Raw genomic sequence first — 71248 nt, forward strand, 5'->3', positions numbered from 1 at the left:
GCTGGTTTCATGAGATGGAACCGAAGGCTGAAGCAGGAGAAGGTATCTGACCATTATTATCACAGGCAAAGAAGCTAGGCCTCGGGGTGACTGTTTATGCACAACAACTATATCCTGGGTTGACACATTTCAGTTAACAAGAACAGTTAGCCAGAAGCAGAACTACAGAAGCCAAAAAGCAAGGTGAGTCCATGTAGAGACTTTCCCAGCACCATGGACTTTGATGGATTAGGTCTTTGTTTTCATTTTGGCAGGTGGTGCTGTCTACAAGCTGAGTTTTACAGCCTGAAAGGTACTTCCATCCTAGAGTGGGGTGTGCTAAGGTCTGGGGTCCTGTTACAGGAGGATAATCCCAGAGACAGGATTCATCTGACTCAAATGCTCCTGCAGAGTCTTCCCTGGAGTCATATCTGGCCCTTTTTTCTCCATGATGTCATCTGTAAAATCCTAAGTGAAATTATGGTACAGTACAAGGACGGAGAGGCTATAACCACTAGGCTGCCTAGCATAAAGCCTAGGCAGGGAGATGGAAACAGGACAAATGAAACTCTATTTCCTCTGTGATGATAATGACATCAATCTGAAAATAATGGTCAGAGATAATGCCCCCCCCCCCGCAATCTTTATCAAGTGAGAAATTTGTCTTGGGAAAGGAAGATCTTGTTGTATTTTGAAGTGAAATCTTATGGATTCCAGAACTGACTTGAGCCCCCTCTGCTGCTGGCAATGACTTGGACTTGCTGGGTTTTCTGTCTTCATCTCCCAAGTGATGGATTACAGCTGTTCACCATCATAGCCAGCGTCTTTGATCCCCTGTTCTTGTTTATTATTACTGTGTGATGGCATGCACACACACACACACAGACACAGACACACAGACACACACACACACACAAGTACCGTAATATGCAGAGGTTAACAAACATTTTTGAGGAGCTGGTCCTGTCTTTCTACTGTGGGAACCAGAGATGAAACTCAGTTTTCTTTGTTTGTTTGTTTGTTGGTTGGTTGGTTATTTGGTTTGGTTTGCTGTTTTTCAGGTTTTCACCAAACACTTTCACCTGTTGCCACATCAACTCAGCCTAAGTTGTTCTTTTATATAGTTTTTTACTGTTGTTGTGACTTATTTATTTATTTATTTAGAGTTTGGGCCAGCCTTGAATTTGCAGTGATTCTCCCACCTCAGGCAGTACAAGCAAGAGGTACCACAACCTGCTTTGTGATTATCCCAGTAAAAATCAAGGTTTCAGATAGGTGTGGTATGGACACATAACAAGACCCTGTTTCAAAAACAAACAAACCAAAACAAAAGAAATCAAGATTTCGGTTCTTATTCTAAAAAACCTGGGAATTCAGAGAATGTGAAGTTTTGGAATCAGCAAGAACCACTTCGGCATTCCAGGAAAATCCAACATGTCTCCTTTCTTTGAGGCCAAGCTCTCGGACTCCATTGACCATCACGAATCAGGAAGCAGGCATGACTGCTTACTGCCTCCATGTGTTACACTGGCCTACTTAGAAAGAGGGATTTTTTTTTTTAAATGTGTTTTGTGGGGAGGGATTTTGTAACTTGAAAATTTCTCCATTTTTCCTTCTATTTAAAACTATATAAAGACAGGTGTGGTAGAACACACCTGTAATCCCAGCACACTGAAGGTCTGGTCTACATAGAGCCTTCCAGGCCAGACAGGTCTACGTACCAAGACCCTGTCTCAGAAATAAATAAGAAAGAAAGAGAGAAAGAAAGGAAGGAAGGAAGAAGGGAAGGAAGGAGGGAGGGAGGGAGAGAGAGAGAGAGAGAAAACATAGTGATCTTGCTCTTGAAGAGGACCAGCACTGAACTGGGTTCCTCCCACCCAAGCTCACAATTACCTTTAACTCCAGCTCTGAGGCATTTGGTGTCTCCTTCTGGATTCGGGGGATGTGCATATAAATGCACATATAGCGGGGCATGGTGGCGCACGCCTTTAATTCCAGCACTTGGGAGGCAGGCGGATTTCTGAGTTTGAGGCCAGCCTGGTCTACAAAGTGAGTTCCAGGACAGCCAGGGCTACACAGAGAAACCCTGTCTCACACAAACAAACAAACAAACAAATCCTTTAAAACGTCATCAAATGATTCTACTATAGTGTTATTTAACACGTAATAAACTGTAGCTGTGTCCTGGTGGCACTTGCCTTTAACCCTCATCATTCCGGAGGTAGAGGCAGGTGGATCTCTGGGTTTGAGGCCAGTCTAGTCCCCAGAGCCAGTTACACAACAGCCAGAGAAACCCTGTCATAGAGATAAATAAGAAAGTAAATAAATAAATGCCATGTAAACTGTATTATATATAACACAAATTATAGTTTTTAATTTTTTCAATTTATTTTATTTTTGTGTGTTTTAGTTCTGCCTGCATGTATGAGCACCACTTGCATGCCTGGTGTCCACAAAAGCTAGAGAGGATGTCATCTCCCCTAGAATTGGAGTTGATGATGGTTGTAAGCATTGTGTGGGTGCTGGGGATTGGCCTACATCCTCTGGAAAGGCAACAAGTGTTCTTCCGCACCGAGCCATCTCTCTAGCCTCCTTAAGAATCTGTTTAAAGGCTGGGCAGTGGTGGCACACGCCTTTAATCCCAGCACTTTGGAGGCAGAGGCAGGCAGATTTCTGAGTTCAAGGCCAGCCTGGTCTACAGAGTGAGTTCCAGGACAGCCAGGGCTATGTTTCTACAGAGAAACCCTGTCTCGAAAAAACTGAAAAAAGAAGAAGAAAAAAGACCCATCTCATGTGAGAGAGCCAACCCCTGATGCTGTAAATGATACTCTGCTATGCTTGCAGACTGGAACCTAGCATAAATGTCTCCTGAGAGGCTTCATCCAGCAACAGATGGAGGCAGATGCAGAGACCCACAGCCAGACATCAGGCAGAGCTCTGGGCATCTTGTGGAAGAGGCAGGGATAGAAGTGAGCAAGCCAGAGGGGTAAAGGACACCACAAGAAGACCCACAGAGTCAACTAACCTGGGACAATGCGGGTTCACAGAGCCTGGACCTAGACCCATACACATTTGTAGCAAATGTGCAGCTTGGTCTTCATGTGGATCCCCTAACAAATGGAGAAGGGGTGTGTCTCAGTGTCTGTTCCATGTCATTGGATCCCCTTCCCTGCCACCTGGACTGTTTGGTGGGGCCTCAGTAGGAGAAGAAGAGGTGCTTAGTCCTGCTGGAACTACATATCCCATGGTGGGGTGATACCTAAGGGGGAGGAGGAGTCTCCCCTCTCTGAGAAGAGGAGGGGCAGTGGGTGAGAGGGATTTGGAAGAGATGGACTGCGAGGAGAGGAGAGAAGGGGGACTATGATCAGAATATAAGGTGAATAAAAAAATTAGGGAAAACCCCGCCTCCATTGGATCCATCTGTAGAGCATTTTCTTAAATAGTGCTTGATGGTGGAGGGCCCAGCCCAGCCCATTGTGGGTGGGGCCACCCTAGGCTGATAGTCCAGGGTTCTATAAGAAAGTGGCCCGAGTAAGACATGGGGAGCAGGCCAGTATGCAGCACCCCTCCATGGCCTCTGCATCAGCTCCTGCCTCCAGGGTCCTGCCCTGTTTGAGTTCCGGTCCTGTCTTCCTTCAATGGACTATGATGTGGATGTGTAAGTCTTATGAGCCTTTTCCTCCCCAACTTGCTATTGGTCATGGTGTTTCATCTCAGCAATAGAAACCCTTACTAAAACACTGCTCTTTATTAAAATGTTTATTTATCTCATCAAAATCTCTTTAATGTTACTTTTCAAACTTCTCCATTAAATTTTTATTCTGGCCGGGCGGTGGTGGCGCACGCCTTTAATCCCAGCACTTGGGAGGCAGAGGCAGGCGGATTTCTGAGTTCAAGGCCAGCCTGGTCTACAAAGTGAGTTCCAGGACAGCCAGGGCTATACAGAGAAACCCTGTCTCGAAAAACCAAAAAACCAAAAAAAATAAATAAATAAATAAATAAATAAATTTTTATTCTAATTACTGAATTTGTGACAACCTTAAGTTATGTACCCATGGCAAGTACTTTATTTCCCATTTATTTCTTGACGTCAACACACACACACACACACAAATTTTTTTCTCCATGCGAATGTCCATGTGTGTATAAGTCAGAAGTGTCATCTTCAGGAATACTGTCTACCAGTTTGCCTTGGAGATAGGGTCCCTCATTGGCGGGAGGCTCACCACCGATTAGACTACACTGGCTACCCGAGGAGTCTCCCGTCATGCTGGGATTACAAGTGGATTCCTTCACACCTGGCATTTTCAAGTAGGTTTTAGGGAACAAACTCAGGTCCTTGTGCTTGTAATTACTTTGCCAATTAAGCCACCCGGCACCCATCTGCACCCCCAAAAGCCACACATTATGAAGTCTTTCCTTTTGCAGGATGTGGAAGTGAAAATGGTTTCTGGAAAGACAGATAAGTAAAGCAGAGAACATGCATCCTTTCCCAACAAAGAGACCCAGGCTCACAGCTACAGGGGAGGGAAGCTCTTAAGTCCAGACTGCTTCTCCCCAACCTGGGAGGAAGACCGTAGTCTAAGCTACTTCATGAAAGCACATAAGGCCAAGGCCACCTGCCAAACCAGGCCAAGCTCAAGGTCCTGTGAACTTTTCTGTTCTCCCTGTTCAGTTTTGAGGAAGCGGCATCTAGCACTAGATCTTATCTTACCAGCTCAGAGGAAGGGAGGGAGAGAGGTCCAGGAGAACTGACTGAGAAGGCTGAAGAAGGCTCAAAGGGGGGTGGGGTGGGGGGAGCTGTGTCTATTCAAGAATGGATGAAAGAGAAAAGAAATAGGTACGGCACCTACCCAAACATTTTGGAATGAGACAACAACAAAAAAGCCACAGCAATCCGATGCTATATAAACACGTATTTTTTTTTTTTTTTTTTAGTTTTTTGGGTTTTTTGTTGTTGTTGTTGTTGTTTTTAATTTTTTTTATTAGGTATTTTCCTCAATTACATTTCCAATGCTATCCAAAAAGTCCCCAATACACTCCCCCCTCCCCAGTCCCCTACCCACCCACTCCCACTTTTTGGCCCTGGCATTCCCCTGTACTGGGGCATATAAAGTTGGCAAGTCCAATGGGCCTCTCTTTCCAGTGATGGCCGACTAGGCCATCTTTTGATACAAATGCAGCTAGAGTCAAGAGCTCTGGGGTACTGGTTAGTTCATAATAATGTTCCACCTATGGGGTTGCAGTTCCCTTTAGCTCCTTGGGTACTTTCTCTAGCTCCTCCATTGGGGGCCCTGTGATCCATCCAATAGCTGACTGTGAGCATCCACTTCTGTGTTTGCTAGGCCCTGGCATTGTCTCACAACACGTATTTTTTAATAGACAAAATCTCATTACTCAAAGCTGGCTGCAAACTTTCTTTGTGATCAAGGATGACGTTGAACTTCTGATCCTCCTGCCTGCCTCTGCCTCCTATGGACTTGTGGTATAAGCCTGTGTCATCATCACACTGCGTTTACGTGATGCTGGGGACTTATTTGAGGCCTTGTGCATCCTAGCAAGCACTTTACTATCTGAGCCATGTCCCCAGTCTCAACATAGACAAATATTCTATCAGGAAAAATCATAGGCCAAGATGAGGAGTGTCCACTTGTGTTTTTCTGAGTTGGAGAAATTAATTTAAAAAACTAGATTTTTAAATGAAACAGCTCAAAGGTGTAATTTGGAAAGCTGAAGTAAGAGGAATTCAAGGCCTGAACTATATAGTAAGCTCCAGGTTAGTCTGAGTCAAAGAATAAATTCCCATCTCAGAATATATATTTAATATATATATACTTAGTACATGCTTGTAAACCAATTATTTGAGGGACTGAGGTCTTCAGTAGGAGGTTAGCCTGGGTTATATAGTGAGTTTGTTTCAAAGTAACAAAATAAAACAAACAAAAAGAATTGAAAACTAAGGAAAAACTTGCTGTGCAAAATCTGTACAGAAAACTACAGATAGGTTGACAAATAAAAAGATAAGTTTTATCCAAATTTTTTAAGCAAAGGAGAGAGAGCTAAATCTGTAATTAAAGATTAAGAAAAAATCAGCATGAAGAGTTTTCCTAGAAAAAAATGGCAGAATGTTGATAATAGAAAGAATCTGAGCTGGCAAGATGTCTCAGTGCGTAAAGACATTTGCAGCCATGCCTGGTGACCTGAGTTCAATCCCTGAGACCTGTGTAATAAGAAGGAACCAATTCTAGCAGGTTTTCTGTTCACCTTTTCACAAGACACTTGCATGCCCTCACATATGCTGCACAAATAAACAAATGCAAAAAACTGGTAAAATTGAAAAACTTCCTAGAATCTAGTAGAAAAACCACTTCCTTCCATGGGTAAAAAAGGGTAGCCTCAGACCCCTCCAAAGGGGTAGAAGTGAATGCTGAAGAAGTCATATGCTCCATATTGTCACTCCAACATAAAGCTTGACATAATGTTCACAAAGAGTGACCAGTCTTATACACCTCACGAGTACACACAGAAAGGATTTTTAAGTGAACTTTATTAATTGACTGTGTGCATGGCACGGCAGTGCACACATGCCATGGTGTGTGCAGAAATCAGAGGCTGATTCTGGGGATCCCTTCTCTCCTTGCTTTGTATGTGTGCTCTGGGGCTCAAACATAGGCCACTAGGTTTGCACAGCAAGCACTTTACTCACTGAGCCATCTCACAGAACACCTCCCTCCAAGTGTTAAATAGCAACCTGAGAGACAGGGAGATACTCACGAATTCCTTTTGTTAAGATGTGGATAGCATAGTCTTCTGTGAAGGCTCGGGTGTTAAAGATTTACTCACAGCAGACAGGCTTTTGATAGGTGACTGGCCTTGAGGGCCTACCTTCATCAATGGCACTAGGTATTTTAGGGAGTGTCTGCCTGATAGCCATTGTATAGAGAAACCTCATGCAGAGTCTACAAGGTCATATGGCAGTGTCACCAGGAGACCTCTAGCAGGGGGCTGCCACTGAGGCATGAAGTGCAGTTCTGAACCCCAACCCTTCCTGTCTCTATTCTGCCTCACCGTAGGCCCAGGAGCACTGATCCAAGCAACTACAGATTAAAAACTGTGAGGCACCACTAACCTCCCTGTAAACTGGTTTTCTCTGCCATTTTGCCTCAGCATTACAATGCTAACAAGGGCAAGTTCTGTGGAGAGCTTTTGAGGCCACTTTTAGAAACTTGGCAGGAATTTGACGTTGGGCCAGGGCAAGTAAGCAGAATCTGACTTTGGGCTAGGACAGGGAAGTAGGCTCAGATAAGAATGTTTACATTTGGGCTAAAACAAAGCTCAAGGTAAACTCAGCCCAGGAATGAGGCAGTCCTTTTTATCTTGGTCAACCCGATAAACCCCTAGAAATAGAGATCATGCGACTTCGTTTAATGCCTTGTTTGTTCCTTGACTATTTGTGCTTATTGCCTGGTTTGTTCCTTAACCTAGAACTGACCTTATTATTTGCATGTACTTAAAATGGTATAAAAGCAGATGGGGGGTGGGGGGTGGGCAGTTAATAAACCTGCTTTTGCCTCAGCACACGACTGGCTGGAAGTCATGTTATAGTTTTGTCTAATCGTCTCTTTCTTTTCAACCCTTGCTCCCTTTTCTTAAGACCCGATTGACTGACTGAACTGGCTTGGTCAATGCTCACCTTGACAAGTGGCTAATTCATACTCCTCCAGCACTCTCGTCTGTGTGTGTGTATGCACACACACAAAACCAATAGAAACACTAAAAACTACAACAGAGCTGTCATAAACCAGAGAGCTCAAGGATGAAAGAAGTCCTAAAATGCTCATCTAATAAGGCTGACACATCATGTACTTGATAGTCTAAAGATGTTATACAAATTTCTTAGACCACTAGAAAGACAAGACAAATTCCCTGAAAACGTGGCTTATGAATTTGCAGACTGGCAAGGCTTGTGTCGTCAGGCTCAGATGAAAGGCCAGTGGTGGAAAACAATGTAGTCCAACTCCCTGATGCTTGTGCAGGTGACACACACTACCTTAAGAGCACCGGCTGCTCCTGCAGAGGACCTGACTCAGTTTCTAACACCCAATATGATAGTTCACAACTGTTTATAACTCTGGTCTAGGGCAGTGGTTCTCAACCTTGCTAATGCTGCAATCGTTTAATACAGTTCCTCAGGCTGTGGTTACCCCCAAGCATAAAATTATTTTGCTTGCTACTTTATAACTGTTAGTTTTGCTATTGTTATGAATTGTAATGTAAATAGCTGTGGTTTTGGATGGTCTTAGACACTCGTGAAAGAGTCCTTCAACTCACCCGAGGGGCGTGACCTATATGTGGAGAACTGCTGTTCTAGGGGAATCTGATACCTTCTGGTCTCATCTGGCACTGTAGACAAATATGCAGGCAAAACACTCACACGCACAGAATAAAGATAGGGTTTTGTTTTATTTTAAATTGTTGGAAATGCCACATGTGATGGCCAAGGCTGTCAAGGATCGCAGACCTGCTGGGAAGTCTCAAATGACAGAACTATCAGGAGCAGCTATTTAGCAATACATACCAAATGTTAAATTTTAACAATTATACTCTAAACAACTTACCCTTCGAATGGAAAAAGTTCACCAAAATATTGTATATGAAAATGTCCAGAGGCTGGGTAAGTGGGCTTCTTTTTAATCCCAATACTCAAGAGACAGAGGCAGGTGGATCTCCAGTGAGGCTAGCCTGGTCTTCATAGGGTGTTCTAAGCCAAAAGAAAAACCACCATTTAGACCTAGGTCATAGGTTGTTTCTGTTGTTGTTAGTGGTAGTGTTTTGCTTATTTCCTCGCATTTTGAGTGTCTCATGTAATACAATCTGATCTGGAACTTCTGATTTTGCTTCTGCTTCCTCAGTGTTGGGCTTACAGGTAAGTTTGGGTATTAAAGCACTTTTAGGGATACATAATTTGGGGGAGGGCTACTTTGGAGCATCTTTCAGAAACTTCAGCATACTCATTCCAAAGACTTAACACAGCTCCCCCCTCTACACCCCTCCCACCAACAACAACAAAAAAAAGTCCTTTGAAATTCCCTAGGAAATTCAGAGAGGGGGCTTGCACGAAGTCTGCTCAGAAACGATTTCCAGTGGTGGAGCTCCCAGGAGCCCTGAGGTGGCCTCCCCATGGACAGATGGCTGGCTAAGGAGCAGATTGTGCTCACTTGAAAGAGAGCTAGAAGCCAGTGGTCCCAGGGGACACTGGACTGAAGTGGTTGTGCTGTCCAGATGCCCCTGCAGTTGCTGTAACAGGGGCTGTCCTCCTGAGAACACAAGACTACAGTGCAACGATGGCAGCGTTAGCCTTCCCTGCTGGTAATTTTATGGAGGAGGCTAAGAGGGCTCCTCTGAAGAAAAGGCCATACACCAAGAATTGTGACTAGTTTCTTTTGCATTTAGTCCTTTTTGTTTTGGGGGTTATTTTTTTTTTGGGGGGGGGGAGCATGAGGAGCGTGAATTTCAGACGTAGCTGAGGCTACCCCGAAACTAAGTAACCTGGCCTGGCCCATCCTCCCATCTCTCCCTCCCAAACACTGGGATTACAGGCATTCAACACCCTACCTCCATCCTCCCATCTCTCCCTCCCAAACACTGGGATTACAGGCATTCAACACCCTACCTGCTTTTCTTCCTTAGTACCACTATAAGGAATCTGTAGTTTGTGACTTTAATATACTTTAATTCTACTTGATTTGACTCATAAAAAGCAGCAGTAGGCCTCCCGGCTTCTTGTGCTTTAGAAACTTGAACCCAAGAATTTGAAGAAATGTGAGAACACTAGGCAGTTTAGGTACTGTCAAAAATCAGGGAGGATAGATTCATCCGGATTTCAAACTCTTGAATTGTAATAAAAGGAGGCTAAATGTGCGAATTTCATTTCTAGTAGCAAATAAGTGTTTGGAGAGGAAAATCTGTTCATCCCAGCTCAGAATACACAGCCAGAAATCAGAAACAGCAGAAAGCATGTACCTCTCTGCCTGTAAACCTGAGAGACTGACTAAAGGCCCGAGTCCGGAGCTCTCCTGTCAGTACTACGTAAAATCCCTGAGGCACTCAAAATTCCAACAGCCTCCTAGAGTCCTCACTCCCCAGTCCAGACTCCTCAGTGGCCTCCCTGGAGCACCCTTGTCTACTACTTCTAGCCTCAGGGCCTTTGCAAAAGGAACACCCTCTGACTTCCCAACAAAGCTCGGCCCATTCAGTTCCCTGCATTCCGCATTTCTTCCTTTCTCCCCACAGTTACTGTCAGTCCTGCCATGTCTGCACTGTCCTGGGAACCCACCAGTGCCAGCTATATCCCAGATGATGCATGAACTGTGGTGAAGAGGCTGCACACCACACTCAAAGCTGTGACAGTCCCGTGTCAGCATCATGAAGGCTTCCAGAAGGAAACGGCAGCCCTGAGAAAAGAGCATCATGGCTAGACATGACAGTAGCCAATCAACTACCCCATGTGAAAACAGAAAAACCCCAGGAACAGGGCTTGTTTCAGATTTGCTGGGCCCACAGATACCAAAAGGATGGGTGCCCTGTCCCAGCTTCTCCTAGATTGGCAGCACCCTCCAACAGGACAGCAGCAGATCATCGGTGCAGGACCAAGAAAAGCTTCTTTCTGAAGAGGCTCAGCAGGTTGTGTCCAGGACACCCAGAGGTGGGGAGGGAGGTGTGGCTTGGTAAGAGAAACATGAACGGAAACCAACTGGAGGACAGAATATACCCATCACTGGAAGCTGGTAATTGTACTTTATTTTTGAAAAACCAATGACCAACAGTAGCTTCACTGGGACAAAGTACTGGCAGCAGGGTAGGGCAATTCTTCACCTGTGACACTCTTAACAGTGACAATTTCTAGCCGGGTACGTGTGCATGTACTATTTCCAATTTCAAACCACAAGTGAAGTTTTAAAAGAATGTGAGTTCTTAAAAATGGCATCCTCATAGAAATGTTCTTTTAGCTAAGCTTCAACCTATGAACAGCAGAAACAGATGTGAACAGCAGCACATCATGAGTACCATACAAAAGCACAAGTTTAGGCACTTCATCAAAGGAAACCACTTAGAAATACTGTAGATGAGGTCCACTCCTATGCAAGACTGCTGGTCCCTCCTCACCAATTTTATAGTTGTCGGGCTATGCAGAACGTGAGGCCTCAGTGAAGCATCCTTCTTTCCCCACATGAGGAACAAGCGCATTCCCTCTACAACTACAGGAGACGGGGAGACAAAGACTCCCAGGAACTGATGAGGACTTCTGGATGGCACTGTCGTGAATCTGCCCACTCTGCATAACGAGTTTGCTGTCCAGATCCTGGGCGCACAGCACTGCTCATATGGCAGTTATCTTCACCCACTGAACAATCAATGCCCGCTTCAGTCAAGTCCTTAAAGGTTCTCAAGGCTTGTCTGACTTGAGCTTGTAACACACAGATACAACAGGCCATGGGACCACAGCAGGTGCACTGAGGAGGGAGTGGTACTCTGGGGGTGTCATGGACTCAAGAGATGTAAAAGGTACAAAACATCAAGTTTCCAAAGTCAGGTGAAGCCACAGTAGACATGACTTGCCAGTCCACTACCAATCACAAATCCTGCCTTCACATGGGAAGCCTTTTATACGGTAACTGTGATATTGACCAGATGGTCACACACAGACCATTTCTAGAGGACATGAGAATGTCATCTGCTATGCAGTTTCCTGCACCCACCTGCCCCACCAGTCTTCGAGGGGCTATCTGGTCCTGCCTATCCAGCGGGAAGCTTGCCACCTGCTAAAGGTCTTCTCTTCTACTCCCAGCTCGATTGTCTTCCTTGGAAGCCCGTGGTTTGGGATCTCCCTCCTTCTTTTTAGCCTTCTCTGGCTTTGTTTTATTTTTCTCTTTGCTTCCTCCTCCTTTGCCAGGATACATCTGTCCTTCTAGAGTGACTTCAGCACACCGGTCTTGACTGACCAAAAAGTCCTTGATCTCCCAGGCATAGCTCCCATCCCGGAGCATGAAGATGGCGCGGTCTGATCCCACGATGAACCTAGATGGAGAAGCCATCAGTTAGCAATGTAAGTGAGGCGCCTGGGGTCAGAGAAGGTTGGGAGGCCTACATTTTAATTCCACCCAAATGCTGAACTGTTCTGCCTCGGGCCAAGTGGCTGCTGACTTTAATGTTCACTGAGCTCTAAACAAGCATCTTGCTGAGATCAAGACGGAAGCAGACACTTGATGGTCCTGAAGCATACATAAATGACGCTGTGAAGAGATTATAAATGACAAATTCCTTAGGGAGCTGCAAGGGATGCAGGTGTGCTGCGAAGGGGAGAAATTCCCATTTTTATCTTTTTTTTTTTTTTTTTTTTTTTTTTTGGTTTTTCGAGACAGGGTTTCTCTGTGTAGTCCTGGCTGTCCTGGAACTCACTCTGTAGACCAGGCTGGCCTCGAACTCAGAAATCTGCCTGCCTCTGCCTCCCAAGTGCTGGGATTAAAGGCGTGCGCCACCACGCCCGGCGCCCCATTTTTATCTTTAACATTCTGAAATGTCATTTCCATCTATGTCTTATGGTTTATATTGGCTAGTTTTGTGTCAACTTGACACAGCTGGAGTTATCACAGAAAAAGGAGCTTCAGTTGGGGAAGTGCCTCCATGAGATCCAGCTATAGGGCATTTTCTCAATTAGTGATCAAGTGGGGAGGTCCCCTTGTGGGTGGTGCCATCCCTGGGCTGGTAGTCTTGGGTTCTATAAGAGAGCAGGCTGAGCAAGCCAGGGGAAGCAAGCCAGTAAAGAACATCCCTCCATGGCCTCTGCATCAGCTCCTGCTTTCTGACCTGCTTGAGTTCCAGTCCTGACTTACTTGGTGATGAACAGCAGTGTGGAAGTGTAAGCCGAATAACCCCTTTCCTCCCCAAGTGCTTCTTGGTCCTGATGTTTGTGCAGGAATAGAAACCCTGACTAAACCATGGTTTTTGTTTGTTTCCTGATAAATGTTCTCACATAGCCCAGTATGACTTCCTAAGAGGATGACCTTGAACTTCAGATCCTCCTGCCTTCATCTCCCAAGTGCTGAGTTTACAGGTATATGCCACTCACTGTGCCCAGCCACTTTTTATGTTCTGAAGTCTCAAACTGGCTTTGATGAGAAGGCTAAAAGCCACTGCATGGAGCAGGTCCTACAAGATGCCTCCTCAAGGGCCCGCAAAGATTCAAGGGAAGCAGACAGAAATCCTAACCTCCAAGGTTAGCAACAAGCACTCAGTGTATCCCCATACATTAGTGCCCAGGAAGAAGAAAGCAATGGCATGGGTCTGGGTGACACATAAAAGTGTGCCCACAAGGCATGATGCTGTGCTCCTAAGCAGCAGACCATCAGAGAACAGTCATCACCAAGATATCTGATGGAGTTACAGAAAGCATTCTTAGCAACTCCTTCCGTTCTTTCTTATCACTTTCTTACTCAATTAAGATATGTAAAGACTTGGGTTTTTGGAACTATTGTTAAACAGAAAAAAATAGGCTCTAAAAAAAAAACCCCAAAAACCAAAACTCAGTTGGATGGGTAGGGAGGTGAGTGTGGGAAGGACAGATTTAGAAGGGGGTATAGGATGGTGAATATGATAAAATATATACTGTATAAAATATATATAAAGTAGAACCTTTCATATTGTAAGAGTTCCAACTTTAAGATCATATGGCCTTTGAAAACAGACTTGTTCACTTTCGTTTTATTAAGCACGTGTTACAACCACAGGTGTCAACACAGCTACACCATGAACCGTGGAGCTCTAACTCATTCATTCTTCAAAGAGACTAAGCAATACCATTTTTATTCTGATGAAGCAAAAGTTAGAGAGATAAGAGACAAACCAAATTTCCAAGACAAGACAAGACATTAAAACAAACATACTAATTTGGCCAATAAACAAACAAGTAAACCATTGTTTCAAGAAAAAAAAATTAAATAAAAGGATTCATAGACAGGAAAGGCCCAAGGCCTTTGGGAAGACTGCCAAAAAAGACACCCTGCTTCAGCCCCAGAAAAATCCCCAGCACACATCCAGGTGATGTGGCCAAAACTGCAATCCCAGTGCTAGAGGCAGAGGTGGGAGGATCTTTTTAAGTGTGAGGAGTGAGGCCAGCTGGACTAAATGGCCAGAGCTAAAGTGAAAAATCAAATATAAACCCCAAATGCCCACAAAAATGACCTAGTATAGCTTGGGTCTTTACCTCTGAACGTCATAGTTGGCGTTGAACAGGCTACCCTGCCACAGGCTGGTGATCTCCTCTGTCTCCTTCTCGGTGGGGCTCCCAGACACAGTGACAAACATCATCAGAGTCTTCCCTTTCTTTGTCATTTTCAAGATGCTTTCAGGTTTGCCTGGGTCTAGCTTTGAGAAGTCGATAGGTGCCGAGGGTCTCTTGTGTTCTGGAAGGTCTCCTTCTTCTATGTCATCATCTTTCTGTCAGGAGAGATGATGACATTAACCTGTCATCAGAGACGCTCTCTGCACTCGCACAGGTTCTGCCCAGGATGTCAGACGCAGGGGCACACCACCAAACTACTACACAAACAAAATGTCCAAGGATATGCCCCTTGACAATACTTAGGGGTCCTGCGTCACATAGGTTTCTATAATGTTCTTATTTCCAATTTAATCTCAATTTAGATTATAAAAACAGCCACATTCTGGTGTGGTTATAGACGCTACCTAGCAATGAAAATCAAATACACATACAACAGATCTCAAATATAGGTATAACGGCTAAGGGCTATACTCTCAGTGACTCCCAGTGATCTCAAGGAGAAAGAGAGAATTCAAGGCCAACTTAAGCAGTTTAGCAAGACCTTACCTACAAACACACATGGGGATGTGGCTTAGTGGTAGAGTACATGTCATATAGGGGTGAGGCCTTGAGGTAAATCGCCAACACCACTAAGACAATTTTCTTTTTTTTTTTAAATAACAGGTGCCAGGCATAAAAGAAAGACATATTATATAATCCCATTTATTTAAGGTATCAAGAACAAGTAAAAATAATGTGAGGGGACAGGAATTAGAACACTGATTGCTTCTGGGAGGATATGAGATGGGTCTGACTGAGAAAGAACACAAAGGAATCTTTTGGTGTGATGGTCTGCAATCCCAGGACTCACTCCATTCTGTATTTCAATAAAGTGTAGGTTATCAGTGACAGAGGACATGTCTAGCAACCCCAAGGTCCTGGGTCCTTGCTTCCAGCAGAGCAAAACAAGCAAACTCCTCATGATGCATCCTTAAAACCCACAATTCACTGCATGCAAATGTTCAACCCCTATACTTCTTCTATGTAGTGGTGTGTCCTAGCAATTCTGAAAACACCTGTGAATTTTAGGAAGGAGCAAAAGTGTAGACATGCGAAGGATGACTATAGCAGATTCCTCACTTGGGGGAAGATGCCACATGGAAGCAGGAAGAGAGCACCCTGTGGATACTGACTGGAAATGCAGGCACATTGATTTGAGAGGTACCTGGATGAGTGGGTAGATAAAAATATTAAGACATAGGTTTCTTGTTTGTTTTCTGTTTTGTTGGTGTTTTTTTTTTTTTTTTGAGACAGGGTTTCTCTGTGTAGCCCTGGCTGTCCTGAAACTCACTCTGTAGACTAGGCTGGCCTCGAACTCAGAAATCCGCCTGCCTCTGCCTCCCAAGTGCTGGGATTAAAGGCGTGCGCCATCACTGCCCGGCAAGACATAGGTTTCTTAAAGAAAAGCCTAGACACCCCATAGAAAACAAAAAGTGAAGCCTTAAATATCTTTTTTGCCTCAGCAAGAATCACTCATATAACAACAAGTCGGAATGACATGGACATCAACCTGAAGCAATTCTAGGGCCAAATCTGGAATAATATGAACATCAAAATAATAGTGAGGATTTATAATTCTCCAAGTCCATATTAACATAAAGAAAGAAAAAGGATATCAGTAGAATATCAATAAATAGTTAATACATGGAATAACTAATAAAATAACTAATAAATGGAAGAACGTACATAACAGACAGAAATAAATAATCCCTAAAGGGGATGGTAAGTTGGCTTGGTGGGCAAGGCGCTTGCCTTGGCACACATGATGGATGACCTGAATTTAATCCTCAGGGTCCACAAGGTGGAAGGAAAGAAATGACCAACTACATCCAACTTGTTCTCTGACCTTCATATGCATGCTGAGGTACATATATAGGCACAGAGATCTCTACTAGACCACACTCACAAGTGTATTTGTATTAAATGCAGGGAATGTTAATCTGTTGGTCTCTGCTGTTCAGCTCAGTACACATCTCTCTAATAGACTCTCCTGTCCTGTCTAAAATCAAACCTCCTTCCTGTTGCCTTCTGACATTCCCACACAACACTTCCTCTTTATAAGATCCAACCATTTTTGTTTCTGTTTACAATGGTTATTTCCTACCCACTTGTTCTGACAGATGTCTTGCTCATCTCTGTGACCTCCTCTTCCTCAGGGTCTGAGCACTGTCCATGGCTAGGTCTCTCACAAGGCAAGGTTCACTTTAGCAGGTAAAAAGGCATTTATTTACTAGAGTCCAAAAAGGACAGTTGGAAATTGAAAGGAGTCATACCCACTCAAATCTACTCTAAATTTTCTTTCCAGAATCTCACAGTGGAGCCCAAACCAGTTTGAAATTTACTATGTAGCCCAGGTTTAACTAAGGCTAGCCTCCTCCACTAGTCTCTTAAGTGCTGGAATTACAACCTTGCACTACCATGGCCCCACTACTCCAGTTCTTCTGTTGGGTACAGAGAACAAGAAAACAGGAGTCCCCCCTTTTTAAGTCAAATCCAGCAGGTGGATATTTTAAATGTATGCCCAAAAGTCTCACCCCCTTCCAACAATATAGTTATCCACAAGTTAAAAAAAAATCAGCATTGGAAACAAACTCTGAAAAGTTCTCTTGCAGAGAACCTTACACAGTGAATATAGCTATGTGTGTGATTCCTTTCCATCAGCTGTGCCAATCAAATACGACAGTACAATCAAGGGCTGCAGTGTACTTTTGAACAGGAATTCCTCCTTAGAACCTTTTGCATACCCCAAATGCAATCAAGTAACAGATCAGAATTCAGCCTCTCACAAAACAAGTCCACTACTCCCATCAATGAAAAACGTGAGTTGCATATGAGATATGCCTTAGTTCCCTTTACCAGTAAAATAAATCCACCCACGAAATTACAAAAGCCCCAGCAGGAATATATACCAAAAGAAGTCGGAAACCCTCTATATTTGGAAAGATCTCTATCAAAGCTAAAAAGGTTGAGAGACCACCTTAGAACCCATTCACTCCAGAACAGGAGGAGGAAGGAGGGAATGCTCTTCAGGAGCGCTCGCTCCCTGTTCGCGGCTCACTGACCACCAAGATCAATGTAGAGACCCCCGCGACATAGCAAGGAAAGTAGGGCTTGACTGGTGAGAGTCCAAGTGCTGACTGGAGTGGCTGAGGAGCCATGGTAGCGAAGGACCCTGGGCGAGAGGCCTGAGCCGTGGTGGAATGAAGGGAGACGCGGGAGTCAACGGGTACTGGGAGACATTTCAAGAAAGACCCTGAGAGGGCAGCGAGCGGGATCAGGGGGCAAAAGTCAGAAGGTCAAATGTCCGAGAGGGTAAGGGTTAGGAGAAAAGGGATCTGTATGGGAGATGCTCAGAAGTGTGCGGGCGACACAGACCTCCCACTGCTCCAGAAGTCGCGCCATGTCGGCATCGTTGTAATCGCGGATATCCTTCTTTTTCCGTGGAGGTGGGGTGGCCTCGCCCGGAGTGTCCGCCGCGTAGGCATTAGGAGGAGGGAGCAACAGAAGGTCCGAGGCACACAGAAACAGTAGAACCGCGCGCAGCCACCTGGAGGCAGCCATGTTAGCAGCCTAGCGTAACGGACGGCCCAGCGTAACGCACAATGAGCCTGCGCAGACTGCGTGCGGAGTCAGGGCGCCGGGGCCTCACCCCCACCGCGCCCCCGGCCTTCCAATCCAGTCCCTAAGCGTGTTCTGCGCAGAACTAAACCCAGTACTTGACCCCGTCCCACCCAATGGCTCCGCCTCCGAGGAGTCCGTAGCCTACCACACCCCGCCTCGTTCTGGTTCCTCCTGTCCGGACCTCATCCGGTAGCTCCGACCCCCTTGGCTCCGCCCACAACTGCGTTCCCTTGGGGCTCCCAAACTCAGGCCCCTCCCTGTCATCGAGCCTTTCACCACTTGACTCCGCCCCTCAGACGCGGTCTCCTGACTCCGCCCCTAGGGTCCCACCTCCTCACCAGACTCCGCCCCATAGCTCTGGGAGCTCAACTGGCTGGGGACCAAGGGTTCCTCCTCCTGGTTCCTCCCCTTGCCAGGCTCCGCCCCGCGAGCTCCGCCCCTTGGCCTGGCCAAGCAATCTACCCTAGCTGGGTCCAGCCCGACTGTGCTTTCTCCACTGTTTGGGGGTTTTGTTAGAAGTCAGCCCTTTTGTCTCTCATTCTCTAGCCAGGGTCTGAAAGTTCCCTCAGGGTTTCAGTGACAGAGTCCTCGAAGCCTATGAAATGAATGAGATGGAAGATATGCAAACTACCTTGACCCTGAGGCCCTTTTCGGGGTGTGGACTTTCAACTACTCTCCCTAGTAATTTCTAGCAAGAGCAAACCACCGGCTGAAAGGCTAAGGACAGCTGGGGCAACTTTTCTCGAAGACTGTAAATATAGGGTCTATTGTTATTCTGCTCCACAGATGATTTTCGACCCACCATTCTTTCAATATCGCTGTCAATTAAACTGAAAAAAAAAAACCATTTAATCGATAACCACTTTTATTGTTTAAAATAGTTCCAGTCTCTTCTGATTTCCATCTACCACTGTGGCTTTAACCTATAGGACAAAACCACCCTAATTTTGTTTTCTATTTTACAAGATTTTGACCACTAAGATCTTCAAAAATAAAATACTTGGGGTCAGATATACTTTAAAGTTTCCTAAGCTTTAAGTGGCAGATCTGATTTCTTTAAAATTTCAAATTATATCCTAAGACATGAAACCTTGGTGTAGTTGGAAAATATTCGAAAACTATACCTTAAGTACTGACCCCAAGGTGTCACATAGTGCATACAATTTATTTCTATATTTACAAATGTATCTCAAGAATGGGTTTTCAATGTTTATGTCAGCATACTGTGTTAATTACTAAGCATACTTGGGTTCTTGAGAGTTTCATCCCATTACTATTTTTTAGTTTTTCTTTTGTTTTTTGTTTTGTTTTGTTTTGTTTTGCTTTGTGGGTGTCTTTTGTCTTGTTTGTTTTCTCAAGACTGGGTTTCCCTGGCTAGTCTGGAACTCACTCTGTAAACCAAGCTGACCTGGAATTCAAAAGATCTGCCTGACTCTGCCTCCCAAGTGCTGGATTGGAGGCATGTGCTACCACAACCATTCTTCACTACTACACCAGTGTTTTTGTTTTCTCTCTCATGGTCATTATTATATTACTATTTTCCCTGTCTTTTTCTCTATACTATGGATGGATACCGTTAATAGGTTTCATATAGTGCAAATCCTTTACAAAATGTTTAAGTAAAAGTCTTTCTTATGACTGATACTTCTTTCTCAGAAGTAGGTGGAAATTGAGAGATAAGAGTGTCCTGGGTTCAGCTGGGCATGGTGGTGCACGCCTTTAGTCCCAGCACTTGGGAGGAGGCCGAGGCAAGCGGATTTCTGAGTTCGAAGCCAGCCTGGTCTACAAAGTGAGTTCCAGGACAGCCAGGGCTACACAGAGAAACCCTGTCTAAAAAAAAAAAAAAAAAAAAAAGAGTGTCCTGGGTTATCCAGCCTTCTTTGTCATATGGCCCCATCACACAGGTCTGGAGTTTCTATCCTCAAGGTCATCAAAAGTTCCAGGATGGCTATTGGTACTCCAACCATCAGATGGAAATGGGAAATAAGTCAAACTGAAGGACGAGCATCCTATTCGGGAATTGTGCATTGAGCTACCCTCTCTGAGAGGGACTGGGAGTAATTATTTAGCTGTATTTGCTACCATCTCAAATAAATTTAGGCTTGTTAGGAAAGCATAAAGTGGAGGTTAAGAAAAGAGCTAACTAGCAATGTGAGCCTTATTGACCTTCACTCTAAGGTCAAATGTGGTGTGCATTTATTCCCACTGTAGTAAAGTAGCTGATTTTTTTCCATATTCATACATGGATATGAATAAACACAAGGACATTTTCTGTTGACATTGTACAGAAACAACTCATAAGAAAAAGGAACTTTTTTCTCTTCTTTTCTGAAATCATAAGGGAAATGTCATGAGCCTTCTCCCAGGGGCACATTGCTCCACCCCGTGGCTTGGAGCTCTGTCCTGGCACACTCATGCTAAAAAACATGCACAGCTGTGGCAGATCATGTGCTCTGCAGGGCGGGGTCACCCTGGTCATTCATTCTGCCAACTGCCAAGGTAAGGTTTAGAAAAAAATGCTGGTTTTCTTGGCCCGAGATATCTAGTTACAGAAAAATAAAAAGTTTTTTTTTCTCTGTTCTTTTCTTTTTTAAGTATTGTACCACAATTGTTAAAACAAGTCAGAAGTTTCAGGGCTACTGACTGTCATCTGAGGAGGAAACACATCTGGCTCCTACTCCATTGATCTGAAAACATTTGGAGCAACTACATTTTCAACATTTGACAGACTAAGTATATTTTGGTGTTTTGGAACACTGAAGAAACTTTTTTGTCTAATGACTTACTGTTAGGCAGGTGAGACATTGACAGGAAGGTGAACCTGAAGTCCTTGGTATCATACAGGAGGGTTTGCAATAGCAGAGGGGCTAAGCCATCTACAGTACACGCTACAGATTCCAGGTCAGGAGCTAAAGGGGCCATGATAAATGTCTGTACTTAGTCTGTACTTATTTCTTCTTCTTCTTCTTCTTCTTCTTCTTCTTCTTCTTCTTCTTCTTCTTCTTCTTCTTCTTCTCTCTCTCTCTCTCTCATTCTCTCTCTCTCTCTCTGTGTGCGTGTGTGTGTGTGATATTCACGTGAAGGCCAGAAGTTAATACCTAGTGTCTCCCTTCACTGATTTCCACTTACTAATACAATAAGGCAGGTTATTTTCTTTAAACCAGGAGTTTACCATTTCTACTCATCTGGCTAGATAGCTTACTACAGAGATTCCCTTTACTGTCTCCTTGAGGGCTGGGCCACCCAGCTTTATGTAGATCCTAGGAACCCAAACTTTGATCCCCATACTTGCTCAGCAAGGGCTTTACCCACTGAGCCATCTCCCCAGATCCTGCCCCTATATTTGTTTTAAGTCTTGGAATTATTCAAATGGGGTCAGATATATGGTATAGCCATGGGATGAAAATATGGACCCAGGAATCCAGGACACTTTCTTCCCTGATGTCTACCATGGCGCCATCAGTGAGGCTTACAGCATAATAACACTAGTAGCCATATAGAAAATAGTTTCAAGGTCTAGCTAGAGCCAGGAGAACTCAGATGGCCCTGGAATTTGAACCAGGTCTGAGGCAGTGCAGTATAGAGCTGTTGAAGAGGAGCCGAACATAAAACTGTGTTCGGTGCCTAAATGAGGGGCCAAGCTCTGGGTTAAATACTCAGGCCAAGTGCATCCTAAGTTTAATGAGAGCATGAGCCTGGGTTCATGCTGGCCTACATTCTCCACAGCTAAGGAGTAAGAACAACACCTTCTAACACTACCTTGCATGAAACCTTGCATGAGCAATATCCAAAACCTGGATGACACTGTCATCAATGACCCCTAGGACCTGGTAGGAGCCAAACATTAACCCTTTAAGAATCGAATTGTAGGGGGCTGAAGAGGTAGCTCAGTGGTTAAGAGCACTGACTGCTCTTTCAAAGGTCCTGAGTTCAAATCCCAGCAACCACATGGTGGCTCACAACCATCCATAATGAGATCTGATGTCCTCTTCTGGGGTGTCTGAAGACAGCTACAGTGTACTTACATATAATCTTTAAAATAAAAAGAACCAAATTGTGGGACAAATGGATTCTAGTAACACTGTCTGACGACTATACAAGGCACTCGGATGGGAGCATAGATACTGCCTCTGTTCTTCACAGGTTAACAGAATTGTGGAGGGAGCCAAGCCAGTAGTCCCAAACAGTATGGCAATGGCCTCAACCAGGTTCTGCAGACAGCACAGTAGAAACGAGGGACAGCCGTGCCCAAGTGTGTCTAAAGGTCCAGAGAAGCTGTGTGTGAGGCAGCAACAGCCTGAGTTAATCTGTAAGTACTGACCACCAGGTATCGTGACCAGGAATGGTTAGTGTGGCTGCCTATGGTCCCTAAATCCTGGGATTCATCTTTATTTTCCCACTGGCTGGTGGAATAGGCTATGAAACGATCATCTTGTGCAAGCAGCCTTACTATGGTACCAGTGAGGCTGATAGCAATCGTGACATCATAGGATACCCTGGGAAACAATTGGAAGAAATCCCCACTCTCCTAGATACTAGCTGAATGCTCCAGCATTTGTGTCAGTGTCTTCACTGGGCCTGTGCACAGCTTCCTTGCTCACTACAGAAGCAACAGAGAAGATAAGAAACTGAAGGCCAAAGTCTTGCCCCAAGTGTGTTACTGGACAGGGTCAGAATGTGCCAGAGGGCTAGAGAATATACCAACTATGGAGGATCGTCTTATTCCATGGTGATTCTGCACTCTAGCCAGTAAGGGGCTCTTTTTTTTTTTTTTTTTTAAGATTTATTTATTTATTATATGTAAGTACACTGTAGCTGTCTTCAGACACTCCAGAAGAGGGCGCCAGATCTCGTTACGGATGGTTGTGAGCCACCATGTGGTTGCTGGGATTTGAACTCTGGACCTTCGGAAGAGCAGTCGGGTGCTCTTACCCACTGAGCCATCTCACCAGCCCCAGTAAGGGGCTCTTATGTACCAATTGTGATGGGGAATAAAAAAGGGATGGGACCGAATCCTTCAGTTGTAAATTGTTCTTCTTCAGGAGAAGTGTTATTTGTTGTTGATGATTTTAGGGTAGGTCTCGCCTAGCCCTGGTTGCTTTAAACTCCTTACATAGCTGGCAGATGATCTAGAACTCCTGATCCTGCTGCCTCTATCTCCCAAGTGCTAGTATGTGACACTACGCCTGGCCAAGGCCGATACTCAAGAAGGAGAATGAACCAAGATGTCTGCAAATGTGTAAGAAAGCTCATCTGAGACCACTGTCCACCTGTGAGTACAAACATAAAACCAAGAAACACAAGTCCAAAGTTACGATATGGCCAAGACTGCTCCTTACCAACCACTGGGTGGCACTGTATACCACAGACAGCTTGGTTGCTTGTCCACAAATTCTGGGGGTATACCTTGAATGTCTAAAGTATATACAAGTAAATATTATTTCCTATAAAAGGAACATTCTGATACGTTATAGCACTGATTAATCTCAATGACATTATGCTTAATGAAATAAGACAGACACAAAAGAACGGAGTGCTTCAAATAATCAAGTTCACGGATGAAGTTGGTAATGGCCAGAGACTAGAAGAGAGAATGGAGAGATGTTATTTCACAGGTAGAGTGTCAGGGAAGATGAAACTTTTCTGAAGGTGGATGGTGCTGGGCACAGTACCAACCCCCTCAAAAAAAACAAAACAAAACAAAACAAAACAAAACAAAAAAACCTCCCAACCCCCATTCCCTACCCATCCAGCAGTAACAGCAAGAGCAAGGTGAGAAGGAACAGGGAAATCTTAGATTTGGTTTCCACTGCTTTGGTTTGCAGGTCACCTCGATTTCCCTAGCACTGATCAGAATGCATAATTCTGCCTAACATGACCAAAAAACTTAGTATGCAGTACTTTGTTTGTTTTAGTTTTTTGAGACAGGGTTTCTCTGTGTAGCCCTGGCTGTCCTGGAACTCACTCTGTAGACCAGGCTGGCCTTGAACTCAGAAATCTGCCTCCTTCTGCCTCCCAAGTGCTGGGATTAAAGGTGTGCACCACCACGGCCTGGCTAGTATGCAGTGCTTGATCTGCTGTCCATTTTTGTCCTGTGCTTTTACTGAGTAAACAGTAACTGGGAGCACTTGTTTGGGAACCTTCCCTTCCGGGACTCTAATCTTCACAAGCAGAGGCTGCTCTACTACAATCTAGAGTGTAAGCGCAGTGCCTTGAACAAGGGCTGGCACATGGTAGATACCCAGTGTTTGAGCTGTAAGTGAACAATGGCAGGAGGAAAACAAGAAAGAACCTGGAAAGATCAGTTTAGGAAGAGTGACACTATCTGGAAAACGAAGCCTTGGTGGCAGGCACCCTTGCCTGCTGAGCTATCTTGCTTGGTCCCTCTCTTAGGTTCTCAGAGTTAAGGAAACTATTTTTTAGAATTAACTGCTATTCCTGGGTTACCATGGAGGAAGCAGCCCTATAGAATCACTTCTTGTTAAGAGAGCCATTGGTTTTACTGGCTTCAGTTTGCAGAGACAGTTGGTTCACCTAGAATCTAGAGCATCTGCAAGGGCATTTTTTTAAATTATTATTTTTGGTTATGAGTAGGGTGGCTATCCAGGTTTTTACCTGTTGTTCCTCATTAACTTATATTAATAACTTGACTCATAATTCATTCTGTAAACTATTGGGGTTTGGACGATAAATTTGAGGCCATCCAACTTATAAATAACATTTATAACTGGCTTAAAAATGTAGGACGTGGAGGTCCTATGAAGAGACAGAAGAACAAACATTTCCATTGGCTGAGCACACACTGGCTGTGCTGGGCACCAGCAGAAGACTTCAGGGCTGTCGAGAGGAGAGAGGAGAGTGCTTTACTGGGAGGAGGCCCAGGTGTTCCAGGAGTTTCTGGCATACAAGGTCTGCACAAAGAAAGGGAGTGGCTGTGACCAGTGGGGTTAGGGGACCTTCTCTTTTAGCCACTGCTGTGGTTAAGAGCCTAGGGAGTCACTTAGTCCACCTGGCCACAAGGCCCTATGGCACAGGCCTACAATCACCAACTACAGACCCTGAAGAAGGATCACCAGAAGTTCAAAGCCTGTCTGCACAGTTAAATTAATAAATAAAAAGTACAGTAGCTCAAGGTCCTCCATTTAATCAATCCCTCGTTACAGGGCGGGGAGCCATCTGGGCCAGCAGTTTCTCAGCCTGTAACCCAGAGATAATAGTGTTTACCTCCAGAGACTGGCTCTTTACTTAACAATGGTTGCTATTATTCCATTATATAGATGGAGTCAGGAAAGGGTGAGCTGCTGATCAAGGCACATTCGAATTCTAGCCAGCTGGAACCGAGGTCACCTTACACTACCTGACTACACTAACTTGAGAGAGAAAACTTGTCCAAGGTCACACAACTCCTAAACGGCTGGGGGGAAGACCAACCTCAGGGAGGGTCTATCACTGAGTCACACAAGCTGTGGGGACTCGAGCGTGATCAGAGCTCCTTTTCACTGTTTCACGGAAACCCACCCACAGGAGAGGGTCGAACGCAACAAAGGGCGGAGGAGGGCTTGCAAAAGTCATCGAATCTCAGAGGTGATTGGAATCCGGAGGCGGATCCAGGGAATAATGAGTGGCATCCTCCCCAAGCAAGCAAAACAGATCACCTTTTACACTAGCTCTCTCGGCAGGGAGGAAGCATCGAGTCCTGGGGCACGCTGAGAGCTTACGTAAGGCCACTAGCGGCTGCGCCCCGGTGTCCCCAGGGTATACACAGCGCCTGGGCGCGGAGCGAGGGCGGGCCTTCCCCACCACACACGCTTCCCAGCCTCTCCGGATGCAGGGACCACCGGCCCCTGGGCCGCAGCGTCGAGGCTGGGCGCGGCGTCCTCCCACGGCCCCCAGCTTCCCGGGGGAGGAGCAGCGCATCGCGCAAGCATCCGGGATCGGCGGAGGGGGCGGGAGGAAGGGCGAGAGGAGGAAGCGGGATTTAAACGAAAGGCGGTGACGCCACACAAAAGATTCCTATAGGCTCCGGGGAGGTTACGGCCGAGGTGGCGGCGGCGAGCCGGGGGCGAGGCGGACGCCAGGAGGCGAAAGCCGCAACCGTGCGCGGGCAGGCGGGTGTCCCCTGGCCTGCGGTCTCCTCCCTTCCTTTCAGTTGCTCGGAGGTCGCTCGGAAGTTGCTGGTTGACAAACATGGCAGGAGTCCGGGCCCGGGTCGGCCTCCGCGACGCCGCGCTCACCTTCTGAGCCGACCACCCTGGGGCGTCGGATGCGCGGGGCCCGCAGGCTCTGCGGGGAAACACAGATGGAATCTCCACGACAGCCGGTCGCCGGCCGCAGGCCATTCAGGCGGGGAGGGCGTGCCGCCGCGGCGCCGGGCCGCGCACTCTGAACCGCCAGGCGGGAAGGCGCGGCCGCCCAGCACCCTGCGTTGCAGCCTCCCGCCCGACTGACTCCGCGCGGCCGCCACAGAGCCAGCCACGCCCTCGGCCCAGTGGCCGCCCAGCGCCCTAAGAGCCGGAGCAGGAGATGCGGCCGCGCGCCCCCGGGCGTCAGCTCCGGCCGCCGTCGCCAGCCTGTACCGTCTGGCGGGGTCGCCGCCCCTGAAGCCCACGTGCGCTGCTGAGCCGGATCGCCGCAGCGCAGCGGCTGACAGCAAAGCCTGCCGGGGCCGCCGCCCGCGCTCCTCTAGGAGCAGAGGATTTTGATTTCAAAGGAAGGAAGGAAGGAAGGACAACTCCCAGCCTCCCCGTCCCGCCCTCTCCGCTCCGGCGGCCCGGCCGGCCATGCCCAGGAAGGTGGCGACAGCCCGGCAGCGGGGACTTTTCTGGTAGGCTGGTGAAGAGGGGCGCGGACTAGGAGTCTGCCGTGCCCCGGCTCACGGTTCCCGCGAGCTACACAGCGCCCCGAAGAGCTTACCGCGGGCTTGGGCCCGCCCTGCGACGCCCGGCCACCGGCCGCCGCCACCCGGATCTCTGTGCCCGCCGCGGTGGGTGGCATGATGGTGCGCGGAAGGCAGCGCGGCCCTGGCCAGCTGAGTCGCGGCGGCGGTGGTAGCGGGCTCCCCAGCGGCATGCCAGTGCCCCCTGGGCGCGATGGCTAGCGGCAGCGCCGGGAAGCCCACTGGCGAGGCGGCTTCTCCGGCTCCTGGGAGCGCCGTCGGCGGGGCCAGCTCGCAGCCGCGGAAGAGGCTGGTGTCTATCTGTGATCACTGCAAGGGCAAGATGCAGCTGGTGGCCGACCTGCTGCTGCTGTCTAGCGAGGCGCGGCCGGTGCTCTTCGAAGGCCCCGCCTCCCCTGGCGCTGGTGCGGAGTCCTTCGAGCAGTGCCGGGACACCATCATCGCGCGCACTAAGGGGCTGTCCATCCTCACCCACGACGTGCAGAGTCAGCTCAACATGGGCCGCTTCGGAGAGGCGGGGGACAGTCTTGTGGAACTGGGCGACTTGGTGGTGTCGCTGACCGAGTGTTCTGCACATGCGGCCTACCTGGCAGCCGTGGCCACCCCGGGTGCTCAACCTGCACAGCCAGGCCTTGTGGACCGCTACCGTGTGACACGCTGCCGCCACGAGGTGGAACAGGGCTGTGCTGTGCTGCGAGCCACCCCACTGGCGGACATGACCCCACAGCTGCTGCTGGAGGTGTCGCAGGGCCTGTCTCGAAACCTCAAGTTCCTGACGGATGCTTGCGCCCTGGCCAGTGACAAGTCACGGGACCGCTTCTCCCGCGAACAGTTCAAGCTGGGCGTCAAGTGCATGAGCACCAGTGCATCCGCGCTGTTAGCATGCGTGCGCGAAGTGAAGGCGGCACCCAGCGAGCTGGCCCGCAGTCGTTGCGCGCTCTTCAGTGGGCCCTTGGTGCAGGCGGTGAGCGCTTTGGTGGGCTTTGCCACCGAGCCTCAATTCCTGGGTCGCGCAGCTGCCGTGAGCACTGAGGGCAAGGCGGTGCAGACCGCCATCCTGGGAGGTGCCATGAGTGTGGTGTCGGCCTGCGTGCTCTTGACCCAATGCCTCAGGGATCTGGCGCAGCACCCAGATGGGAGCGCCAAGATGTCGGACCACAGGGAGAGGCTGAGGAACTCGGCCTGCGCCGTGTCTGAAGGCTGCACCCTGCTATCTCAGGCTTTAAGGGAAAGGTCTTCACCCAGGACTTTACCGCCAGTGAATTCCAATTCTGTGAATTAGCACTCCCCACGCTCCACCCCAGCCCGCAGCCCCCATACTGTTTTCCACCCCAGGCTAAAGGAAGACACTTAACTCCTACCCTCTCCATTTATACCAAAGAAACCATAGGTGATCCCCCTCCCTCATGTTAAATGCTCAAGAGGAATTTTCCAGAAGGCAGGGCCATGCACTCACTCATCAAGTACTCAGAGGGCCTGGGTGTCCACCAGCCCACTATAGGGACTCAGACACAGAGAAGATGGGTAGTCTGCTGGCTGCAGGGTTAACCCTACACACTCGAGCCCCTCAACTCAGTTTGATAACTGGCAGGAAAGAGGTCATGGGCTCATTTCTTCCTTCTTTTTAATTAATGAAAGGTTACCTCAGTTTTCCCTCCTTTAGACATGGATGTAGCTACCTTTTTGTATGTTGTTATTTTTGTTGAATTAGAGTATACATGGTGTGAAGAAGAGTATGACTTTGCCATATGATTTGCAAGTGGGGGGAAAGCTACTGTGAGCGTGTGTTTTATTTTTAAAATTACACTATAGAGTGATTTTTCCCCCCCAATGTCAAGTTTTTACCCTGCATGTACTGGAGTATTTATTTCATCTATTAAATTGTTATGTTTCTCAGATGGCTTTTCGCAGTTACTGTCTTTTCACTAACTGTGCATGCCGCCTGCCATCTGTGGGAAGGAGCTGTGGGGGAAAAGGTTTACATCCGTTGGCAAGTGAATCCCCAGTGCCTAACCACTTCCACTTTTCCCTCTGGTATTATTCCTCTGAGCATCCTTGCACCCTAGAAAGACAAATGTATGTGATCTATTTTTAAAGGCAACCAAAATGTGATTGGATTATGCAGTGCTTGGGGGAGGACTGGGGTTTTTTTCTTCTTCCCTCTAGTTTTTCTGGAAAGTAACCTAGCTCTCTTTGTCCTCCACTCATTTCTCTATTATAATGAGCCATAGTTCAGGCTTACTGAAGTCTGATTTGTATTCGGCCTGTCATTTTCAGATTAAAGTATTTTCTAATACTGTGTGGGGTGCTGCCTTGCCAGCTCACAGAATTTTGCATGGGACTTAACAGCACTGTATCCACTGATCCTTTAGCATCTTCAGTGAGGCTAGGCCTAACCCAGAAATCTCTATGACTTTATAGACGGTTCTAGGCAGTTTGATAGAGGAGTCTATCCTCTGGAGAGTATTAAGAACTTTCTAGAGCATACTTGTCAGTGGAGAGCTTGTTTTTATGACCTTGATTCAAGTGGCTGGTTGGGTATTGAAAGAGTGTTTTGTTGATTGAAATCATGTCCAGGTAGTTTGGCTTTTCTGTAGATAAATACATTTGGGATGGGCTTTTAAAGGGTAGTTTATGGCTTGCTGAAGACACTGTTGAATAGTTTCTTACTAAAAAGAGTGACAAACTTATCTATAGCCTTGAAACCTGGATGAGCCACATGCGCAAAAAACTCCTGTAGGCTTCCAGTGTATCATTTACTTGTTCAGGGGGATTTATTGTGCTTAAACCTTTCCAGTGCCCACAGATCTGAAAAGTTGTCACCATAAAATGTTAGCAGCAATATGAAATTTAACTTGTAAATATGCATTAGGAATTAAGTGAGAAATGGCCAAAGGAGCAGTTGTTTTCTCTAATTAGATCTTGCAAGAGTTAAAAAGTAAAATAAAGTGACCTTGGGTATGCTCCTACCCCTTCCCCCCCAGTTCTTTTGTAAAGTTTAGTCTAGATCAGCTGCAGGGAGATTGGCAAGAGGGCTGCCAAAAGAAGTCCTATGTACACATGGAAATTATTTCTATTCATTGGGTTTACACAAATGATAAAGTCTAAATTTCCTACGGTTCCTTTTGTCTGCAGATATCACAGAGTAAACGGAAAGGAATTAAGGGCCAGAAACCTATAATTTTGGTAATTAAGAATAAAGAATTGTCAGTTTATTCTTGGACTCACTCCTTGAAGAACTAATTTTAAAACTGCAAGCCAAAAGGCAAAAAGATTTGCCCTATCTCCTTGCATGACATTAACTAGCTGGTCTCCACATTAAATTTGAAACTGCTCTTTCTCACAGAGTTTCTCACAGTTGTCTCAGTGCTTGTGTATGTGATAGGGGTTGAGTGCGGAATGTTAAAAATCTCTGTCCTTGAGAAATGTGATATTTAATTTCTTTTTTTGGTTTATAAGGGTCGGGATTTGTCTGACAGTAGGTGTCTTGAAATTTTCTCTGTCTTTTCAGCAGGTTTTTAGAAACCAGAGTGAGTAGCACACAGTTCCGTTCTGTGTGTGTCTGCAGTGCCTGGTTAGGGACTTGGGCATTGGTCTTTGGCATTCTAATTTCCTTCCAATATATTAGTTGCCAAACTTCTCTTTTAAATAATCCTTGATTTTTTTTTTCTTTTAAAGAAGTACATCAACCTATTTCATAATAGGCTGTAATGAGGTCAGCAGAGTTCCTGGTTCCAGAAATAAAATCAGAACGGCCTCATTTCACTCAGCCTTCTTTTTATAAATATGTAAATTAAACTTCACCACCACTAACTTCCAGACCATCCCTGGGTTCTTATGACTTTTCCAGGTCAAGGTTTGTAAGTCAGGCTTAATGCAGTGTCCTTTCTGACCAAGAGATGCCAAGAACCTCCTTAGGAATGCTAAAGAGAAAGACAGAAAACCAGCTAAATTCCCTGAACAAAAGCCATTGTCTATGACAGTCAACCGAAGGAAATGGGACAGAGCAGGCTTTCAGGCATGACCAGGGGGAAAAAAGATCAAAACAAGACAAGAAGCCTTTCTTTGTCAGTTTAAAGTTTGGACTTTCTTATTCATCCTGAGTTCTTGGTAAGAATGCAAAACTCTCTCTCTCTCTCTCTCTCTCTCTCTCTCTCTCTCTCTCTCTCTCTCTCTCTCTCTCTCTCTCTCTGTGTGTGTGTGTGTGTGTGTGTGTGTGTGTGTGTGTGTGACTGTCATTCTGGAAACTTCAGTTAACGGCTGAATGGTGGTTATTTTTCACTTTCCTTTTAAAGCTGGTATAGGGATCTGAGATATTTTGCAGTTTGAGACAGCTAATTTTAACAGGAACACCTGTTTTTTTCTGAATGAATGGGACTGGTGAACAGGCAGAATGGCGGGGGTTGGACAGAGGACCTCCAGAGTTAGCAACTGAGCAGTGCACAGAGACTGAGAGGACTTGGAGAAGAAATCCACAGACTTAGCACCTCTGCCTGCGGCTGCTGCCTGGCTTGACCTTTGACTCTAGTAGCTGAATGAGTTCTTAAGGAGACCTGGGTTTAAGGGCAGAAACAGACACTTGTGCTCCAGGCAGATCCTCTCAGAGCTTGTTGATTATTTACTTTGGGTATCTGTGACTAATTGGTCCATTTTGATTAAGCAAAGTTTCTGGGAGTGATCTGCTTCCTCCTACAATGATAAAAGGCTCAAAAACTGTAGTTGTCTAGATATAAGGAAGCCCCGCTTTTAGCAGGGGCCTCTGTGATTGAGGTCAATTTAACAGAATTGGGGTCAATTTAACAAAGCAGGGAGCCCATTAAGATCAGAGGCTATAATGCCTGGCAAAATACATATATGTATTTTGGTTTTGGTTTTGGTTTTTAAATGAAACTAATAAAGTGCCTGCAACAAGATTACATAAGCAAGTAGAGAAATAGTTCCTGTAGGTGGAAGTTATAATGGCCATTTACTGGGCCAAAAGGCAGTGGGAGCCAACTAGGATACAGACAGCTGTGAGTGATGCCTTGCTCTGGACTCAGTACTGCTGTGTGGTCCAAGGATCTTCAGCATCAGCACTATTCTGGATGCCACCTCAGCTTTGTTCAATAGAAGCTGCTCTGTGTTGTATCAGGCTCTCCAGGTGACTGATACATGCCCAGTTTGGAGCCTCCCTGCCCTATAGAGTATGCAGGTTTCTTTTTCCTCTTTTTCTATCTTTAAATCCAGAATACACCCCTTGTGTATCAGGAGGCTATATCATTTCTATGAGCTTCCCCTTTGCTCTGGTGTCCTTTTCTCTTGGACAATGTGAGCTTAAACCTAAGTCTTTGTATGTGGCAAGCAAGTGCTCTGCCACTGAGGTATGTCCTCAGGCCCTAGGAACTCTTTAGATTGATCTTTGAGGGTGTGTGTGTGTGTGTGTGTGTGTGTGTGTATCTGATGTGTGTTGTGCTTCATGTGTATCTGATGTGTGTGTGTATGGATGCAACTGTGCACATGCCACAGTTTGTATGTGGAGATCAGAAGACAGGTTTGAGAATTACATCATCAAAATTGTAGTAGTACTCTGGGAGCCATCTCTTCAACTTGAGAATTGAGCACTCTCTCTCTCTCACGCACTCTCTATCTCTCCCTCCCCTCTTTCTCTCTTTCTCTCTGTGTACATGTGTGCATGTTTTTCTAAAGTACAGAGTTCTCTTCCCTTTATGCTTTGGAAAGAAACTGAAACAATACAGCATAAACTAGCAAAATGACTTTATGTTCTTACGTATGTCTCTTGTCCTAGAAATAGCAAGGTGAATTAAAAAGAAAAAGTCAACCTGTGAGCTCTTTGACCAACCGAGAAAGAACACTTCACTTCTGAGTTTATTTACTATTTTGTATAGTTTTTTTTTAATTTATGGGTATGAGTTTTTCATAGCTGTGTACCATGTGCATGCCTAGAGCCTAAGAAGGTCAGAAGAGGGTGTTGGCTCCCCTGGAACTGGAGTTATGGATATTTGTGAGTCACCACATGGATGCTGGGAAGCAAACCTGGGTCTTCTGAGAGATCAATAAGTGCTCTTAACTGCTGAGCTTGGCCTCTAGCTCTGGCTACTGAGCTTCTAACACATACTCACAAGCAATGTACGACTGATTCCAACATGCACTGCAGGAAATCTGTACTGCAGTATGTGATAAACCCAGAAGATAAGGGTGATCAACCTTAAGAGCTAGAGTTGCCTTTTAACAGACTCTCACTATTCTTGGGACGGTGGCAGGAGTGGGTGTGGGGACCAGAAGCTGCTACTCACATGGCGTATTACTGAGAGGGTACCCAGGACCTCAGTCATACCCTGGCCCTACCCCCTGCCTTGTAAGAACTGTTCTTTGGCACCTTATCCAGGAGGTCCTATTCACATTTACCCAGGGACAGTTCTGTGGTAACATGAGGTAGCATTGACTGAGTCCTGTGGGAACTGAAGCATTTGCTATCCTTATTTCAGTCTTTAGTTTACAGACCACTTTCACTCATAATGTGTCCTTGGGTCCTTAGAACACTCTTGGGAGGAGGTAGGTATTACTCACTGTGTCTGTCCTCCAAACATTTGTGCCTCTGTTTTCCCGTTGTAAAAACTAAAGCAAATATTTACAGTGAACTCCATGAAGCGGAAGACCTCGTGATGGACTCCTCCAGAGTAGCCCTGTCTACCTCCCTGAAAGTTAGGTTCACGTCGGTTTTCCTTGACATTCTTGCCTTAACTTGGAGTGCTCTGACACAGCAAGTGCCTCGATGCTTTGTTTTGCCCTCTAAGAAGTGTTCTGTGTAGCTTCAGGCCTCCAATCCGGACTCTGCAACATTGTATGTCTTAAAATCTTGCAACTACTACATTTGGGGTCTTTAGGGAAGACTTAGATGTTAAATATGAATTTTATCATAATTGAAAAACAAACCCAGTTCCCACAGTTTTAAACTATGACAGTTGGATTTATAAGATTTATTTTTTAATGTGTTCAAATGTATGTGTTTGGCGTGTGTGTGTGTGAACACATGTTACAAAGGATATGTGAAACTCAGAAGAGAACCATGAGGAATCCTTCCACCTTTATCTGAGATCAGGGCACTGAACTTGGGTGTTCAGGCTTGCTAAGCTTTGTCTGCTGAGTCTACTAACTGACCCTATTCTAATATTCTAAATGTGTAGCACACATGTATCCAGTTTCAGCTAAAGAAAGGACAGAGGAGACTTAGTTAATCCTCTTTTAGAGGAAGGGAAATATATTTGGGATGCGTCCAACTTCCCAAACTGCTGAAGATGAGGTGTGTTACCCAAGCACAAATCTCTTCAGAAATTGTTGTAAATAGCCCAGGTTATTAACAGTTAATTCGTTAATTTCGTGTGTCTGTGTGTGGGTAGGTGATCCCATTACCTTTTGCATGCTAAACAAAGGCTTTATCACTGAGCTGTAGCCTGCCTACATTTTGAACAGTACTTAAGCAAATACCGATCAAGCAAAATCGTCATTCATCAGTTACCTTGGCTCTCTCCTGTCAAACAACTTTCAGGAGGTCTGGACTGGTGACAAACCTCCAGAAGCTGGGGAGCTACTGGAGGAAACCCAAAGCAGCTTTGGTGACCTATGCCCTTTCCTTTCACCTTTTCTCTTTGGGTAATCATCAGATTCTTGTAAAATCAACTGGCAAACAGCCAAATGTGGCAAATACCTGTAATCCTAGCACTTGGGAGATGGAGACAGAAAGGCCAGGAGTTCAAGGTTACTATCTTTGGCTGCATGAGACCCTATGTCAAAAAATAAAAACAAACAAACAAAATCCACAGAGGAGGGCAAGGGAGGAGAATTTTGTAACTAAGATTGACTGGCAAGTATGCCAGCATCTTCCTTTGGGTAGAATTTTGGTAAACAGATTTTCCTAAACGGCTTCCTGGCAGTTTCTTCTCATGCCATGTTAAACACAAGTAGGACTGATTTTCTTTTTTTTTTTTTTAATATTTTTATTACATATTTTCCTCAATTATATTTCCAATGCTATCCCAAAAGTCCCCCATAGCGCCCCCCACTTCCCTACCCACCCATTCCCATTCTTTTGGCCCTGGCATTCCCCTATATTGGGGCATATAAAGTTTGCAAGTCCAATGGGCCTCTCTTTCCATTGATGGCCGACTAGGTCATCTTTCGATACATATGCAGCTAGAGACAAGAGCTCCGGGGTTCTGGTTAGTACATCATGTTGTTCCAACAATAGGGTTGCAGATCCCTTTAGCTCCTTGGGTACTTTCTCTAGCTTCTCCATTGGGAGCCCTGTGATACATCCAATAGCTGACTGTGAACATCCACTCCTGTGTTTGCTAGGCCCCGGCATCGTCTCACAAGAGACAGCTATATTTGGGTCCTTTCAGCAAAATCTTGCTAGTGTATGCAATGGTGTCAGCGTTTAGAAGCTGATTATGGGATGGATCCCTGGATACGGCAGTCTCTAAATGGTCCATCCTTTCATCACAGCTACGAACTTTGTCTCTGTAACTCCTTCCCTGGGTGTTTTGTTCCCAATTCTAAGAAGGTGCACAGTGTCCACACTTTGGTCTTTATTCTTCTTGAGTTTCATGCGTTTAGCAAATTGTATCTTATATCTTGGGTATCCTAAGTTTTGGGCTAATATCCACTTATCAGTGAACACATATTGTGTGAGTTCCTTTGTGATTGTGTTACCTCACTCAAGATGATGCCCTCCAGGTCCATCCATTTGGCTAGGAATTTCATAAATTCATTCTTTTTAATAGCTGAGTAGTACTCCATTATGTAAATGTACCATAATTTCTGTATCCATTCCTCTGTTGAGGGGCATCTGGGTTCTTTCCAGCTTCTGGCTATTATAAATAGGACTGCTATGAACATAGTGGAGCATGTGTCCTTCTTACCGGTTGGGACATCTTCTGGATATATGCCCAGGAGAGGTATTGCTGGATCCTCCGGTAGTACTATGTCCAGTTTTCTGAGGAACCGCCAGACTGATTTCCAGAGTGGTTGTACAAGCTTGCCATCCCACCAACAATGGAGGAGTGTTCCTCTTTCTCCACATCCTCACCAGCATCTGCTGTCACCTGAATTTTTGATCTTAGCCATTCTGACTGGTGTGAGGTGGAATCTCAGGGTTGTTTTGATTTGCATTTCCCTGATGATTAAGGATGTTGAACATTTTTTGAGGTGCTTCTCTGCCATTCGGTATTCCTCAGGTGAGAATTCTTTGTTCAGTTCTGAGCCCCATTTTTTAATGGGGTTATTTGATTTTCTGGAGTCCACCTTCTTGAGTTCTTTATATATATTGGATATTAGTCCCTTATCTGATTTAGGATAGGTAAAGATCCTTTCCCAATCTGTCTTATTGATGGTGTGTTTTGCCTTGCAGAAGCTTTGCAGTTTCATGAGGTCCCACTTGTCAATTCTCGATCTTACAGCACAAGCCATTACTGTTCTATTCAGGAATTTTTCCCCTGTGCCCATATCTTCAAGGCTTTTCCCCACTTTCTCCTCTATAAGTTTCAGTGTCTCTGGTTTTATGTGAAGTTCCTTGATCCACTTAGACTTGACCTTAGTACAAGGAGATAGGAATGGATCGATTCGCATTCTTCTACATGTTAACAACCAGTTGTGCCAGCACCATTTGTTGAAAATGCTGTCTTTCTTCCACTGGATGGTTTTAGCTCCCTTGTCGAAGTGACCGTAGGTGTGTGGGTTCATTTCTGGGTCTTCAATTCTATTCCATTGGTCTATTTGTCTGTCACTATACCAGTACCATGCAGTTTTTATCACAATTGCTCTGTAGTAGAGCTTTAGGTCCGGCATGGTGATTCCACCAGAGGTTCTTTTATCCTTGAGAAGAGTTTTTGCTATCCTAGGTTTTTTGTTATTCCAGATGAATTTGCAGATTGCACTTTCTAATTCGTTGAAGAATTGATTTGGAATTTTGATGGGGATTGCATTGAATCTGTAGATTGCTTTTGGCAAGATAGCCATTTTTACAATGTTGATCCTGCCAATCCATGAGCATGGGAGATCTTTCCATCTTCTGAGATCTTCTATAATTTCTTTCTTCAGAGACTTGAAGTTTTTATTATACAGATCTTTCACTTCCTTAGTTAGAGTCACGCCAAGATATTTAATATTATTTGTGACTATTGAGAAGGGTATTGTTTCCCTAATTTCTTTCTCAGCCTGTTTATTCTTTGTGTAGAGAAAGGCCATTGATTTGTTTGAGTTAATTTTATATCCAGCTACTTCACCGAAGCTGTTTATCAGGCTTAGGAGTTCTCTGGTGGAATTTTTAGGGTCACTTATATATACTATCATATCATCTGCAAAGAGTGATATTTTGACTTCATCTTTTCCAATTTGTATCCCTTTGATCTCCTTTTGTTGTCGAATTGCTCTGGCTAGGACTTCAAGTACAATGTTGAATAGGTATGGAGAAAGTGGACAGCCTTGTCTAGTCCCTGATTTTAGAGGGATTGCTTCAAGCTTCTCACCATTTACTTTGATGTTGGCTACTGGTTTGCTGTAGATTGCTTTTATCATGTTTAGGTATGGGCCTTGAATTCCTGATCTTTCCAAGACTTTTATCATGAATGGGTGTTGGATCTTGTCAAATGCTTTTTCCGCATCTAACGAGATGACCATGTGGTTTTTGTCTTTGAGTTTGTTTATATACTGGATTACGTTGATGGATTTCCGTATATTGAACCATCCCTGCATCCCTGGGATGAAACCTACTTGGTCAGGATGGATGATTGTTTTGATGTGTTCTTGGATTCGGTTAGCAAGAACTTTATTGAGGATTTTTGCGTCAATATTCATAAGGGATATTGGTCTGAAGTTTTCTATCTTTGTTGGATCTTTTTGTGGTTTAGGTATCAGAGTAATTGTGGCTTCATAGAATGAGTTGGGTAGAGTACCTTCTGTTTCTATTTTGTGGAATAGTTTGTGAAGAACTGGGATAAGATCTTCTTTGAAGGTTGATAGAACTCTGCACTAAACCCATCTAGTCCTGGGCTTTTTTTAGTTGGGAGACTATTAATGACTGCTTCTATTTCTTTGGGGGATATAGGGCTGTTTAGATCATTAACCTGATCTTGATTCAACTTTGGTACCTGGTATCTGTCTAGGAACTTCTCCATTTCATCCAGGTTCTCCAGTTTTGTTGAGTATAGCCTTTGGTAGAAGGATCTGATGGTGTTTTGGATGTCTTCAGGATCTGTTGTTATGTCTCCTTTTTCATTTCTGATTTTGTTAATTAGGATGCTTTCCCTGTGCCCTCTAGTGAGTCTGGCTAAGGGTTTATCTATCTTGTTGATTTTCTCAAAGAACCAGCTCCTTGATTGGTTGATTCTTTGAATAGTTTTTCTTGTTTCCACTTGGTTGATTTCACCCCTGAGTTTGATTATTTCCTGCCGTCTACTCCTCTTGGGTGAATTTGCTTCCTTTTGTTCTAGTGCTTTTAGGTATGTTGTCAAGCTGCTAATGTGTGCTCTCTCTAGTTTCCTTTTGGAGGCACTCAGAGCTATGAGTTTTCCTCTTAGAAATGCTTTCATTGCGTCCCATGAGTTTGGATATGTTGTGGCTTCATTTTCATTGAACTCTAAAAAGTCCTTAATTTCTTTCTTTATTCCTTCCTTGACCAAGGTATCATTGAGAAGAGTGTTGTTCAGTTTCCACGTGAAGGTTGGCTTTCTATTATTTATTTTGTTATTGAAGATCAGCTTTAGTCCATGGTGATCTGATAGGATGCATGGGACAATTTCAATATTTTTGTATCTGTTGAGGCCTGTTTTGTGACCAATTATGTGGTCAATTTTGGAGAAGGTACCATGAGGTGCTGAGAAGAAGGTATATCCTTTTGTTTTAGGATAGAATGTTCTGTAGATATCTGCCAGATCCATTTGATTCATAATTTCTCTTAGTTTCTCTGTGTCCCTGTTTAGTTTCTGTTTCCATGATCTGTCCATTGGTGAAAGTGGTGTGTTGAAGTCTCCCACTATTATTGTATGAGGTGCAATGTGTGCTTTGAGATTTACTAAAGTTTCTTTAATGAATGTGGCTGCCTTTGTATTTGGAGCATAGATATTCAGGATTGATAGTTCCTCTTGGAGGATTTTACCTTTGATGAGTATGAAGTGTCCCTCCCTGTCTTTTTTAATGACTTTGGGTTGGAAGTCAATCTTATCAGATATTAGAATGGCTACTCCAGCTTGTTTCTTCATGCCATTTGCTTGGAAAATTGTTTTCCAGCCTTTCATTCTGAGGTAGTGTCTATCTTTTTCTCTGAGATGAGTTTCCTGTAAGCAGCAAAATGTTGGGTCTTGTTTGTGTAGCCAGTTTGTTAGTCTATGTCTTTTTATCGGGGAGTTGAGTCCATTGATATTAAGAGATATTAAGGAAAAGTAATTGTTGTTTCCTGTTATTTTTGTTGTTAAAGTTGGCATTCTGTTCTTGTGGCTGTCTTTTTTTAGGTTTGTTGAGGGATTACCTTCTTGTTGTTTCTAGGGCGTGGTTCCTGTCCTTGTATTGGTTTTTTTCTGTTATTATCCTTTGAAGGGCTGGATTCGTGGGGAGATAATGTGTGAATTTGGTTTTGTTGTGGAATACTTTGGTTTCTCCATCTATGTTAATTGAGAGTTTGGCTGGGTATAGTAGCCTGGGCTGGAATTTGTGTTCTTTTAGTGTCTGTATAACATCTGTCCAGGATCTTCTGGCTTTCATAGTCTCTGGTGAAAAATCTGGTGTAATTCTGATAGGCTTGCCTTTGTATGTTACTTGGCCTTTTTCTCTTACTGCTTTTAGTATTCTATCTTTATTTAGAGCATTTGTTGTTCTGATTATTATGTGTCGGGAGGTATTTCTTTTCTGGTCCAGCCTATTTGGAGTTCTGTAGGCTTCTTGTATGTTCATGGGCATCTCTTTCTTTAGATTTGGGAAGTTTTCTTCTATAATTTTGTTGAAGATGTTTGCTGGTCCTTTGAGTTGAAAATCTTCATTCTCATCCACTCCTATTATCCGTAGGTTTGGTCTTCTCATTGTGTCCTGTATTTCTTGGATGTTTTGAGTTAGGATCTTTTTGCATTTTACATTTTCCTTGATTGTTGTGCCGATGTTCTCTATGGAATCTTCTGCACCTGAGATTCTCTCTTCCATCTCTTGTATTCTGTTGCTGATGCTGGTATCTATGGTTCCAGATTTCTTTCCTAGGGTTTCTATCTCCAGTGTTGCCTCATTTTGGGTTTTCTTTATTGTGTCTACTTCCCTTTTTAGGTCTAGTATGGTTTTTGTTCATTTCCATCATCTGTTTGGATGTGTTTTCCTGTTTTTCATTAAGGACTTCTACCTGTTTGATTAGGTTATCCTGTTTTTCTTTAAGGATTTGTAACTCTTTAGCTGTGTTCTCCTGCAATTCTTTAAGGGATTTTTGTGCTTCCTCTTTAATGTCTTCTACCTGTTTACCAGTGTTCCTTTGTATTTCTTTAAGTGTGTTATTAAAGTCCTTCTTGAAGTCCTCTACCATCATCAGGAGATATGCTTTTAGATCCGTGTCTAGCTTTTCCGGTGTGTTGGGGTGCCCTGGACTGGGCGAAGTGGGAGTGTTGGGTTCTGATGATGGTGAGTGGTCTTGGTTTCTGTTAGTAAGATTATTACGTTTACCTTTCGCCATCTGGTAATCTCTGGGGTTAGTTGTTGTCGTTGTCACTGTTTAAAGATTGGAGCAGAAGCTGTGTTCCACTCACCAGCAGTCTCAAAATCCTGTGGCGGGGGTCGTGGGTAGCTGGCAGTACTCCGGTGCTGGTCCAGCCGGAAGAGGCCTGTGGTCCTACTCAGGCCGGTTTTCTGCTTCCCTAACTAATGCAGTCTCAGGTCCTGCAGGCAATTGGATTGGAGCAGAAGCTGTGTTCCACTCACCAGAAGTCTTAAGATCCTGTGGCGGGTGTTGTGGGTAGCTGGCGAGTGTCAGCCGACCCTGCGCCCTAGCTACCCCGGTGCTTTTCTGACCGGAAGAGGCTTGTGGCCCTATGTAGGCCGAGTTTCTCCCTCCCCAACCAAAGCAGTCTCAGGTCCCACGTGATTGGACTGGAGCAGAAACTGTGTTCCACTCACCAGCAGTCTCAAAATCCTGTGGCAGGGGTCGTGGGTAGCTGGCGGGTGTCAGCCGAAGGACTGATTTTCAAAATCGGTAGTTAAAGCTATGAAGTGGTACATGACTTTTAAACTAGTACTTGGGAGGCTGGGGCAGGACGATCAGAAGTTCAAGGTCAGCCTCAGTATAGTCTGGATTAGCTGAAACTACACTCAACACACACACACACACACACACACACACACACCCCCTGCCACAAACACAATGAGAGGAAAAAAAATCTCATAAGCACTGGACAGATGGCTCAGCAGTTCAGAGTACCAGCTGCTCTTCCAGAGAACCTGGTTCAATTCCCAGCACCCACACAGTCACTCACAACTATTTATGCCTCATGTTCCAGAAGAAATGATGTCCTCTTCTGGCCTGCAAGGACATCAGGCATGCACACGGTGTACAGATATATATGCAGGCAAAATACCCATAGACATAAATATATAAAATAAAAACAATAAAAATCCCAGTGTAGTTCAAATGGTCTGTAGAAACATCTGCAATTTCTACCTTACTAATTAACTATTAAAAATATTTGTGTGTGTACATGTGTATGTGTACACATGTTGGCAAACTCCATGCAAAGGACATTAATTAGAGTTACTGGCAGTTGTGAGGATACTGATAATGGAGTTCAGGGCTACTCAGTAGAGACTCATGATGTTGACTATACATTGAGGATGCTGAAAGTGGATGATGGGAACACAAAGAGGATTATCACGTAGTATATATAGTTGATAGGCAAGGCCGATCAGATCACAGGAGAACAACTTAAGCATATAACCCTTTGCCTATCTGCAATCCTCATAATTCCTAGTTGGAGTCATATTGGCTATGTTAACCGCCAAAGAGGAATGGTGCTGGCTGGAACTGATTTGTCCTCCTCTGTGTCCATGACCACATGTGAGTGGGAATTTCATGATTTGTTTTCTGTCTAACTGAAGGGTGGTTTTCTAGAGAGGCCATAGGTACCTTGGAATGAACAAGGTTCATTCCAAGGGCTGGGTATCCTTTTCTATTTTAATCTCCACGTTGTATTGATGTGAGATGTAAGGCTCTTCGAATATACTGTCTGATCTACAGAAAGTGGAAGAGCTTCCTTTCCACTTGATGCTATCTTGGTCTTAAGATCAGGAGCTTGTGTGGTGCTGGTAGGACACATTTACCTACAGATAGATCCTAAGCCTGTCTGCCTTTGTAGAGCACCAAGAGCTGGGTTGGGACAATAGAAGAAGCATATGGGTGGGAGGGTGAGGGCTTGCTGGTGGAGTGGAAGCCTTCTAAGGTGATTGGCATGTCTCTTTCATCCCGTCATCCCTGGGTACCATCTAGATTTCCAGTGAGCTGGTTAATGAAAGGAGAACAGCAGTTGGCACTGTTCCATCTTTATGTCAGTCAGCTTTCAACTGACACTTTGAGGGACAGAGAGCTCTCTCGGGTGAGGATGTTCTACTGAAACTGCTTGTCCAGGTCACCAACTGCTAAATAGGAGCAGAAAGATATGAATCACGGGCTGTCTCTGACAGAGCCTAGTATTAGGGCTTGCTATGTGAGTGAGTGAATTTCTAACATGTAGTCCCTCTGCTCTTTTAGATAATATGCTTTTGACCTAGTTATTTCATCAACGTTCAGAGGGTAATTCCTATGAGTTTTTTTCCTGAGTCTCACACATTTGGTTTGAGCTCCTCCTAGGCTTCTACAGAGCACTGACTTCTGGTAAATGACCTAGGCAAAACAGATATAAAGATGGGACACTTGCTGTAGCGTCCTGTAGGTTTTAGAGGATGCCTGAGCAAGAGTGGCTAAGGGCTTGTTCAGGAACCTTTGGGTCTCTAGGATGCAAATGTCTTTGTTCATCCATGCCGAAGTTCTTCCCATAATCCTCCCACTGACTTGAGGGCAAAAGCTACACTCCCGGTTAAGACATTTCTAGATGGTTGAGTCTCAGAGCTGCCTTGCAAACTACACCTCTGACACTGAGCTCCATGTGAGCTCCATCCTTTGGTCTCTAAGCTGTTGCACAGGCTAAGCTGTCTTTCCTTGGACTATTCACCCCACATCTCTCTTTCCTCTCCCACTCTTCAGTTCTGGTAACAACCTCTTCCGTGGGCCTAAATTTATTACACACCCCATTCTCTGCTCTTCCGTGACTCCCAGCTGCACCTGGATGTCCAAGAGTCTGAGAACCCCACGGCCCTGAACTCATCACAGGCCTGGGGACCCCCGAACCAGCTCTGGCTTTCCCACATCTCAGACTGTGCTTTCCTACCTCCGGAGCGGTGTCTTCAATCTTCTATAGCCAGGCCCTGTGATGGAGCTGACTTGACCGACAGATGTAGGAGGAGCAGGGGTTTCAGATCACTTTTGGGTACATAATAAATTGGAAGCCAGGCTGGGCTACACTAGACCCTTTCTTAGAAAAATAATATATTTTTTAAATGTTTATTATTATTTTATTGTTTTATGTGTGTGAGTTTTTGCCTACATGTGTCTCTGTGTACCATATGCATATCCATGGAGGCCAGAAGGAGTTGGATCCCATAGAAGTGGAGCTACCAATGGTCATGAGATGCCATGTAGGCAATGGGAACCAAACCCAGGTCCTCTGGAAGAACAGCCAGTGTGCTCTTAACTATTGAGATATTTCTCCAGCTCCCACAAAAATAAAACCCTGTAAGTTTCCCAGGGATTTGAATGGACTCCAAGGAGGAATGAGAGGATTTGGGTGGACTGGCCTCTAATGGGGGTGGTTAGGAGTGGGGTATAAGGGTTGTTTACATTGATAGTTCCTCTAGGGCCTTGGCTAAACTTGGACTCTGGGCTGTGAGCTGTAGGCCTAGGTGTGCACCTGGTGATGACTCTAGTTCTTCTCCTCAAGGGTCTAGAAACCATTCGCCACCCTGGGAAGTTGGTTTTTCCCACACATCCTCTAAGAACCAGACTCCCCAGGGAGCCCTTGGAGCTGGCGTGAGAATTGAGCTCTGGCTTCTAGTCCTGTGATTGTTATAATACAAAAATTACCCATGGCTTTCCATAATCAGGTTCAGGTTATGATAATGTACTTAAATTTGTTTCTGGAGTAAGCAGTGCCCAGTACACACACACACAAACACACACACACACACACACACACACACACACACACACACACACACACACGAGTACTCTGCTTCCCAAACCTAGACCTCTCTAAATGGAGGAAGTGACAGATTTAGGGGATAAAAAATCAAAGTCATGAGGGAGCTGAGGAAAAGTAAAAGTCTTGGACCAGCTAGCTATGGTGAAATATGTCTAAAATCCCAGGACCCAGAAGGCTGAGGCAGGAGAATAGCCAGTTTAAGGACAACCTGGATTATAAAGTAATACCCTGTCTTAAAAACACAATCAGTCAACAAACGAAACAAAACAAATAAGCCTCAGACGATTCCAGGCCACCAGTACATTTGAGTTAGGGCCTTAGGCTGGCCTGGGTCACATTATGTAGACCAGGCTGATCTTGAACTCACAGAGACCCACTTGCCTCTGCCTCTGGTAGGATTACAGGTAACTATCATGCCTGATAGATGGCCTGCTTTTATTTTTATTTTAATATTTATTTATTTATTTATTTATTTTACTTTATTAAAGTTTTCTTACTTACATGCATTTACACCACGTGCATGCCTGATGCCCAAGGAGGTCAAAAGAAGGCATCGGATTCTCTGAAACTGGAGTTACAGAGGGTTATAAAACTACTCACTGTATTGTGCTAGAAACTGAACCTGAGTCCTCTGCAAGAGTGATAAGTGCTCCCGAGCCCCAACGGAGCCTGTTGTTAAGATCAGGAAAAACAGGGATCAGAGCCATAATTTAGAATCTTATTCCCCCATCATTGGGGTTACAATGCATAGGATGGAAAGATGTATATGTATATGTGTATGTGTATGTGTATATGTATACACACACACATATATATATGTACATATATATATGTACATATATATATATGTGGAGAGAGAGAGAGAGAGAGAGAGAGAGAGAGAGAGAGAGAGAGAGAGAGAGGCACACACCTTTAATCCCAGTACTTAGGAGGTAGAGGCAGGCAGATCTCAGAGTTAGAGACTAGTCTGGTCTACAGAGTAAGTTCCAGGTCAGCCAGGGCTACATAGAAAAACACTCTTTTGAAACAACAACAAAAACAAAACAGAAATTTTATTTCTTTGTGTATTTTGTGAACACGTGTGTCTGTGTGTGTCTGTGTGTGTCTGTGTGTGTGTGTGTGTGTGTGTGTGTGTGTGTGTGTAGTGTCTGTGAGAGTACAATGATACACATGTAAAGTTTAGAAAATACCTTTGGAGTTTCTTCCGACACCACGTGGATCATGGAGATTCCACTCCAGTCAACTCAGGCTTGGCAACAAGCACCTGCAACCCACTGGTATGTTTTATCTTGGTCTTTGAAGTGACTTAGATTCAGAAACACATCACTCTTTAAAAAGAAGTTAGGAGGTATTTGATATGGAGCTTTTGTTTATTTACAGTTTGCCCAAAGTATAAAAAGAGAGATTCCAGAGTTCTCTGGCTTTTCTCCACAGTGATAGAATTTTATAGAAACAGTGAAGGGAAGCCAAGAAATGCGCATGTTAATTGACTGTGCAAACTACTTGAAGTGTCTTCCTGGGAGGCAAGCACTTCCTCTGGCTGGTACCAGGGCATCAGCCCATCCCTTCCCCCAGCATAGGATTCTGTGGAAATTTAACTCTGAGATTCTTTGTTTCAGTAGCTTGACAGCCAAAGGAAAGGGAACACTGTCTCTTTTTTTAAGAGTGTCTCTTCTGCAGGGGCCACTGTGCTGGAATGATCTGTTGTCTGAGTCCTGGTTGCCACCCTCACTGGAGACCACCCTCACTGGGCTCACTAACATTCCGGAAAGGAAAGAGCTTGTCTCATCAGTCCCAGCCATCCCAAGGATATAAAAACAGTTAACAATTGTTAGCGGGCAGGGATGGGGGGTTGGTGTGGAGGGGAATTCTTTGGTGGTGTAGCTGTCCTTAAACAATCCCAATTAAACTCATGGGCTCACTAGACTGGATTTAGATTTGTTTGATGTGCCCTGGCCCTCCCTATCTGGAGTGAATAGAAATAGAGTCCGCAGGGAAAGTCATGCATCAGTGTCCTAGTCTCTGGATATCTGTGCATAGCATCCAAAGGCCAGGCCACTTAGCTGATCACCTGCCCTGAGGGAAGCCCAAACTTATCTCCATGCCCCACTCTTGTCACAGGGCTGTCTGGATATCTGGATATTCAGGGCCCCTCCCCCCTAGAAGCCTGAATATCCATTTAGGCTGACAGTTTCTGGAACCTTCCTTGAGGCTGAGCATCAGTGATGCAAATGCACCATTCCTTACTAGAATCAAAGCTTCTGATATAACCTGCTTTCCAGTACTGGCTACAATCATCTCAAGTCCTGCAAGGCTCAGGAATGTCTGTGGCATGTTTGTTTGTTTGTTTGTTTGTTTGTTTGTTTGTTTTGTTTTGTTTTGTTTGAGGCAGGGTCTCTCTATGTACCCTTGGGTGTCCTGGAACTTGCTGTGGGCACCCAGCTGGCCTTGACATCAGAGATCACCTGTCTTTGCCTCTCAAATGCTATTAAAGACTCGCACTACTGTGCCTGGCAAATCTGTTTTGTTGTTGTTGTTTTGTTGTTGTTGTTATTGTTGTTGTTTTGGAGGAGCTACAGAGACTGTGACAGAAATCTCTGCCCAGAGTCCTTTGAATCACCCCTTGGTCTTAGTCTTTATCCTTACTATCTCTATGAGTCTTTCTCTGCCGCTGCCCATCCTCCCAACCCCCACTGGAAGGAAGATGTCACATTAGTTTCCCAGATAATCTATACACCCAATACTTGAAATTGACACATTATTGTGATTTTTGTTGGTGACTTATTCTCAGGGAGAGAAGTTTATGCATCCTTTTAGAGGGAAAAGAGGGTCATGTTGGTGTTGTGTGATTGATTTTTCCTGGGGACACATGAACAGATTGTCTGTTCACCCCAGATAGAGAATTTGATGGCAGATCAAAGGAACAATTCTAGCCAAGCCTGGATTACCAATAATCTCACTTATTGACAAACCAATGATCTTACTTACAGGAGCATGATGGTTAGTTTATCAAGTGTGGGTGACACCAGAATAGTGGCATCACTGAAAAGCCCCACCTCAGCAATGATGATCTCATGTAAAACTGCATCATGAAGTCCTACCTTCAGTTAACCTTGCATTTCTTAAATACTGAGAACTTCCCAAGATCATGTGCAACTGGGAGGGACAGAAAGAGAGGTGACTACAATCTCAGTTCTATGATCTCCCTTTGCCCCACCAGGGAATAGTAACAGTCCCATACATTTGCTATAGACCTAGAATCTCATTGTGTTCTGTTGTCACAGCTACTGGGCCAGGCATTCTATATGTCACCACAACAATCTGGGCTCCGAGATGGTGAGGGAGTTGTAGCAGACTCTCTCTCTCTCTCTCTCTCTCTCTCTCTTTCTCTCTCTCTCTCTCTCTCTCTCTCTCTCTCTCTCTCTCTTCTCTCTCTCTCTCTCTCTCTCTCTCTCTCTCTCTCTCTCTCTCTCTCTCTCTGTGTGTGTGTGTGGTGTTGGGGACAGAGGGATAGCTTTATTCCAACAGCTGGGGACAGTGTCAGCTGAGCATATAGCTTCTGATGCTGTGAGTGGATATTGACAACCGTGGGCCCTAGCTTGGTTATTTCCCTTAATACTGAAGCTTTGGGAAATAGATACCTTCTGTAAAGATGAGCTGGCTGAGCAGTGACGCCTGCCTGGTACTGCCGTACAGAAAGAAGTAAAAGAATTTGTAGGCTGCCACTCCATGCTGTTTTAGGTGACAGCATTGCTTAGAAGCTTTACCTTCTGGTACAATTTGGAAGCCTTTGGATGTTACATAATGTTCTGGGGAATAGGGAGTTGGCCTTAATTGTCACCCAGAACAGTGGTTCCAAGATGTTGGCTGACGATCAGAGCATATCCATGACAAAGATCTCATGTCTGGGCAGAATGGAAAAGAACATTGTGAAATGTCAGCAGCTACTTATAATGTACTCAAGTACCTTCATAGAATTCTTCTTACTCTAAGAGTGTATCCTTCCCCCGTCTTTCTCGAGAGGTTATCTTATGGAAATCGTAGCAGTGGTTGTCATTTGTAAAATCTCTCTTCCATTAGAAAAATAGCAACCTAATTTTGGTATATTTAGCAGCTAAAGGAATGTATTACTCTACTTAGAAAGCCTAAAGTCTGAGAACCATTAGCCTTAGGGGTCCATGAAAATATCCTGAGCCCTAGGTTTGTTTGAGTTGGTGCTATGGTGCTGACAGTGCTGAGGCTCAGCACCCTATCAGTAGCCTATGGAGCACCCGGCCCTCTTAGGGGAGCCCCCTCAAGCAAAGCTGGAGCCTTGGCTATAGTGTAAGAAAATAATCTTAGGTTGACCCAGGGTGAAGTACAGTTAGAGAGTTTGTTGTAAAGATGATAGTACAGTTTTGTGTAGTGGGAATGTGGGTTTCTTTAAGAATCCAGTTATGTTATATGAATATGTTTTTGATTTAATCTTAGGTGTGGGATATGAGGCTGCCTTGGATTGTCCACAGCAGCAGACTATGATTTGTCTCACTCTCTGGAGGGGAGTGATTTTGCCAGTTGAAGATCCTTTGTATTTGGGATTCTGGTCTTGAGAGGGTACAAAAGTGCCACAGCCTGAGAAGCTGGCTGCTGAGATTGCTGCTCCCCCTGTTGCTGCTGGTGGCTGTTTTTGCAGTTTGTCAAGTGATCAGAGCAAAGACAGAAGAAGAAATTGGATATCCTGACCGAGAAGGTCAAACTTGCTGCAAGGAATTCGACACCCTTAATCAACAAGAGAGATCAACACCCCTTTCCCCTCTGACCTCCTTTCTCACCTACCTAATGTTGTAGGTTGGAAGGGATTGGAGTGGAAAAGGTGTTAGATATAAGAACACAATAAAGTAACCAAAAAACACTTTAGATTTAAGTTTGGGGTGGGTGGATGGGGTATTTAGGAGAACTTCAGTGCACACTCAGATCTGAGCACATACTTCTGAGAGTTACCTTGGGTGTCTTTATAATGGCTAGACATGACTCTTCGTCATCCTAATTTGCATTGTTTAAAAGTTATACTTTACAGTATTATAATGATTAAGTCAAGTTTAAACATTTAAGTAAAAGAGGGTGGGGCTGGAGAAATAGCTCAGTGAAGTGTTTGACAAGTGTCATGAAGGCCTTATGCAAAAGGGCTACACATAATCTCAGCATGGAGGGGGGGGGGGACGGGAGGAAGAAATAGGAAACATCTTTGGGGTTGTTGGCTAGTAAGCCTAGCCCAGTTGGTGAATTCCAGGTTGCAATAAAAGCCCCTGTGTCAAAATCTGAGATGGACAGAAGCATGACACTGGTGGGTGACTCATGTGTATGCAAATATACACGTCTCTTCACATAATCACGAACACGCACACGTACCCGTATCCCCACAAAAACAGATAATAAAATTATGTTTAAAAAGGCTTATTTACATGTTTTCTTCAAGAATTTCCTTTTGTAAATTAATTTAGAAGGTGGCTTGATGAAGTAAGTTACTTGGGTTTAGGGCTGAGAGAAGATGGTTAGCACAGTGCAAGTAGAGGCACAAATAATGTGGCCCTACCTTGTCTGAGATGTCTGTCTGAAGACAAACACTATCTCTGTAGGTCAGTTTGCTGGTTACATTGAAGTTCATTGACCCTCATTCAACAGGACACATCAGCTAGGTGACTGGGCTGCAGGCCTCTTTCCCTTCCCATGGCCCCTTAAATTTCTCTGCCTTTCTGTCTTGTCTTGTGACTGTTTTAAAGATTTTTGCATACATGTGAAAGTTTATTCATGCACATGTGTGCCTGCATGTGTTTATGTGCATCATGTGTATGCAGGTTTCTGAGGAAGCCAGAAGAGGACCCTGGATCCTCTGGCACTGGAATACCAGGTAGCTGTGAGCTGCCTAAGGTGGGCGCTGGGAGCTGAACCCAGGTCCTCTGTAAGAGCAAGAGCCATGCTTAACTGTGGAGCCACCTTTCCAGTCCCACCTTCAGTGTTTTAAGAGATAATTTCAAAGGTGAAGCTAAGCAAAGAAATATTTCTGATGGTCTGAAACATCATACTTAGCGACTTGTTTTACAAATGATTTTGTAACCTTTTTCCTTAATATTTTCTCATTTTTGTCCACAAGAATTTAATTGAGATGCAATTAAAATATAATTAAGAGGCTGGGAAGATGGCTCAGTGGGATGGGTTAAGTGCTCATTGTACAAATGTGAGGACTCGCATTTGAATATTGGAAGCTCACATAAAGACCAGTCGTCGTCGTCGTCGTTGTCATTTTCATCATCGTCGTTATCTGTAGTCCAGTGCTGCAGGGAGAGGAACGAGACAGGGATCCTAGGGGGCTAGTGGCCAGTCAATCTAGCTAAGATGGTGAGCTCCAAGTCCCTGTCTCCAAACACAAGGTGGAAGGTTATTGAAGAAGACACTGAACATCAACCTCTGGCCTCCACTGTGCAAGCATACATAGGTGAGCTTACCTATATACACATATGTACACATATGCAGACACCACCAACACACAAAAACACAATTCCAGAGGTGCCAGCTGGCCTGTGGACCGTGAGAGCAACATCAGTGGTGGCATCGTCCTCTGCCCCCTTCCCCAGGGGCAGGATGTCGGGACTCAGCCACTTAGGACTGCCGAAACCTACTCAGCCTGCAGAACAAGGACAAGATCATGACCCTGTGTGACGCTGTCACCAACAGCCAAGATGCTATTCGTGCAATATGAGTGTATAGCCAAAATGTAGAAGAACTTCTGAGGTGCAAAAAAGTCCACTGAGGAGTCATATTTAAGTATTTGGCAACACAAGGGGTGGCTGTATCTCCAACTACTGAAAAACACAATTTTATTCAGTATGTAAAAGGTTACTTGGAAGAACAGTCACCAAAAAACAGAGGAGACAGCAGAGCCAGTTACAAAGCTGGAGGACTCGAAGCTCTCTGAGCAGCAGGCAAAGCACGATAATGATAATGAAGCTGAAAATGTTGATTTTTGTCGCTTAGGAGAAGAATTCTGTCACTGGTTTTTTTGAACTTCTTAATTCTCAGAATCCTTTTCTGGGACCATCTCAGGATGAATGGGGACCACAGCACTTCTAGCATGATGTCCAGCTTAGGTTTTATTTTAACGCCTCAGAACAAAACATTGACAGACTACCATGGAGCAGAAATTGTGAGCCCTCACTTACTGTCATTAGTGAAAGAGGAATTTCTTTTTCCCAGTACCAACCTTGATTCTCAAGGACTAAAATGTGCGTCTTCTCCTCATAGATCACTTATGGTTGGCGTTGCAGGGACTGCCCACTGAGGAAATTCTCATTTGGGTGTATTTTAACATTTTTTTTTACTTATCCGTAGATCTTTTGTGGAAAATACTTGGAAAACCAAATTTATCCACCTGAGAATCGTTGGAGGAAGATCCCTTGCTCCTGGATCATCATGGAAACCATCTGTAACATTTGAACAGAGTGATCTGGAGGCCTTTTATAATGTAATACCTTTGTATAATAGCCTTGAAGTAAGACATAAGGCAGATATTGGATAGTGGGACTGGAGACCAGGTTTTACATAGTGGAGATGAGGCATTGTTGAGCAAAAGAGAAATGAATTTGCCTAACCCTCTCTAGCATTCAGCACTGTACCTCAGCCTGAAGAAGCTGCAGAAACACAACACTGACCACTCTAAGCCACTGCAGATGTGAGAGTTGGCCTATTTTAGCCAAAATACCTTTTTGGACTACAGACTAATGTGAATACTTGCCTATTTCTACCTGAGTTACAGCAAATGTTCTGAGAACTTATTCCAGTCCACCAAATAAATCCCACTTTAGATGTTGTAGAAAAACAAAATAAAACACAATTCCAGTATGAATTCCTGCCTGAATATACTACAAAGTACTTAGTCCTTACTTCATAGATCTCTTGGCTGTTTACTGAATAGTTAACAGGTAGCACTTGGGATCGTCTTTATGAATGACTCGTATTTCTGTCTCAGGACCTTCCAAGTGTAGGGATTACCCATGTGTACCACCATTCCTAGCTAAGAACAACTTTTGAAAGAAAGTTACCTGTTCTGTACAGAGGCAGTTGTTTGACCTGAGTGACAGATATTTATGAAGTACAAGGCACTGGTGGGCAAATCATTAAATGTGTTCTTGCCTTAAGTAGTTTGGAGTCTAGGTGTGGAATAAGAGCTTCAGTCTCTCTCTCTCTCTCTCATACACACACACACACACACACACACACACACACACACACAGAGAGAGAGAGAGAGAGAGAGAGAGAGAGAGAGAGAGAGAGAGAGAGAGAGAGAGAGAACAATGTTTTTCTTTTGAGTACTGTCCCTGCTGAGAGACCTGCTTTGTAGTACCCGATCTTCTAGACCAAGAACTTAGTGTTCTCTGAGCAACCTTGAGGAAGCTGTTGCCCCTAGAACTCAGGAGTCTCATCTTTAAATGAGGTCACTGGGTGGACTAGGTCACTTTGAGTGACACCACTCATGACCTTTAAATAGCTGAAACGTCCTGGGGGGAAGCATGAATGAGCACTTTCCTTTTTTAGGTATCTAATTATGTTTCACAATCTGGGACAACTTCAGGAACTGCAGAAGGCATTAGGAACTCAGGGTCCACTTCTGTCCTGGGACTCCAGGATGGCACTTTTGTACAAAGTTGATGATGATGAAGTGAAGTTTACAGCAAGATGTGCTGAGAAAGAACTCTGTCTCATGCATAGCCCAGGCTAGCCTGGAACTCACTCGGTAGCCAAGACTGGGCTCGAACTCCTGATCCCTCCTCTTCCAAGTGCTAGGATTACAGGTGTTTGACACCATTCCTGGCTCTGGGGAAGAGTTTTTTTTTGTTTTGTTTTTTGTTTTTTGTTTTTTGTTTTTTGTTTTTGTTTTTGTTTTTGTTTTTTTGTTTTGTTTTTTGTGAAGAACAATTTCTTTGGGATTACAAGTGAGTAGTGCTGCTGACAATATTACTGCCAATAGCTCTGTATGCAGCACCTCCAAACCCATCCATGCATTATTAAAACCCTGTAAGGATTTTCATCCCTGTTTTACCGATGGAGAACTTGAAACTCAAATAGGAGAGAGATGTAAGCTCCCTAATGGGTGATGCCCAGGGAAAACAAGGCCGTGGCCAAAAGTTCAAAGAAAAACAAGATAAAACAGTTCCTGCCTTTTTAAGTGTAGAGGCCGAGGTCAAGAAGGGTCATTGCGATAGTAAGAGCTTTCCTATTAGGTGCTGTTTTGAATTCAGTTCAGTTATTATTGGGTGACTCCGAGTATGTGTGTGTGTGTGCGCGCGCGCGCGAGAGAGAGAGCAGTAGCACATGGGTGGAGTCAGAAGCTAACTTTTACAGTGTTGCTTTTTTGCTTCCATGGTAGAGGCCAGAGCCTTAACTCAGGGTGTCTGACTGGGATGGCAAGAGCTCCCTATCCCTTCCAAGCCACCTCTGTGATACAGGAGCTCAGCTTTAACGTGACAGCCCCTTTAGGCCCTCTCCTCTGCTCTCCCTTATTCTTGTTGACATTGTCTAGAGGTACAACAATAGCTTCCTTTTCTCTACTGATTAAAAAAAAAAAATCAAAGACAGGAAAAGTTTAAAAGTCAAGCAGAGCCAAAAAGTATTTAAATGGGACAATTTTATTCAAGTTTAAAAGAAAAGCCTCAGGGCAGGCAAGATGTAAATCTCAACAGATGCACAGAGGAAGAGAATGGAGAAAAGATGGGGAGGAGGGGAGCCATGCCCATTGAGCTAAGCCAACTTGGAAGTCAACCACACGGTGTCCAAACAGTCACATGGTGGGAAAGGAGGTGGAGAAATAATATGGAAGCCCAAAGTATGAAATGACCATGAAAGATACCTGGCCAGGTCTCAAAAGAGACAGAATAAAACAAAAGGAAAAGTGGTACTTCTCTGCGTTAGGTGAGCAGGTTCAGCAGAACCTCATGGCAGCTTGCAGGAGCTCTGCTACTCGACAAGAATTCTGGGAAGGAAAAGCACATATTCTCACGAAAGCGATGACTATTCTGCTTATCTCTTTAGCATGGTTTAAGGTGAGCCCCTTCCTGAGAGGTGGTGCCTTAACTACTAACACTCCAACTAGATTAACTTGTTTATGTTTTTGATAATTTAGAACGGTAGGTCTCCATCCAGGTCAGAGCTGTTTTCTTCTTGACCAGAAGGAACCAGTTTCCCCATAATGGGCTTTTACTGCTCCTGTGCTACTATGATGCCAAAATATTTTTTTTTCCTTCAGACATAAACTCAGATCTTGTCCCATAAGGACACAATTAGTCATATACAGCATCGACTCATAAAAGAGTGGAGAAAGCTAGTAGTTCGGAACAGTGGGCACACCTTACCATTGAAACACATTCTAAAACTGCTGTTTAGAATCCTCAGACAACTCCTAGATCTTCGTCCCTCACATATATTGGATTATTGCACAGGAATCTGTCCTTGTGTGGGCAGCAAGGGCAAGGTCAGTGCAAACGGCCAGATAGCAGTGAAGAATTCTTAGAACTCACCGTCCTTTGCCCAGTCTCTCCTAACAAAACCAACGCCAAGGTGATGCTGAGATCCAGGTGCTTTCTCTAAGCATGTATCCTCATAGTAGCCTGGGAATCACCAGCCACGGCCCATAGGTGAAATCAACGAGGCCCAGAGAGGTCAAGTAACCCCCTCAAGGTCACAAAATGATAATCGATAAAAATGGGATTTGAGTCTCGTCTATGTCATTCCCACATGCACATGTTTAAGGACTAAAGCTTAACCATTGGCAGCCCTAACCAATTGGTGTTCAAGTCTGAGAGACTGGACACGAATCTACAGTATGTAGGTTAAAGAGACAATTAATAGCCAGGGGCAGAGAAATGAGATGGATTCAATGGGAAGAGGGACAAATAAGGAGATTCAGTGACCTTCAAGTCTATTTGGGTCCACATTCGAGGTTTACGTTTAAATCAGTTGTTCTCAGCCTTCCTAATGCTGTGACCCTTTGATGCAGTTCCTCACGTTGTGGTGACCATAAAATTGCTTCGTTGCTGCTTCATAACTGTAATTTTGTTACTGCTGTGAATTGTAAATATCTGATATACAGGAGATCTGACATGCAGCCCCCCTAAAGTGGTTGCCACCCACAGGTTGAAAACCACTGGTTTAAATACAGAACAAGAGTTTACACAGCCGTCTCTTCTCTGGTATTTCCCGAAAGATGATCGGATAAATTGTTAAAACACGTGGCATCTTTCCCCAGGAGACAAGTTCTTCTTCTGTCCGGCATTACGGCTTCCACCTTTCCTTTCCTCCAGCGTGGGATTCCTGGAGGAAATTTAATTCTTTTTGGTCCATTGTTTCAATAGTCTGGTAGTTCAAGGGAGAAGCACAAGTGTCTGTCGTTGCAACATCTCTTCTGATCACGATGAAGCCTTTCACTACAAGCCTCTTTTCTAAATTTACCCGTCTGAATGGCTTGTATTCTTGAATAAGCTACATCTTTCAACTCCCAACTCTAGCCCCAAGCAGCATGTGGCTAGTTTGCCACCAGCCTGTAAGAGATTCTTGGAGGCGTGTCTGTTTCTAAGAGAGGGTGCTGGGTGCTAGAACCCTCTGCCTCATTATATAAAGCCTCCTTTTCTCTCTCTCTCTTTTTTTAAAGATTTATTTATTGGTTTTATGTATATGATGTACAGATGGTTGTGAGCCTTCATGTGGTTGGTGGGAATTGTATTTAGTTCCTCTGCTCACTCCAGTCAACCCCGCTCGCTCTGACCCAAAGATTTATTTTATTATTATAAATAAGTACACTGTAGCTGTCTTCAGACAGCACCAGAATAGGGCATCAGATCTCATTACAGGTGGTTGTGAGCCACCATGTGGTTGCTGGGATTTGAACTCAGGACCTAAGGAAAAGCAGTCAGTGCTCTTACCCGCTTAGCCATCTCACCAGCCCACCTCCTTTCCTCTTAATTGACCTCTTTCTAGTTTTCAGAACCAGGCTAACACTCCCACATATATAAAAATCAGAAGCAGAGATCCTTATATGAGAAAGAATATGCAACATATGTCTTTCTGAGCCCATGATACTTTGCTTAACACAGTTAAGACTTCCATCCATTTTCCTGCGAGGCTGGTTTTGTTTTTGTTTTTTGTTTGTTTTATTTTGTTTTATTTTCCCTTTCTTGTATGTATTCATAAGTCTTGTTTCACTGGCCTTTTCCTAACTTGTCCATGACTACTGTAACTACACACTGAGGTAGAGCAATCCTGCAGGGTCAGAAATGCAGTTGTGACTCTCTTGTTTGTATGCAAATCCCTGCTTGCTTCTGGTAACTGTGCTTCCTTTTCTGTGTGGGCTGCAGCCTGGGCAGTTTCTTCAGTTCCCTGGGCCACCACCCTGCCAGTATTGCCTCATTCCCTCCCCAGTCCTCCAGCAGCCTGACCCGGAGCAGGGTGGGGAAGCACCCAGCCCAAGCCAGCAGGCCAGCAACTGTCTGGGCAGTGACTCCAGCTTTGATTTTTCTTAAAGAAAAAAAAAAAAAAAGCTTCATTTTCTCCAAGAAGCTTTATCCCAGAGAAAGAGGGCGGGGCAGAGAGGAGGGAATACAACTCTGGGGTTTCAGCTGACCTTAGTACCCTGTGATTCTGGTTGCTGCCTGTAGTGAATCCCAGGCTTTACTTAGCTCCTCCACTACGTGGCTAGAGGACATGCCCCAGCTGTGCCATTTTAGGCAGTTTCCAGGTAGTGTTCTGTGTCTTCTGATGTTTAAGACCAGCTATGTGGGCCTGAGATGTCTTAGCAGGTGAAGGCTTACTACCAAGCTTGAGGGCCTAGGTTTTATCCCTGGCATCCATAAGATAGAAGGAAAGAACTGCTTGCCACAAATTGCCTTCTGACCTCCACACTTGAACTTTGATACATGTAGACGCACACACACACACACACACACACACACACATGATGGTTAGATAGATAGATAGATAGATAGATAGATAGATAGATAGATAGATAGATAGATGACAGACAGATAACTGTTATTTTCTAAAAGGTTATCATCTGTGGTGTCCAGGTGACTTGGATCTGAGACAGAAACTTCTGTATTAGACAGTAACAGGCAGGTGCATGTTGGGAACCTATGCATGGGTGAGCAACATTTTGAACATTTCTTTCTCTTTAGTTTCTTTGAAGGAACCCAAACATGCAAAGTCAATTGTGGATAATGTAAGCAGGTAAGGTGAGTCAGGGGAGAGAAAAAGTGGACAGGTCATGATCTGGGCTCACTAGCAAATTAGGTTGAATGGCAGTTAGTCCTTCGAGGAAGATTGAGCAAGACTGAGGTGACCTGGGGTTTCTCTACTCCTTGGAAATACAGGCAGCAAGGATAAGAGGGATGGTGACACCAAAGAAACTATTTAGCTGAAGAATCTGTTATAGAAGGGCCATGGGGAGGGAAAGGTAGATAAAGCCGGTCATGGGGTTGAAAATGTATGGGTCAGACATTGGAACTGGTTATTATCTTGGACTCAGTGGTTGTAGGTGAGTGTCTAAAAAAAATGATCATGGTAAAAGTGGACATTGACACATTGGAAGGAGTGGAGAAGCAGGAAAGAAAGCAGAGCCCAGAGATGGAGGGTTTCATCCATAACAGGTCTTAGGGAGAGGCCATCTCTAAGGAAGTGAAGCAGATGGAAAGAGGCCTACCAGTCACAGCAGAGAAAAGCCCGAGGTGGTAGATCCCTCGGGGATGTCCCCGGTGCTGCTCGGAAATCAACAGACTGATAAGCTTTCTCTTTAAGTCAAAATTTATTTATTTTTAATTAATTAGTGATGGAGTCTCATTAGCTCAGACTACCCAGAACTCAGTATGTAGTTGAAGATGACTTCAATGTTCTGGTCTACTTGTCTCAATCTCCTGAGTGCTGGAATTATGGACTTACACCATCATGTCCAGTTCATACCGTATTGGGCATGGGATCGAAGGTTTGGTTCTTACAACAGGTCTGTAAGCATGAGTATTCGCCTGGATTCTTCTTCTCACAGTGCACACTCATATCATTAGAACCCAGATTGGGGAACTGAACATAACCAGAACCCCAGCACCCTTCCCCCAGTGTTCTCCACTTCCCAAGATCTCACTATTTGACTCCTGACACTTGTGTTCACTTAAACATTTTTAATTACATTGATGTGGTAGTGGTGGTGGTGGTGGTGGTGATATGTGTGTGCACACTCATGGAACTCAGGGGACAGCTTACAGGAGTTGGTTCTCTCTATCACATGGTTCAAGAGATTGAATTCAGGTCTTAAGGTTTTAAGGTTTGATATCAATTGCCTTTATCCACTAAGACATCTTGCCCACCCATCTTTGATTACATTTGTCCATCGTGTAGTACACTGTAGAATTCACCCACCTTGTTGAATATCTTTGAGTCCATCCATTCCCCCCACCCCACCCAAGGCATGGCTTTTCTTGTTCATCCCAGATAGGATACCTACAGACCCAGGAAATGTCTCCATGGACAACCAATGAACTCACTGAGCTCACTTATAGGGACATAGGTAACTCAAAGATATCTACATCAGAAAAACTACCCATCCCACCATGGATGATAACATGGGAAAGCTGCATCACTGGACTTCCCCAACAACCTCCTGCCTTCCATAGCACCCTCCCCAAACACAAGCAAACAAAACAACTCCTGCAGCCAGGACAGAATTCTATGTAGTTGACAGTGGCAGGAGGGAACTGTGACTGGACCCTCAGTTGAAAGATTTAACCTTCTAGGAAGAAAAGATAGTAGGCTCGGTCTTGTGATCTGAGTGATCTCACTGGGTCTGAGTCAAGGCAGTAATGATTACATCATAACTGGAGAAGTCCACTACAGTTCCCAACACTCTATAATACCCCAGAGCATAAATGCGGCCCCGTTCACTTTTCTCTGACTACCAGATAAATCCACTGAGAACAGAGCTTCCCTGAGCACCCTTGTGCATGCATGTCCACAGTGCATGTCCTCAGTGCATGTCTCTTAAGTTTGCACTGGAGGGTAGACTTGTGGGTCATAGATCATGCACATACTTTCATGCTTTACGTGAAACTGCCAATGTGGGCATGGGTTTGGGAAACTAAGTTTTAAGTGGGGTTTGGTGGGTGAGCTGATGGCTGCAGCTCCCGATAGGAGAGAAACGAGCTCCCAGTTAGTATCAGGAAAAAGTTGCAGAAAGTCTCTCTTGCTTTGGAGACACAGCTCAAGGTCACTTTCATCGTTGAGCAGTTTATTGGAGCTGTCAGAAAGGGGACCACACCCCGTTCCAGCAGAGGACTGCCAACAGCCATTTTAGGTTTCCTTGACTCAATGAGCAAACTCCTAGGCCAAGTTTCTGTGTCCTCCCTGCCCCCTTTCTCAAATATGTGCAAAAAGAATTTTTAAAAAATTGTTTTCCTGAAAATTTGGACTTTTCCCTGGGTTGATGACGTGTTCTACTGTGTGAATCCATTTCTCAAAGTTACATTTCTCACAGAAAGTCATGTAATTATTATCATTTTGCCTTTTGGAAAACTCGTGATGGGGGAGGGGCAGGGAGATCAGACAGTTCCTGCTACAGCTAGGTGATGGCTGATGGCTGGTGGCTTGCCCCCGCACATGTCTGGGGTGAATGACATACTGGCCAGTGCAGAGCAACTCTGGAAAGAGCCGGGTGCAGGGGAAGCTTCTGCCAGCAGACCAAAAAAGGAGTCTGCCGTCTTTTTTTTTTTTTTTTTTGTATCTTAAAAAACAAAGCTGTGCTCTGTACAGCTGAATACTTATGTAGCCCAGATGTTACTGTGAGCCCCCCACCCCCACCCCATAGGAGCTATATAAAATTAACTCAGAGTCTACTAATTCCAAGGTTTACAAGATCAAGCTTCCTTCTGAGTTCCCTCGTAATGCTCAGAGGACTCACATGATCAAAGCTATGCTGTCATCTAAAGTCACCTGCTGTAGGTCTAGAGACTAGCTTTCACAGGGAGTTTATTAGAAATGTGGGTTCTGGCCCTGGAGAGATGACTCTACGGTCGAGAGTCCTTTCTGCTCTTGCAGAGGACCTTAGTTTAGTTCCCAGCACCCATATCGGGTGGCTCACAACTATGTGTAATTCCAGCTCCCAGGGAATCTATGCTGTCTCTGGACTCCTACTGAGACCTGCACACACATGTAAACACTCACATGTAGACACAAACAAACAATTAAACTTAAATAAGAAAAAGAAAAAGAAATATGGACTCTTAGCCAGGAGTAATCCCAGGAGAGTCAGGAGAGCCAGGCAGGAAGATAAGTTCAAGGTCATCTTTAGCTACATAGTAAGTTGAAGACAACCTGAGCTACATGAAGCCCTGTCTCAAAAGAGAAAAAGAAAGCGACTGAAAAGAGGGCTCAGTGGTCAGGAATACTTGTTGTCCTTCTAGACGACTCAAGTTTGGCTCCCAGAACATTCCGTGGCTCACAAGCATCTGTAACTCCTCTTCTAGGAGATCTGATGCCCTCTTCTCAACTCTGTGGGCACCAGGCATGCGCAGGGTGCACAAACATATATGTAAGTAAAACACACACATAAAAAAATATAAAAAGAAAAATATGAACTTCCAGTTCCCACCCAGAGTCTGTAGTTGTTGAATCAGAGTTTTCCAGTACCTAGGGAATCCCCACATGACTGTATGAAAGTTTCAGTTTGAGAATCACAGCTGCAAATCAAGAGATGTGTCTAACAGATCTAGATCCAACTTCTGGATGAATCATTTAACTGGTGATTTTGAGCATGTCTAACCAAACCTCAATTTTGTGTTTCTTCTATAGGATTAATAGATATACTTGGTTCTGTAGCAAATATAAGCTGCCAGTGGTGTGTGTGTGTGTGTGTGTATGTGTGTGTGTGTGATGTGTTATTCCATGCAAGACAGAGAGACAACCTCAGGTGTTACTCCTCAAGAGCAGTACATTTACCCCTTCGCATTCCCCCAATCAGTGTCTCTTATTGGTGTGGGTCTTGCTGATTCATTTAGACTGATTGGTCAATAAGTCCCAAGGATCTTCCTATCTCTGCACCCCACCCCTCCAGCACTGGGATTGCAAGCCAGAAACACCATGTCCATCTAGCAGAAGCTAAAGTTTGAGAGAGTTCATGATGCTGACATAGTCAGATTCTCGGAAGAAGGTTCCTCCTTGCCTTGGACTCACCTAGCTCCATAAGCTATGGAAGGGGCTCATCTTCCCACGTCATCAGGCATCTTATGGGAACAAATGTTTGGAAATAGCATGTAAGGGAGGTTCAGTTGTTTGTCTTTAGGAGGACATGTGCCAAATGGTTCCAAAGCTGGTGAATATGAGTGTGCAGAGCTGACCATATTTACTGACCATATCTCCACACCTACCCTCGAGTTGCTTGCCTGGGCATACTACACCATAACATGTATGGATGAAATCATTCTAGTCCTAGTATCACAATATAGATACACACAGCTTTATGTCACTTTTGTGTTTTTAGTGTAATATAGGGATGCAGGCATAGCCTGGTAATAGAGCACTTATATAGCATATGTGAGACCCTGAGTTTTATCCTCAGCATGATTAAGAAATAAAGTAAATGAAAAACTAAAACCAAAAGCACAAGTTCACCCACAGTAGTATGGAAAAAGGTAAAGCCTTGGAGAATGGCTTATTCTCTTGGCCCCAGCCACAGAAACCTGGTTTGAGCTAGGTGTATAAAAACTTCACAGTGTCCTAGAAGGTGTGTGTGTGTGTGTGTCGGGGGAGGGGTTGGTGGGAGCAGAGGGGTAGCTGGAACTTAGGAAAAGTCAAATCTCAGAGAGGGAGATAGTATGATACTTAGTTGTCGATTTGACTAGATTTGAAATCACCTAGGAGATTTACTGACTTTAAGATACTTCCAGAGAGGATTAACTGCGGTGGGACGACTGAATGGTGTGGAATGCCCTGAGTATGGGCAGTACCACTTCATGGGCTGGGGTCTAACCCTGAATGAAAAGGAATAGAGTTAAGCACCATTTCCTGTTCTTGGCTTCCTGGTCAGAAGCAGGAGAGGTCCCAGCTGGATGCTCTTACCACTATGAACTCCGCCATGCCCTCCATTCCATAATGGCCTGTGTGCAAGTTCACCCACAGTAGTATGGAAAAAGGTAAAGCCTTGGAGAATGGCTTATTCTCTTGGCCTCCACTCAAACTATGGGCTAGAGTCAATCTGTCTTTAGGTTGCTCCTGTCATGCTCAGGACCTTCTTATCTATCTCCTTCCCTCCTCCAACTTAAACACCTCTTAAAATGAAGAAGGGTCATGGTACAGATGCAGGAGCCATCAGCACAGTGTAGGGAAAGGAAGCTCAGCAATGAGGCGTCAGCAATGAGAAGTTTGGGGATTTTCGAGTGACAAACCCAAAGACTAACGTCTTATCATAGTCAGCAAGGGCGACAATGGGATAGATTGATCCTGACCCCTCTAGAGGATGAGCACTTTTGCATAAAGAATATGTAAGGACCAGAAATGCAGCTGCACCTTGGGAAGTCATCCCCTCCCTCCCTCCCTCCCTCCCTCCCTCCCTCCCTCCCTCCCTCCCTCCCTCCCTCCCTCCCTCCCTCTCTTCCTTCCTTCCTTCCTTCCTTCCTTCCTTCCTTCCTTCCTTCCTTCCTTCCTTCTTTCCTTCCCCTCCTCCTCCTGCTCTGTGAGATAAGTCCTTGCTATGACACAGGCTATCCTCCAACTCATGAACCTCTGTCTCAGCCTTCTCTGTGCTGAGATTATAGGTGTATACCACCACACTTGGTGTTGTATTCATTCTTTGGGCTAATATCAAATACTAAAGGCATTATTGAGAATAGCCCACTCTGTATTGGTTTCATATAAGTAATTTTAAGTTATGGTTACTGACTGTGTGCAAAGTTCCTTTTCCACATCTAGCAACGTGGTTGCAAGTTCAATGGGTTTCCTTGGTGAATTATCTGTCACCACTCACTCACTCTCTACATGTCTCAGAAATCCTGTCTTTAAGATGGGTCACCAAGTTATTTCTCTGCCCAGTTGTGGTCTGCCATGCTATCCAGGGTTTCTAGGCTCTGTGCTGCATGTGAGCTCCATGGGTGTCCAGTTCCAATGCAGTCTGACTGTGAGTCTCCGTGGGGCTGCGTCTACGTTTCTAAGAGCTCCTAGGGCTGTAGAAGCAGCTGGAGAAGGCAAACCTCCTTCATGTCTTCTGACCCTTAGCAGGACTTGTCACTTACTCGCCATTTGTCTTTGTTCTCTTTCTAGATTCACATTGTTATCTTTCCATTATCCTCATGGGCTGCCTACCTCAAACCATATTTTACTTAGCTGACTCAAATGTTAAGAATAAAGTTAGAATAGCAATAGTTTTCCAACAATGGTGCCAATAAATGAAGAAAAGAAAGGCTGGGAGAAGCTGGGACATGAAATGTAGACTTTAAAAAGGGATAGGCCATGCTGGTTCTAATGCTTATGTAGCTGAAGATGACCTTGAACTACTGATCTTTTTGCCTCTGTTTCTCAAGTGATGATATTACTGGCATATACTAGCATGCCAGCATGACCTATGTGACTTCCTGTGGAAAAAAAAAAAACAAAAGAGGAAAGAGGAGGGGGGAGAGGTAGAGAGGGAAAGAGAAAGAAAGAAGCAAAGAAAGCAAGCAAGGAAGGAAGAAGCAAAGAAGGAAGGGAGAGAGGGAGGGAGGGAAGGAAGGAAGGAGGGAGGGAAGGAGGGAGGGAGGGAGGGAGGGAGGGAGGGAGGGAGGGAGGGAAGGAGGGAAGGAAGGAAGGAAGGAAGGAAGGAAGGAAGGAAGGAAGGAAGGAAGGAAGGAAGAGGAGAGATTTAGAAATAGATATTAGGAAAGGTCAGTCAAATGTTTACCTCACAAGCATGAGGATCTGAGTTCAATTCCTAGGACCCACACAAAATGGTAGACATGTGGCGCATAATTCTAATCCCAGCTATGGGAAGATGAGAGGTGAAGACAGACAGATCCCTGGGAGATCCCTGTTAGCTAGACTAGTCTATTTGGTGAAATTCTAGGCCAACGAGATACCTTGTCTCAAACAAGTGTAAGGCACTTGAGAATTCTTGAAGAAACTTGAGGCACAGTGGAGGTCCTTTGACCTCCACATACCCATGTACACACATACATGCACATGGATATGTGTGGATATGTGCATATGCACACCTACAGCTCCCCCCGCCCCCCCCCCCACAGAGAGAGAGAGAGAGAGAGAGAGAGAGAGAGAGAGAGAGAGAGAGAGAATAGGCTTGATAATAGAGCTGGAAGATTCCAGGGATTCTATACACTTACAGAACTGAGAGGGTCCTTGTGGGACTGTGACTCATCGTATGGAATGAACGTCACATACTCCCTCATTGCCCTTCTCCAAACTTGTGGGCACAGCAAATTCTGACCAATGGCTTGTACATGGGGTTGAGGCCTAGGGAAAATGCTGAACTCATCAGAAGGTGGCTTCTTTAGCCACTGCACTGACTAAGAAAGCCACATGTCCTTGTGGTACAGGATAGGACAATAAGCCCTCTTCTATTTTGCTGAGTCACTGATCAAAAATTAAACAACTGTGTCTGGTTGCTGTAAGCATTTCTTACTGTAGCCAAAACTGCCTTATACTGACCAATGTTCTTTAGAGTGGGTGTCAGAAGGTGGCTCATAAATGCTATGCTAGACTCAAGACCAGCCTGCAGCAGTCCTCCCTTCTCATAGATATCAGCAGGCACCCTACTGAGAATGTTGTCTGTGAATCTAACAGCTACCCAGGTGCCAGGGTTTCTCCCCTGGGGAAATGAGTTTACAGAAGAAGGTGTTGGTGGCTATACATCCTGCCCCCACCTGCTTTCGTGTTTCCTACAAGGAAGCTCAAGAGCCTGCAGGCTTGTGCTGTGAAGCTATTCCTTCCTCAGAGAGTTCTAAGAAGAGATCAAGTCTCCCCTGTGGTTTCTTCAGGATGTTCTAGCATGGCTCAGAACTCTGCCATGCTGTCTGACTGTTCATGGCCTTAACACCTCCTCAAATAGACTCCTTACAAAAGTCTATCTCAGTGTTCACTTTGAAGCCTAGCACTGAGAAGCCTTTTCATCTGGGCACAGGAGTCAATTCTGTCTAAAGAGCTGCATACAGAAACAGAACCGCAAAGGAGCAGAGGCCCAGGGCCAGTGCTGAGCTCATCAAGGCAGTTAAGGATTTGCATAGCTCAAGAAGGACAAGAGAAAGACAGACCTGCCATTGAGAGGAAGCCTTGTGAAGGTACCAGGGGATAAGAAGGGAGCAAAAGTGAAAGAGCCCCAACTCAGAACAAAAGGACTGAACAACTGACCCACAGAGGGAACTCTGTTTAAGACGGTTAGATAGTGTGCTCTGTCTAGCTAGCATTTAACAGGGCACCGGCAGGGTTCAGCAACTCAGGAACATGCATTGAATGAATGAAGACAGAAATGTGGAGGGGTAGGGAGAGGGTCTGACATCTTCAATTGGATTCCTGTCTCTAGGCCCTGTTGAATTAAATTCCAGGGTCCCGAGAGGAAGTGCAGCTGCGAAAGCAGAAGCAACTTTAGGAATCTTCTAGAAGTCCAGGGGAGTGGTAGAGGGAGGGGTCCTGCTAGAGTGGGCCATTGAGCTGAGCTGTCTTGTTAAAGGGAGGAGGGGGTGGGGTGTATGGACCCGGGACCTCTCAATAGTGAATTAATTTTAACTCCTGGCACATTTCTGGAAGAGTCTGGTTTCCATTTTTTCTTCCCTAGAAATGAGTCTATTAAACTGATGGCTTAGGAACAAATGGGAATAAGGCAGATACGAGGAGTCTTCTGGATTTAAAAAATTTTTAACAACTTATTTTTGTGAGGACTTATTGAACGCCAGTCAGTGCACTGGGTGGATTAGCTCTGTTATCAATCATCACCTCCTGAGCAGGGTAACCCCAGCAGACAACTTTTATAGTTGTGACTATGCATTTTTTTAATTGATATTAGCTGATATCACGCAGGGTTCAGAGTACTCCTTGGGGTGGGGGTGGGGGTGGGGGGCAGTGTCCCTTTCAGGCTGTGTACCTAAACAAAGAATTGAGCAGAAACTCATGGTTGCAGCAGAAGCCGAGGTAGTTTATCAGGGGGTTGCACACTTCTGGGGGAGGTAGGAGCAAACCAGAGTAAAAAATGGTTCATGCTGTAGTACAAAAGATTGGGCCTTTTACATCACTCAAGAGGTGCCATGGGACTCATTGGCATGGCACAGGCTTTTGTAAGCACACCCTATCTGTTCCAAGTAATTCTACATAACACTTCATGTGTCACCTGTCTCATTAGCGTTTTCAATATTCACTGTATCTTATACGATAATGAGCCACAGGTTATTCCCAGTCAGTCTAGAGTGCCTCGGTGTCTCCATCAATAGCATGAGCCATTTTTAGTTGTCCTTTTAGTTTAGAAGGGAGTTTCTAGTCTTTTTCTCTGAGGTGGTGGTTTGAGTATGACAGGGCCCCATAGGCTCATATATTTGAATGCTTGGTCATTAGGGAGTGGCACTACTTGAGAGGGCTTAGAAGGTGTGCTTTTGTTGGAGGAAATAAGTTACTGTAGATGGACTTTGGGGTTTCAAAAGCCCAAGCCAATTCCAGTGTCTCTCCCTTCCTACTGCCTGTGGATCTAGATTAGAAGTAGATCTTCCCATGAAGTAGAAGTTTCTGGATGTGCCATGTGATGCAGACTCACGTGGTGTTTTGCTGAGGCAAGACCCATGGAAGGACACGTGATGTTTGGAGAGAGTATAAACAGGACTCAATGGACAGTGATGGCATGCTTGTGTAGCTAGCCTTGCAATGCTTTGTTGGTCTTGAGTCTTCGCTGATCTTCACTTTGTTGTTGAGAAAGGCATGGCAGAGAATTGGTATTCTGACTGGTCCTGATGGCTCCTACTGACTATTGTCATTTGGCAGGGGCCTGGCGGTTTTAGCTGGATCTTGCTACTGTTGCTGATTTGTGTTTGGTATCCTGACACTTCTGAACTGGACTACAGGTATCCTGACAAACAGAGACTGGAGTCATCCCAAAGAACTAATACTAAACAGGCCACATCCCCTTGTCCTGTTTACCATATTTTACCTCCAACCTCTGAATGGTGGGCTATGAAGGGGGGTTGAAACATTTGAGAACCCTTATTAAAAGTAGGTTTTGAAAAATCTAAGCCTACATTCTCATTTCAAAGTAAAAAAAAAAAAAAACTCTTGCAAGTGTGCCTCCATTTTTGAGTTTTAGTTAAGTCCAGATGTAGTCAAGTTGACAACCAAGAATAGCCATCACGTTTGGCAATTCATTTTTTTCATATTCTAATTTTCCAAACTTTGCACAAGACTCAGTCTCTGCTCTATTTTTCTGCTTGATCTGGATCTACAATCACTCTGACTCCATATATAACAGTCGTCACCTCATTTGTCCATGTTTTGTGACTATAACAAAATGCTGGAGACTGGGTAATTTAATAAAGAAAAGAGATTTATTTTGCTTATAGCTCTGGAGATCCAAGGGTGTGCTGCAGGCATCAGCTGGATTTGAGTGGAGACCTCATGGTGGATGTATCAAACTGATGAAGAATGTGTGTGTGTACATGTGTGTGTGTGTGTGTGTGTGTGTGTGTGTGAGAGAGAGAGAGAGAGAGAGAGAGAGAGAGAGAGAGAGAGAGAGATCTTGATAAACTAGGAGACTTGAGAGCAGGGAAGGGTCAATAATGATCTCCTATGAGGTTCTGTCTCTTAAAGGTCCCATGAGTTCTAACTCTACTATAGTGGAAATCAAGTTTCTAAACCAAGAATCTTTAAAAAGCACATTCAAGCTGTAACTACACCATAGTAACCATGATGTCACGGGACACTTTAACTAGTGAAAGAGCTGCTAAGCAGAGAAAAAGAAAAAACTGGGCAGAGATTAGAAGCAAAGTGTCTCTATACACAGCTATATGAATATTTGTCATCCTCTATCTATTAGGTCAGAATGATCTCAAAATCAACATATGTCAAGCATGTCCCTTGATCAGGATACACAAAAGAATCTTCAGAGCATGGGCATAGAAGGGTAGAAAGTGTTCTTATGGAGTTGAAGAATATTCATGTGAAATAAAAATCAGACAAAACATGTTAGCTCAAAACTGACAATTTCCCTATTGATTCTAGCTTCTCTGTGTTTTTCCTGCCTGTAAGGGAAAGTTTAAATAGTAGAGAGCTGACTGTAGGAAAAAAGTCCTTTTGGTGTTCAAAGGAGAGAAAGAGGGACAAGAGGTGAAATTTGAGGACCTTGGCCAACTTTCACGCTCCCACATTGTCCCCAGCCATCATAGGAGTTTGGATGTTGGGCGGGTGGGGTGGAGGGAAGAGATCAAGCAGATGCCGACACAGGTATGACAGAATCTTGGTATGTGAGGCATTCTGCAATATCCTGGGCTTGGCCTGGAGAACATCCCAGATCTTTAAATTCCTTTCCAGGCCCCCAAAGCCAGCACTGTATGGAACACCTGGTCATATCTACAAGGTATGACAATGTTCCAATGTTCTCACTGTAGAAGAAAACTTTAATAATATTTGAAGTATGAGCAAAATAAGCTTATGAAAGATTTAAGAATGAAATTGTGCGGGGCAGTGGTGGTGCATGCCTTTAATTCCAGCACTTGGGAGGCAGAGGTAGGCAGATCTATGAGTTCAAGGGCAGCCTGGTCTACAGAGTGAGTTCCAGGGCAGCCAGGGCTACACAGAGAAACCCTGTCTCGAAAAACAAAAACAATAACAAAAACAAAAACAAAAAAATAAAAGAAAGAAAGAGAAAGAGAGAGAGAGAGACAGAGAGAGAGAGAGAGAAAGAAAGAAAGAAAGAAAGAAAGAAAGAAAGAAAGAAAGAAAGGAAGGAAGGAAGAAAAGGAATGAAATTGTTGCTGGCTATGATGTTGCATGCCTTCACACCCAACAATGAAGAGGCAGACGCAGGTGGATCTCTGTGAGTTCCAGGTAGAGTTGGTCTACATAGCAAGTTCAAGGTCAACCATTAATATTCAGTGAGACACTGTCTTAAAGAGAAAATAAAAGAAAAAGAAAAGAAAGAAAGAGGGAAAGAAGACCCGATGATTTATATTTTATTTACATGTTGAAGTTGTTCGCTTAAAACAAATCTTTAAAATAAAATTTTATTTCATGTATCTGGGTGTCTTGCCTGCATGTATGTCTGTGTCTGTGCACTGCATATGTGTAATACCTATGTAGGCCAGAAAAGGACATCAGATCCCCTAGAACTGGAGTTATGAATTGTTCTAAGTCACCATTGAATGCTGGAAATCAAACTTGAGTCCCCTGGAAGAGCATCCAATGCTTTTAACAGCTGAGTCATCTTTCTAGTCCCTAGAATAAAACTTAAACTGGCCCCCTTGCAGATAGCAAACGGCCAAATACCCAAACCAAACATTTAGTATATGACTGAAAATGCTCAAACATGAAACAAGTGGGCCTGGGGATTTAAACAAGATCTGAGTTCAACCCTGAATGCTGTGGCATATACCTATAACTCTAGCACGAGGGAGATGGAGACCAAAGGATCTCTGGGCCTTGTTAGACAGCCAGTTCAGCTGAATTAATAGGCTACAGGTTCATTAAGACCCTTTCTTGAATAAAAGCTTATGTTCTTTGTAAGTTTGCACAGTTTATTTCTTTATATTCAGAAATAGTTAGGGCTCCGTATTGCAATGAGTCTGTGTAAGGAAGTGGCCTCCTGCCCTTCACCATTGAGGTATGCTGAGGGCTGTGTGTGGAGCCTGTGCAGACAGTGTTCAGTTCTGAGATGGGAGGAGGGGCAGGGAGTTGCTTATTAATCACTCCTCAGGACTTTGAACTTTACAACTCTGTAATTACTGCTAAGACTTTATATTTGGACTTTCTGTTTCATTGGCGTGTGTTTCCTTTCTGTTTGTTTTATGACTGAGTTTGTCTGGAAGTTTGTTTTAAGAGTCCTGAAGGCTCTTTGTTTATTTTTTTTTAAGAGTCCTGAAGGCAAGTTTGTTTATTACTATGCCTGCTAGGTGTGTGGTTTTTTTGTAAATGTGACCCCAAAGGGCTATGAATCCCAATGGCCTAATCTCAGTCAGGCCTGAACCCTTCTTTACTTGTTCCCCAAAAGCTCTTCAGAGCAAATCCTAGGTATGAGTTAAGGGGTTTCTTGGGCTTGGAAAGGCAGCTTCAGTAGAGGAAATGGAACCAATTAGCTTAAGGCTGAGCAGAGGCAAAAGAGAAAGAGGAGGTAAGGACCCTGGGGAGGAGGGAAAGGAGGAGGGAAGGGAGGAGGACTGAAGTAGAAGGGTAGTCACAGGGCATTAGTCTCTCCTTTTTTCTCTCCCCGCTCCCTCTCCCACCCCCCACTTCTTCCTGTGCCCTTCCTGCTCTCTCTGTGTGTATATATGTGTGCATGTGTCTCCCTCCAGCCACATTTACAGTTTCCTCTACTTCCTGCCCATTTTCTTCCTTGCTTTGAAGCGTCAGCAACCCAGACTTGGTGGACAGAGGCATCTGTCCAGGAGTGAAATAATGGATGGTCCTTGTCCTACCAGTTATGCTTCCTGGCCTATCTTCCTAGATGAAGCTTACTGGAGGCCCTGGGACCTGGGGGCTTCCTCCTCTTTGTGCATAACTGGCAGAGGACCTTTCATTCTGAAACACAGTCATTTTCCTTCCCTAGCTAGACTTGACAATTGGGCAGCACAAAGAGAACTCTAGAGAGAGGGAGGGATCTGCTGTTCCTTGAAAAGATGCACGCAGCCACAGAATGCCCCAGCTGCTGCCCAACAAGGGCAGAGAATCCTGGTAAGCCAGACCAGGGCTTTCGGAAATGCCAGGCCCTTCATTAGTTGTATGTGATACATGTGATAAATGTTACCCTGTTAAAAGCTCTGAGATGATTTATAATAAAACTACATTCAACTTCACCTAAGTTTAACAGAGGAATTAAAAAAAATACTTATTAAC

At 44.6% G+C, this 71248-nt stretch overlaps 2 protein-coding genes and 1 pseudogene across 5 annotated transcripts; 2 read left to right on the forward strand and 1 right to left on the reverse strand.

Annotated features, from left to right (window-relative positions):
• Positions 1 to 10757: 10757 nt before the first annotated feature.
• Mesd (mesoderm development LRP chaperone) lies at positions 10758 to 26319 on the reverse strand. 4 transcript variants are annotated; one of them, XM_085841586.1, is made up of 3 exons: positions 26215 to 26319; positions 14243 to 14475; positions 10758 to 12057 (listed from the first exon to the last, which is right to left on the reverse strand). In XM_085841586.1, the coding sequence occupies exons 1-3, from the start codon at positions 26317 to 26319 to the stop codon at positions 11802 to 11804; spliced, it is 594 nt and encodes a 197-aa protein (XP_085697712.1). In that variant the 3' UTR covers positions 10758 to 11801. The 4 variants fall into 4 exon arrangements, 2 of the variants coding, with proteins under 2 accessions (XP_085697712.1, XP_021023100.1); XM_021167441.3 differs by lacking the exon at positions 26215 to 26319 and adding an exon at positions 17735 to 18134; XR_015047856.1 differs by lacking the exons at positions 10758 to 12057; positions 14243 to 14475 and adding an exon at positions 22808 to 24891 and having other exon boundaries at positions 25636 to 26319.
• An 85-nt stretch (positions 26320 to 26404) lies between these two features.
• Tlnrd1 (talin rod domain containing 1) lies at positions 26405 to 28774 on the forward strand. The gene has a single exon (XM_021167817.3). It carries the CDS (start codon positions 27070 to 27072, stop codon positions 28156 to 28158), a length of 1089 nt encoding a protein of 362 aa, XP_021023476.1. The 5' UTR covers positions 26405 to 27069; the 3' UTR covers positions 28159 to 28774.
• A 22029-nt stretch (positions 28775 to 50803) lies between these two features.
• LOC110297194 (uncharacterized protein C3orf38 homolog pseudogene) lies at positions 50804 to 51527 on the forward strand (annotated as a pseudogene).
• The last annotated feature ends 19721 nt before the right edge of the window (positions 51528 to 71248 follow it).

The sequence above is a fragment of the Mus caroli genome, unplaced genomic scaffold, assembly GCF_978045245.1.
Source record: "Mus caroli unplaced genomic scaffold, Mus_caroli_1 scaffold_8, whole genome shotgun sequence".
In the NCBI taxonomy this organism is placed as follows: domain Eukaryota; kingdom Metazoa; phylum Chordata; class Mammalia; order Rodentia; family Muridae; genus Mus; species Mus caroli.

Bases quoted from the DNA above. Each gene is read 5' to 3' on its own strand.
- Mesd (XM_021167441.3), bottom strand. From the start codon at position 17,920: ATGGCTGCCTCCAGGTGGCTGCGCGCGGTTCTACTGTTTCTGTGTGCC. The intron at 14,476-17,734 runs GTCTGTGTCGCC...CTCTCCTGACAG, and splicing joins GACTTCTGGAGCAGTGGGAG to AAAGATGATGACATAGAAGA. The intron at 12,058-14,242 runs GTAAAGACCCAA...TTCTCCATCTAG, and splicing joins GCCAACTATGACGTTCAGAG to GTTCATCGTGGGATCAGACC.
- Tlnrd1 (XM_021167817.3), top strand. From the start codon at position 27,070: ATGGCTAGCGGCAGCGCCGGGAAGCCCACTGGCGAGGCGGCTTCTCCG.